General features: G+C 48.0%; 2 protein-coding genes across 5 annotated transcripts; both read right to left on the bottom strand.

The window, feature by feature from the left end:
- Positions 1-1,202: 1,202 nt before the first annotated feature.
- On the bottom strand, positions 1,203-24,065 carry Sema7a (semaphorin 7A (John Milton Hagen blood group)). Of its 2 annotated transcripts, none has more exons than XM_036192966.1 (14): positions 23,810-24,065; positions 10,482-10,624; positions 9,944-9,985; positions 9,524-9,616; positions 9,230-9,317; positions 8,978-9,088; positions 8,284-8,423; positions 7,527-7,711; positions 6,708-6,816; positions 6,418-6,616; positions 3,725-3,852; positions 3,390-3,544; positions 3,173-3,234; positions 1,203-2,851 (listed from the first exon to the last, which is right to left on the bottom strand). In XM_036192966.1, exons 1-14 carry the CDS (start codon positions 23,985-23,987, stop codon positions 2,490-2,492), a joined length of 1,995 nt encoding a protein of 664 aa, XP_036048859.1. In that variant the 5' UTR covers positions 23,988-24,065; the 3' UTR covers positions 1,203-2,489. The 2 variants fall into 2 exon arrangements, with proteins under 2 accessions (XP_036048859.1, XP_036048860.1); XM_036192967.1 differs by lacking the exon at positions 23,810-24,065 and adding an exon at positions 23,670-23,723 and having other exon boundaries at positions 1,821-2,851.
- A 10,741-nt stretch (positions 24,066-34,806) lies between these two features.
- Ubl7 (ubiquitin like 7) lies at positions 34,807-53,046 on the bottom strand. 3 transcript variants are annotated; one of them, XM_036193868.1, is made up of 11 exons: positions 52,969-53,046; positions 50,865-51,077; positions 48,041-48,160; positions 43,735-43,817; positions 42,833-42,917; positions 42,399-42,456; positions 41,359-41,492; positions 41,098-41,147; positions 40,706-40,873; positions 40,041-40,163; positions 34,807-35,054 (listed from the first exon to the last, which is right to left on the bottom strand). In XM_036193868.1, exons 2-11 carry the CDS (start codon positions 51,046-51,048, stop codon positions 34,917-34,919), a joined length of 1,143 nt encoding a protein of 380 aa, XP_036049761.1. In that variant the 5' UTR covers positions 51,049-51,077; positions 52,969-53,046; the 3' UTR covers positions 34,807-34,916. The 3 variants fall into 3 exon arrangements, with proteins under 3 accessions (XP_036049761.1, XP_036049759.1, XP_036049760.1); XM_036193866.1 differs by having other exon boundaries at positions 53,021-53,046; XM_036193867.1 differs by lacking the exon at positions 52,969-53,046 and adding an exon at positions 52,696-52,875.
- Between the last annotated feature and the right edge of the window lie 17,211 nt (positions 53,047-70,257).

Genomic DNA, 70,257 nt, shown 5'->3' with positions numbered 1-70,257 from the left:
TCCTCATTTCTTCCCGATTCTCAACGGCCTCTGTTCCAGTCCTTTCTCTAACAGGATGCTCAAGGTAGAGACAGAATGGCCTGCAGGCCCCTCTTTTCCTAGCAGGCTGGCCAAGAGGAAACAACCATTCTTTGGTCCTATCCTGCACCACCAGCCTCTTTTTCTTCCTTCGTTTCTTCCTTCGTTTCTTCCTTCGTTTCTTCCTTCGTTTCTTCCTTCGTTTCTTCCTTCGTTTCTTCCTTCGTTTCTTCCTTCGTTTCTTCCTTCGTTTCTTCCTTCGTTTCTTCCTTCGTTTCTTCCTTCGTTTCTTCCTTCGTTTCGTTTCTTCCTTCGTTTCTTCCTTCGTTTCTTCCTTCGTTTCTTCCTTCGTTTCTTCCTTCGTTTCTTCCTTCGTTTCTTCCTTCGTTTCTTCCTTCGTTTCTTCCTTCGTTTCTTCCTTCGTTTCTTCCTTCGTTTCTTCCTTCGTTTCTTCCTTCGTTTCTTCCTTCCTTTCTTCCTTCCTTTCTTCCTTTCTTCCTTCCTTTCTTCCTTCCTTTCTTCCTTCCTTTCTTCCTTCCTTTCTTCCTTCCTTTATAATTTCCTGAACTGAGGACTGAACCCAGGGCCTTGTGCTTGCTAGGCAAGCGCTCTACCACTGAGCTAAATCCCCAACCAACCCTCTTTTTTAAAAAAATATATTTTTATTTTATGTGCATTGGTGTTTTGCTTATGGAACTGGAACTGTGAACAGCTGTGAACTGCCATGTGGGTGCTGGGAATTGAACTCAGGTCCTTTGGAATAGCAGTCAGTGCTCTTAACCGCTGAGCCATCTCTCCAGCCCCCACCACCAGCCTCTTGCACACACCCTTCTATCATATCCTAGGAGTCCTCATTGATCAGTTTCATCTCTCAGATGGGCCCTTTGAAGATAGGGAGGTCTAGAGTGATCCTGGCTGGGTTTCCCAGGGGACACAGTGGAAGGAGAGACTCAGAAAGTCAGAGGTTCAAGCTTGGAGAGGGAAGGGCTGCAGGCTCAAGGTTTGCTGAGTGGTTGCAAGTTCACATCCCCCATTTCTGCCCCTTGCTAGCTGAGGTCCTCCGAGTCTGCTGGCCAGCAGACTCACTAGGGAGAGCCAAGACAGTGGTGTTTGCAGACAGGGGGACTACAGGAGTCCCGCCCCATTCAGCATCATTGGCATGGAAGACAGGGAGCAGGCACAGGTAAATAAATAGCTTGTTTATTAGTAATATGTTACATTATTAAAGTGCATTGAGAAGAGATAAGGGACGGAAGCTGGAAGGCCCCCGGCCCCAGGCCCTGCCCCAGACACAGCTGGAGAAGGGTCAGCTCTCTGCTGAAATCCATGGACTGGGGACAGGGAGGCCCACTTGGAGAGCTCGGCCTGGGCCATCTCCACGGGAATTTTCACAGTTTAGCCTAAGTTAGGACATGTCCTGAGCTGAAGGTGGGAGGCTAGGAGCATGGAAGCACAGCCCCTGGGGAAGGGGGCTGAAGGGAAGGGAGGAGTCTCCCCCTGCCCCCCAACCCCCAATGCCAAGGGCAGAGTCCTGGAACCTCCCCCTGTGGACCCGGCTCCTCCTTCAAAATGACCACGGCAAATCTACCTAGGGCTCAGTTTTCTTCTCCGCTCTCCCGTCTCCCTCACCCACCCCTCCCAGAAACACCCCACACTGGAGGCTCATGCCCTCAGACTGGGCTCTCAGGGCAGAGCCAGCTCATGCCAGTCTCTTCAAACCCATGCCTGTCCCTGGACTCCAATCTCATCCCAGGGAGCCCCAGCCTGGGATCAGCCCCCACCCCCCCTTCCCAAGCCCTCCCTCTACCCACCCCCCAGCATGTAGTTTTGGTATTTCATACAGATGCAGTCAGAAGTAGCTATACATGAAATAAGCCTAACATAAAAATAGAGCTTTTTCCGTCCTTCCGTCCGGAAAGCAAACATCCTTCAATAAACATGCAAGGCGCTGTCCGGTGGGACCCAGGCTGTGAGGGAGGTGCAGAGGAGCAGCCTGGGTCTGCAGGAACGCTGGCCACCCAGCAGTGGGTCAGGAAAGGAAGCAGTTGGGCACAGTGGTCCCAAAGGACTCAGGCCTCAGCCCCAAGGTCCAGAGGTGGGGGTCTCAGCTCCCTTCCCAAAGCCCACTGCCAGGCTGCTGGGCTCTCGGGCCAGATGCATCACTGCATGAAGTCAAGTGTGAGGAGATTTCGAAAAATAATCTCAGGAAGATAAAGTCTCGGGTCACTGATGGCCCAGCTTCACAGTCGGTGCCTTCATTTTGCTGTCCCTCGCTGTTCCCACCCCACCTGGGCCTCAGCAGCCGCCTGCGGCTGGACATCTCCAGGCCCTTTGTCCCCCCACTGGATTATTTAGTACCCCTGGAAGAATCCGTGGACAAGGAGCTCCCGGGCCAGCCGGCTGTGAGTGTGATATTTTTCTAGTATTCCCGGGCTATAGAAGTCTGGGATACACCAAGCTCCTAGAAGCCCCTAGTGAACCAGCAGGCCAAGTATGAGTGTGGGCAGGACTCCTAGCCAGAAGGAGGTGGCCAGGGCACGGGCACGGCCCATTAGCTGTTCTGCAAGGTATCTGTCCTCAGGCAACAGCTCCCAGTGCTGAGCCTCACGGAGGTAGGAGCCCTCTTGGGCCTCACAGCGGTAGTGCCCATACTGACGGGCCGTGAGGTTCTCGATGAAAAGGATGCAGCTAGGGCTTTGGTGGCCCGGCTCACAGCTCTGTTCCACATTCTCCTCGTGGCGCCATAAGTAGGTGGCATGGCGGGACTCCATGGGGCAGGTCAGGTAGTATCGCGAGTTTCGGGCCAGGGAAACCTTCTGCAGCGGGGCACCGTCTGTGGAAGTAGGGGAAACAGGCATGAGGAGGGGTCAAGGGCACCTTGGGAGCCTCTGAGTCCTGCAGAGGAGGCTTCTAGAGCAAGGCTTCCAAGGGAACATGGTGGAGAGGGAGTGGATCCTGACTTTTATTTATTTTCCTGCAGTCTCCTATATCCTTTCCTCTCTCATAAGCACCCTATATCATGAGAGTTCCCTCCGCAGGATATGGATCCAGGAGCCTCGGTCAAGGCCATGCCTTCTGCAGACCAAGGTAACTGAGGCATAGCCGTGCTTCCTTCATCAGCCTGGGGCCCAAGGGGTAGGATTCAATGAGATACCTGGTTTAGGGTTGGGACATTCTTTGTGTGGCTCAGCTGGGTTAATAGCCTGCAGCACTGACCTAGAAGTAGGAAGAGCAAACATCAGCAGATGGAAGCTGTAGCCCAGCTCCCCACTTATCCTCATGTGACCCCAGAACGATCCTCCTGCGCCCTTCAATGCCTCCCCGTTCTCAGGTCTGCCTTTTCTTGAAGCAAAGGGATTGGTCCAATGTACCGCTGGGAACTGTAGATAGACGCGCAGTGGTCCTGGTCCCAGCCGCAGTAGGGATCTCGGGACATGAGGCAGCCGTGGCAGCCCCCGCTGTAAACCTCACACATGTCCAGGGGTACTTGGCTCACTTCCCACTGGGAGCTCACATACAGCTTCCGCTGGAAAGAGAGCAAGGCTGGGTCAGGCCAAAACCCTTCACTGAGTTCTCCACCCTTGAAGAAAGGAGGCTGCCACCTTGGAGGTCCTTGAAATGACATGCAAACTGCAAACAGAGTAGCCCTCTCCCCAAGAGCTGTCTGGGTGGTCCCAAGGGTGCAGACGAGGGTGGGATAACTCACCCGGTCGGCATCCAATGATATGGCCTGGATGGCCGCTGCGCGGTGGAATGGCTGGATCTCCATGATATTGAAGACGAAGCTGTGTCCCTGGTCCCCTGATTCCACCACCTTGTGAATGGTGCCCCTGTCTGTGAGCAGAGGAGGGGTCAGCAGACAGAAGTCCGCCTCAGCCAGACAGCCTTCTTTAAGGCTGGGCTGCCAGGAAAATACACTGGTGGGGAGGGTTTGGGAGTCATGGCTCAGGTGAGTGTCACAGGACTGGGGTAGGGTGGGGCGAAGACAGCTGAGTGAGAAGGAACATGGAGCGTAAGGGCAGTCTGGAAGTTTCTAAGGCTGATCCCCAAAGGCCATTCCTTCAGTGAGTGCCCCCAATATGCCAAAGGCTTATTGGAGGCTGCGAAATTAAAAAGCAAGCCAGGACTGTGGCCTCACCTTACCTTGGCTCCCCCTTCCCTCCTCTGCCCATGGAGGGAGGTGTTATCTCCCTTAATTTGCAGATAAGGAAAGGAGGTGCAGAAAAAGCTCTGCGGTTTGCTCAAGGTCACACAGATGGTGAGCAGCAGGGAACAAATTGGAACTCAGATGGGTCAGAACCCCACTTCTGGCTTTAAAAAAAAAAAAAAAACTTGCCTGCCTCTGGGGTACCTAAGGGATATATTGTCTTTAATTGTTTATTTTCGGAGTGATTTTAGATTTTCAGAAAGGTTGCCGTGATAGTAGAGAGTCCTGTGTAGCCTTCCCCCAGTTTCCCCAGCTGAAAACCTTACATAACCAGAGTGAATTTGTCACAACTAAGCAATTGACACCAATGTGTTCCTATTCACTCAACTACAGACTTCATCTGGGTTTATGGGGTTTTTCCACTGATGTCCTTCTTTTGTTCCCGGAGCCAATCCAGGATTCCACGTTGCACTTAGTCTTAAGGGATATTTTAATTTCTGTAAACTCATAGATCTGAAAAGAACCTTGAATTCCATATGAGAGTTCCCAAGGTCACATCATCAGATTGTCTGCTAGACCGGCTCTCTCTCTGTTGGCACCTGTTGGGGACTAACGGGTGTCCTGACCCTGGTCCTCCTAATCCCACCTCACTGGCTGTCCCACTTTCTAGAATAGCTTCCTCCTTTTCTCCTTCCATCCCCATTTCCCAGGGCATTATCTGCCCCCAAAAAAGGCAGTCAGACAATGCCTACCTGAGACAGTCCTCTAGGTTCAATGTTTCAACCAGCAGGCTTTGAGATGTGGCCAAACACTACTTGGACCTGATCAGCCCCCAACACAGCCCCTGCCTCACCCCAGACACACAGACACAGATGCACACAGACATAGACACATACAGATAAGTAGACACACAGTGAGTCCCCATTGTGAGAGTTTCCAGTGTCTGCTGAGGACCTAGAGAATTCTTTATTTTTATCTGGCCCCAATATTTCTAAATGCTGCAGGCTCTAAACTGGTGTCTCTCCCATGGGCCACAGGGAAGATAAGAGATTCCCTCTCTAATCCCTGAGTATGTTTGTAGCCCATGCACATAGGAAGGGAGTAGCAGGGCTCCCTGGGCCCAAGTCCAGCCTTCCCCATCCTGCACTGTGTGACCTCCCTTCCCTTGTCCCCAATGTCCTGTGGGAAATTACTCTCCTTGAGATTTCCAGGAGCCAAACAATGGTCCCAGGACTCCAGCTTCCAACCAGACCAACATGGCCAAGGAAGCCCCAAAGAGAGGCAGCAACAGGAAGCCACTTGGAGGAGTGTGAACAATTGAGGGATGGGGCCTGGGCTCTGACGAACGGTGCCAGATGTGTAGGGTCCTTTCTAGTTTCCAGGAAGGCCTGTGGCCAGGCCCACAATGGCTTCCAAGGCTCTTTCTAGGACACCACCCCTGCTTTGACCAAGACCTGAGATGGGGAGGCAGACACAAAGTAAGCTCAGGGTGTACAAAGGCCTTCTAGAACAAAGGAGCATGTCTAGGGCATTCACCCAGTCCCCCCAGGAAAGGAAGGGGAGACGCTGGTCTCAAGCCTCCATGAGGCTTTGCCATCGGCAACTCCTTCTTGACATGGTATCAAGTTCTTTGTGTCCTACCAACTTCTCAAACACTTCCTCTCACCTGCATAACCCCAAAGTCTAAGAGAGGTCCTGGTCTTTATTCTGCAAGACAGAGGCTCCCAGGAGGCCTTTTGCTCAAACCCCTCCCTCGACTCACCCCCAGCTGTCCATGTCTCTTCCCGTACCTTCTCCATTGAGAGAGATATTGGGGCCAAAGCTGCACCTGGCTCTAGTGCATGCTCTTCTCTCAACTCAGGAGCTTTCCCTTTTCCCTCTGCCTCACCTCCTCCAGGAAGCCCTCCTTCTTTGCCTGAGCATCTACAGCTCGGCACACTAACTCCTCACAGCTCTATCCACTCAATTCTCTGTTTACATCTAAAGGCCCAAGCAAATGTTACCTGCAGGGTTCTGTATTCCTTTCATAACTTTTGTTTTTCTTATTGTTTTGTTTTTTTTTTGAAACCGGGTCTCACTATATAGCCTAGGTTGGTCTGGAACTCAGTATGTAGACAAGTTGGCCTTGAATTCACTGAGATCTGCCTACCTCTGCCTCTTGAGTAGTGAGATTATAGGCATGTACCATAATAAAGAATGGTTCATATCTATTTTCACAAAGTAAATCAGAGAGTTCTGGGATAGCCCATCACCTGTGGTTAGATAAAGGACATGGAAGGTCTCTCCACTGCTGGCTTGCATGCGGTGGACGACCACTTTCTGGTAATGGTACTTAGAGTGAAACAATGGTGTCTTCAGTGGCCCCATGGGCTCCACCCTCTGTGATACTTCTGGGTGACTATCGGCTACCTGGAAGGTTTCTGTTGGTATGGGTTGCTTCTTTGGGAGGCACTGGGAAAGAGAAAAGAAGTAGGTCAGTAGGTGACTGGGAGGTGAGACCAGGAAGGGCTGGGGTCTGGGTCATGGTTGGTCAACAGCTCACCATGCCAGGTCGAGGGTTGGGAAGGCCCATGTGATAGCCCTTGAGTGAAGAGGTACGGAAGACTTGGTCAATGTCACCAAGAGAATACACGCAAACAGCTGAGTAGTTCCTGCAAGGGTATACAAATCACTTTAGTAGGTGGCCGAGGATACACACTTCCACTTACCCTGGTCAGCCCCATGCCAGACAGGGCAAAACCACAGCCCTTGGCCCGCAAGCTCTGTGAGCTAGGGCTAGTCTGAGGCAGAGCTCAGTGCCTAGCATGTCAAACAAGGTTGAAACAGGGGAAGAACTAAAGGAGGGAGGGAGGGAAGCTGGACTAAGTTATCTCCACCACAACCCTGGGTTCTGTTACAGCATCACTGAGTTCAGACCACCTGTTCTGCTCGACCTAAAGAGAGAGGAACCCCATCATGGGCTAAGTCATTCTCGGGGCCCTCCAGTCACAGGCTGCAGGGTGCTACAGCCTCAGGGGCCCAGACCTCCACGTCATGACCAGTATGTGGCTCCACCCCCAACACTTGTCTGCTTTGTTTCCAATCAATGAAAGTGATTACAGAGTGTGAATTAGCAGGCAGTGTTTGAGCAAGTGTGATTACACCCAGCACCCCAGGAGAGGCCTCTCAGCCTTTCCCAGGCCTAGTATCAGCTTTTGGCACACACATGGCAGAAATGTGCACAGGGCTTAGGGCCACACATCATGCGTACAGAGGCAGAAATACAACAGGACATGCATCACATTGCCCCACCACCACACATCTAGTAACAGCTCAAGCCTTACACCCGCAGTCTCTGCTAATGTCATTAACTATTCCTCACCAGGGGTTGGAGAAAACGCCATAGACCCTGGTGTCCCTCCACTGGCCACTGGGGTCAGGCAGCAGGAAGACATCCTGCAGCCGATTGAAGTTCCTGTTGGTGGCTGCATCACTGCATACTAGCATGGCTTTCAGGAAGGTGTTCCACTTGGAGACAGACAATGAACTCTCACCACCCTGGTCTCCCTGGAAGGGCAGAAGGCAGAAGATGCCCTTCAGCACCTGCCTGCGCTGCTTGACACACCAGAGACACCTGCTGCCGGGCATGCCCGCACCAAGGCTACTGAGGAGCAGAGCAAGTTAGCAGGGGCTGATATCTGTGAAGACTCAGGCAAGCTTTCAAGTAGGCTCCAGCCTGGTGTGCCAGGACCCACATTGGGGCCCTGCAGATGAACACTCTCGGTCCCTATAGCAAACATAATCAGACACATCTGCTACTTTCACTTACGTACACTTGTACACAAACATACAACATAGCAAATTCACACAAACACAACACAGGTAAACACACAGGTACTTACGTACTCACATGTTTGCATATGCAATATGCACAGACACTAAACCACATTTATTCACAGGCACATGATAGCCTGTGCACAAAAATTCTCATGGTTTCTCACACACACACACACACACACACACACACACACACACACACACACGCATACACGCATATACACATACACCACAATCACCCCTATTGTAAATACACAGACACATTCGCACTCATACAGCCACCCCTCACATATGTGGCTCACCCTGCACAGCTGGGCCACTCGGGACACATTGAGAGGAGCCTCTGGGTTCTTGTCCGGATTGTCCTCCCGGAAGAAGTAGTAGATCTTGTCATCATAGGCTTGGTCTTGGTGCACAATGGTGGCCTTGATGAACTGTGGGTCTGCCAAGGACAAGGGTGAAAGGGTATGAGGCTAGAAACTTGTGTGGGGTACCCAATTTAACCTTGCACATCTCTCCCAGATATATATGAACTCTGAACTTAAGGCCCCATGAGGCCTTTGACTCTAAAGCAATACCCCACACCTGTTATGTCCTCTTCTACGAAGATGTCATGGGCCCAGGAGCAATGACTTCATGCTTGGGGACTGCAGGAAAGCCCCTGGGGTGCCCATGTCACTTCTGCCTAATCAACAGAGCCTTAATGAGGAAGATGGGCCTCCTGCCCAGCATGGGTTCATGGGAAAGATGAACTTTGGCTCTCTGAGCCTCGTGCTAGGTCTGAGCTTCCCCTGTGTTTGTTCCCAGAGTAATTCCGACTCATCTGGCCTCCACACTCTTTTCTCTGTGATTCCTCCTCACCCACAACTCAAACTCCTCGGTCCTGGCTGTTTGGGTCTGTGTCTTTCAGGGAGTCCTCTTGGTATATATCAGGATATTATCTGCCATCCTGGGCATGCACATGCCTTGGTCCACCCTCAATCCAACCTGACTCACTCTGCATGACAGTATCACTTGTATACAGCTCACTCTCGCCCCGGATGCGGCGGAACCGAGGGATCTTCCCGTTGTATTCTTGCTTCCGGATGGTAGAGTACACTTCATCCCCTGGGATATAGTAGGAGGACAGGTGGGTAAGAGCGACAACTTCTATAAGTCCTTTCCCCAGGCTCGGGCCACTGACCCTCCTACCCCGCACCTGGGGTGGCAGCACCCTCCCGGGGGTCCCCTGTCACAGCTCAGCTCTACCTTCAAACAGAACCAGGGAGTTCTCATCTGGGCTGAAGGGGGCGTAGCCTTTCATCTCACCAAGTGACGTCACCACACTGTCATTCACCTGAAGGAGATCAGAGGTGCAGACAGCAACGTGACCACCAGCCACTGTACCCTACGAGGGCCAGTTTCCCAGCCAGGAGCCTATTCTCCCAGAGATACGGCTCAGGGTAGTTCCAGTTTCAGAATCTCCCATCTCTGTCTGGCCATGAGGGGCTGAAGCCCACCCAGGAAATGAGGGCTGCTCAGGCACATGGGAAGGGTTCTCACCAAGTTCCAGCAGCTGGGTTTCCGGGCATTGGTGCCACAGACCAGCAGCCCATTACCTCGCCTCTCTAGAAGAGTGATATAGTTCTCACAGTCCTGTGTAGGGAAGGAGATTATTAGGTGGGGCAGGGCCCAGCAGACATTAAGACCATCAGTCTTAGGAAAGAAGACATCCAAAATGGCCAATACCAGCCACCCAGGACAGCTGACTCTATGCCCCTTTCAACAAGGCGTGTGTCAGGGGCCCATGTCTCCCCTCTGACTAGGAACCCTAAAACTGGCCCAAACTCTCCCAACCCTGTAAGTCTAGGGAATACAAGGCAAAGCCATGTTCTCTCCCTTCCTCCAACTCTCATGATCTCCTCCTCTTCCCAAGGGGCCTGCTCTTTTCCATGGTCTCCCCCCTCCCCACCACACGCTCACCTGTTTGTCCTGGCAGGACCCCTTTGTGGAGCCAATGTTTACCTGGAGGAGGGGGAGAAGCATTAGTCCCTCTTCGAGGGATGAGATGTCTCTGAAATGCTGTCCATGCAGCCACAGGGCACACCCTGGATGAGACTATTATTCTCATCTTCCATGGAAGTAATTGAGACTTGGAGAGGGTAAGCAGATTTCCCAAGGTCACATAGGCTCTTTGTCTGATACCAGGAGCAGAGCCTAGCAATCGCAAAAGGCAGGCTATGGGTCCTGGAATCCAGCTTCCCAGCCCGCCTTCCCCCATCAGTACTACCAGCCTGGCTATATGTGTGTTAGCCCCCAGTTTTTCTCTCAGAGTCTGACTCTACTCCAATGTAGATTACCTGTAGATGCCTCCCCTAGGAACCATGTGTGAGGTTATGGAAGTAGAAGGACCTGTGCAGAAAGATGTGCCAGCTCCTTCACACTCCCTAAGGGCCCTTACCAGGACCAGAGGTCAGGGATGAGAAAAGGTAAGGGGAGGGCAGAGGAGACCCAAGCTCACCGTGCGCACGGAGGCATTCTTGCCCTCGGGGAAGTTGAAGTGGTAGACCTTGCCACGTCCACCCACCCACACAGAGAAGCTGCCCGGCTCATGGAGAAGCACCGTGTGTGGCTCAGACTGGCCGAAGTCCACATGGTCCTGCCCTGTGCAGCATGAAGAAAAACACCCTAAGGAAGAGGACCCTCGAGCTTCCACAGCCAGACCAGACCCCTGCTGGCTAACTAATGCTCCAAGCTCAGGGCACTGAGGCTCAGAGACAAGGTCTGATTTTGGTGAGCCTGAGAAGTAAAGAATACCCTCGTGGGCTCCAGAAACCACCTTTCCACACACTCAAAGCCATGGTCCCTTCCCCGCAATGTGTATTTTCTCAGAGTAAGAAGCATTTTAGGGATCCCGTGAAGAACAGATCCAATGCCCAAACACATACACAATCCCGAGGGGCTGGACAGGTATGAGGAGACCATCAGCTCTGTAATGTGAGGGGATCTGCAGTCTTGTCCACCTTGCTCAGCCTCTCCAGAAGCAAACAGCAGGGCTTCCAAGCACCCCTCTTAGAGTACAGATCCCCAGGCAACCATTTTATTCACAACTCCAAATCTTCCTTTGAGAAGTTGTCTCCAACTCCTCCTGGATTACCCCAGGCCCTCAGTGGGCACCATTTCAGAGCTGGAACAAATCTTAACGCCTATTCTTTCCCATTACACAGTTGGGGAAACAGGTCAAGAAACACATGAAAGCAAGTGGGTAGCAGGCCCTAAACCAACCCTTCTGTCTCTCAAGCTAATCTCTAGCCTGGTTTCTTCCCCCAGATGCCAGCTCATTCTGGGGCTCAGGATCAGCTCTCTGCCCCAGCAACTCTGGGACAGGGGACCTTCAAAAAGCACAGCCTATGCCTTTCAGCAGAAGGGCTGACCAGGGCAGTTGTGCCCAAAAAAGAAACTGTCTGCAGCCACCACCTCCAGAGAGAAGCTGTCTCATCTCTAGGGACATTGTTGAGGTTGTCCGGGTTGCAGGACTAAATTACAGGGATGGGATGGCCTAAGGCTATGCCCTGGGCACTCAACCATAGCCTCTGTCCCCTCACCTCTCATTAGCCTGGGCCTCACCCCGGAATCTGGTCTCACCACTGTTTTTTCAGCTGTGGCAAACTTTGGGAACAGCCAGTTTGGCAGTAACCCCCAAGCAGGACATGACCCAGCCCAAGCAAAAACAAACCTGCCAGTTCCTCAAGGTCCGCCCTAAATCCTCCTTGCCTCTGCTACTTAAGCCATCCTGCATCTATCAGGAGCAAGGAATGGCAAGAGCGTATAGTGTGGGGCTCGTTCCTTCATTCCCTTTCCTGAACACACACTTCACAGCCAAGCGGTCCCAGTCAGACAGAGGGAGTAACTCAAATTCTGCATTTCTGCTGTGGCCTGGCTCACTGTGTAGAGGAGGAAACCGAGACTGGGGGGGGACGGGGGACGGGGGACGGGATGGGACACAAGCCTGGCCCAAGGTCACATCAGCAAGCAGAACAGATTGGTTCATCCAGACAGTATCAGTTCTCATGAACATTCCTGGAGATGTGAGCCTGGCTGGCTACAGCGTGAGGTGCTGACTCTGCTGCCCTCTGCCTGGCCTGGCTCTCCTGGGGCATGCTGCAAACAGCCTCATCCAGCAATGTGGGTGGAAATGCAGGGGGCGGGGAGGGAGGTCAGACACCCTACCTCTTATACCCTAGACCCCAAAGCTGCTTCTCATTTGCCCCAGATGTGCAGGGGAGGTGCTGAGGGTCCAGCTCTGTGCTGCTGTCCGGATAGAGGTACTTAGTGGTGGCAGATCCTGGGCACTGTCTTCCACTGGCTGGGATGAAACTACAAAGCCGGGGTCAGCGGCTCGCAGACACTTGGTCTCTCTGACTCACGGCTCTCCTTTCACCTATAGCCTGAGCAGCAAGCTGAGCAGCAAGTCCCAGGAAGCACAGCTTCTCTTCTACTTTCTGAACATCCAGGCTGGGAGCCAAGGGAAAGGTCCACATCTGCTCCTGGGGATGCTGGACTCTTGAGACCCACAGCCCCAACGCCAAGGAAAAGAAGCACTCACAGGCTGTGTTGGCCACATGCACCAGTCTCCTTAGCTCCCAAGCATCTGGATCAAGGTCACACCCCCAGGCCTCAGAGAAGAGCCAGGCAAGCCTAAAGTACAAGTCAACTCAAGCGGGAAAAGGCACCAGAGGGGACCATGAGGGAGCCTTTGTCTTGGAAGTGGCAGGGCAATCCTGAAAGAGTCCAGCCTGAGTGTGGGGGCACCAAGGACGAAGTCTGAGGGGGATACTCGGCTCTTCTCAGAAGTGCAGCTATGAGGTACCCATCCTACAGAAAGCTCACTAAGCAGATGGTCCCAGGAGGGAGCTCGGGGCTGCTCCCAAAAGATGCACAGAAGCTATGAAGGGCAGGGGAGAGTGTCAGCAGCCAAGTAGGGGCAGCACTCCGTTGATCTGCAAGCCTGTTCCACTCAAACCCTGGCAAGGTCAATGTGGGGGAAGGCAGGGACTGCTGGCCCCATTTTGCAGAACCAACAGGAGCTCCTAAGCTCTCCCACGACTCCCACCGGCCCTCCCATGACTCTCAGGTTCCTGTCCCTCCCAGATCTGTGCCTGGTGATGTGTTACGAACTAGGGGAGGAAGGGGATGGCACCAGCTCAGCCCCAGGACAAGACCTTGGCCCATTCTCCACCCCGGCCGGCCGGCCCAGGCCCAGGCTCCCGCACTGCCCGAGGCCCTCAAAGGGCCTGATTGTGCCCGGGAAGTGTCAGAGCGGCAGTTCCATGAATACATGAAAGAAAGCTTTGTTCAGGTCAGCAGGAGCGGGGGCTGGGGGCTCTGGGCAGGAGGACTGCCTGGAAGTGAGGGCAGCAGCAGCAGCAAGCCCTCATAGCCAGGATCACCTCAGAGGCAGATTCAAGGCCCTGCCTAGGCAGGGGCTGAGCAAGCCGGAGTCTACCTTTAAAAGGGTTAGGCTCAGTGTTTATATCCCTAAACGCTTCCTTTTTACTGTCTCGTGAATCCAAAGATACGGGGAGGGGGGGGCACGACAGATAAAAGCTAGACTGGCCAGGAATGGGGAAGGATTATGCAAGCAGAGGACAGTGTGACCAAAGACGGGAAGCTGACTGTGTGTGTGTGTGATAGGTACAGAGGGCAGAGGCCACAATTGCCGCCTGACAGAGAACCAATGAAAGAAGAATCCAGAAGCTCAGGCCTTGGTGTTGGGGCAAGGGAGGCACAGCTAGCTCCATCGAACCCAAGGACATACCAACCCACTGCCCATCAGCCTGCTACCAAGGAGCAGGGTCAGGAGTGGAAAGGTCTCCCATCCTCTGGCAGTCCCCCACCTCCCACCTCCTGGCTCTCCCTGCTTCCTTTCCATCCTGTGTGTCTAAAAGGAGCACCGTCTGGCACCGGGTCCCCCCCTCTCTCCCGGCCTGACGCATTAGTGGTTGACTAAGTGATAGCTAAAAGCTCCCAGAATAACCAGGGGTTCAGGCAGGGGAGGGGCTAGGGGCACACCGAGAGCACATGGCCTCGAGGCAGGCTAGGCACGAGAAAGGCCACCCCCAGCCCCATGTGACTCAGAGCCAATCCTGGCTCTCCTGAGCAGAGCAAGAACATCCCCAGGCTGTCCCACACCTAGCTGTTCCCCACCTCCTCGAAGTATAGGGTTCACAAAGCCTAGCCCCAGTTCTAGCCAAGTGTAAGTGTCGGGAAGATGGACCAGGGAAAGTGGTCCCATGCAGACACAGCACCCCTGCCAGGGTGCTCATGAGGCCTTGATGATGTTGGGGGTAAAAGTCAGGTTTGAGTCCTTGAGAGGGCCCCTCTCCCACCGCTGTCCCCACAGCTGACTGACTGGAGGAAGTGGGGATGGTTTCTTTGGGGAAACGGTGGGTTTTTTTCAAAGCAGGCCTGCCTAATGAAGGATCTGTCCTCCTCTCCTTCACTCTGGATGCTGTTGCCATCTGGTCCTGTCAATCCCCAGAGCCAGGATGCTTGGGAAAGAGGGAGGCAGGCTGGGGAGGATGGAATGAAGACTACTGTCCCCCAGAGGAACAACAAGGGCTGGTCCTTGACCCACTGAACCCATCAGCCTTGCATGCTAACCTCCAAAAGCCCTCGGAAAGTGGGCAGAGAATGGCAAGAATGTGGGCATCCCAGTAGGGAATGCCTGAGTCAAGTCGCCAAGGAGCAGGAGCCTGGCCAACCACATATCTGGCAGGGACCTCCTCCCACACTTGTGTCCCATTTTGCACTTACAGGCCCACTCACAACCTCACCTGACCACACATTGGCAGAGAAAAGAAAGAAGCGCCATGTTGTGCTCAGGAGCTAACCTGCAGTCTCTCTACCCTTTGGAATCTCGCACTACACACATGGAGGAGGCATCCAAACAGCCACCACGCTGGGAGACTCAAAGGCCAGAGAGACTGTGCCACTGGCCCAAGGGCTAATACCCAAGGGAGGCTCACAGACGTGGCTACCCATCCTGCCACTGCATCTCTCTAGAACCACACTCAGGACTTCTTTGGGAGACTGATGTGAAAAAAAACAAAAGACAACAAAACTGTCTGCTCACCCTCCCTTTTCTCTGCATCACCCTCTCCCTAGACCCCCACCCCCCCCCCCACCCCATTCACCAGGAGCAGAGTCACTAACTTGAGAAATGAAGGGAATCACCCACTCACCTCCCAGGTAGGGCCCTGATCTCCCGAGGGCCTTCCGTAACCCAAAGGCATGACTAATGGAACTGAGTGCTGAGCAGGGTGGTGAAGAGAAACCTCCCTGTTGGTGGCAGAAACACAGGGACAGATGTTTCATTGGCTCTGCCTCTGATATGGCCAGGAAAGAAAACCATTTCCAGATGGCACCAACCTGGTGCTAAGAGCAGATTATGGCTACTCTCCGGGTCCTGGTAACAACACCTGTGCCCAGCTGGGCTCTGACAGCTGCCAGGCAAGTGCTGTACCAACACAGGTGGCAAAGCCCTAACGTGGTAGTCACCCTCATGGAGGAATGAGACATCCACCCTTATTACCAACAAGCTGTGTGGGCCAAGGTCAGCCATGGCGGGAGGGGAGGCGGTCTCAGGTGTTGATCCAGGCTCTAAGAAAGCTCCCACCCTCTCTGGCATCTAGGCAGCTGTTGTGGTTGTGAGCTGGGGCAGGGCCTTCCTGAGTTCAGTGTCACCTGCTGCGGCTGGTGGGGATGGGGGTTACTGGTTTGTTACGGCCTGGGTTTTATGACCCATCATAATTCCAGGAACAAACACCAAACAGTTAAGATTAAGATCATGGGTCGTTTGGGGAAAATATGAGTCTGTGGGTGCCGAAGGAGTCAGGTGCAGCTTTCTGAAAGCAGAGAGACAGTAAAAGCAACATCCTCATCTGCCTCCACTGGTTAGCCCAACAAATCCCCCACCACCCTGCAAAGAAGGCAGGACAAAGGTCTGCATCCCCTAAGGCCCTTCCCAAACTACCAAGAGCTGGGACCACTTGCATACATTACGGTGACCAGGGAATCAGAGGGCTTGGCTGCTGGACCAAGTTCTGATGAGAAGTCCATTTTGGGGGAGCTGAACTAAGCAGGAGTCAAGGACTCAGGTGGAGATGGAAGGTGGTCACAGAGCCCAGCTGGAGTGGAGAGGGGCACTGAGCTCGATCCCAGGAAAAGCAGGAAGCCCAGAGCCAATGCCACAACCTATCTAACTCCCATCCCTTCTTGGCCCAGCAGGTTCCCAAAGCCCTAAAGGTCAGCTAGTGGCTTCTTCAAAGCAGAGAGTGGGCAGAAGTACAGAGTCTGCTCTTGGGCCCAGAGGCGGGGCTGGGGTGGCAAGAGGGCAGAGGATGGCTACCTCAGGGCAGCAGAGAGGGAGACAGGTGGAAGACTGTGGTGAGACAGAAGGTTCCCGGCCTCAGCTTTGGCCCGGACCAGCAGGGGACACAGTGTGAGGGCAGCCAGCCAGCACAGCCCGTTAAGGAGACCTGGCAGGGTCTGGGGTGCCAGAAATGCATTCCAGGAGAAACCAGAGATGCTGCAGGAGGAGGAGGAGGATGGAGAGAGGAAAAGGGATAGCGATGGTGTGTGGGGCTAGCCCTAAGCCTGGCATCTCAGAAACACTGTCTATCTGCCAGGGACTACTCTACGTGACTTTTTGATCTATTAACTCAGCCAGTCAGTAAGCTCATGTGATGCCTGGTCTCTTATTAGTTCTATTTCACAGATAAGGGGTATGAGGCCAAGAGAAGCTAAGCAACTTACCCAGAATCACACAGCTGGGGATACAGTAGGGCAGACTAACTCTGGTACCTGGGCATATCCAGCTGTACTCCAAGCATGGGCTCTCAGGGACTTCCAGAGCAGTCCCTTCTATACAGCCGAGGAGACCAAAGCTGAGGGGGGCTAGAGCTCAGGAAAAAGCTACTTGCCATCCAATGTCTGACCTCTCTACTTGTGACACCTTGACAAGTGTGGATGAGTAAGCATGAGTGTGCAGGTGCAGGAGGAGCAGGAATATAGGGTGCAGCGTGTCACCTTCACCCTAAATGCTAGCCAGTATGATTAATTGGGAAGACAAATCTCCCAGGATCTCTGTCTCTACTAGGCAACTTCGGGACTGGGTATGCACACCAGTCCTTTTCTACTATAAACCCACCCAGGTTCCCAGCCAGTCAGCACTCACTGAAGCGTACACTCATCTTCTCTGCCAGGCTCAAAGCTCAGCAACTCACCACAGCTCCCAACTGCCCATCCCAGCAGGGCCTAATTCCCCAAAGCAGGGCAGTCAAGACTCACCTATCTGTGAGCAACTCCACTACGGCTAACTCCCATCTCCACACAACCCGTGCTCACCGCCCTTGTCCTTTCTCTGCTGCATGTGGCTCTCTCACCTGTCCTTGAACGTCTAGCCCAAATCCCCTGGCTCCAGGAAGTGTTCCAGACTGCTCCAGCCCTCACTACTCTGCCCTGTACTCCCTGACTGTGCTCCTTCCACCATCTGGCACACACCCTTCTCTGAGGTCACACTGTGTCCGGTGGGATTTCACCTGAGATGTGGGGTACTGTGAAGAAGGACCCCACCATCCATTGCCTGGGCTGGACAGGACAGGGTGGTTCAGACAGTAGGAAGGGGCAGCCTCCTGCTACTCTTGAGAGGAGCAGACATCTTAGAAGAGGTTCCTGGGCCATCTATGGGGTGCAGGGCTTACCATGGTGACCTTACTTGATGGGCTGAGCCAGAGCAGCAGCTATACCTCACCCTGTGTCCCCACCCCTAGCTTAGCTTGCCTCTTTCCTTCTCCTCTCCCTGATCCCCCTGATCGTATTACCCACACCAGCCTTCCTTCGCAGTCTTGGCTGTACACTCCTGACTTCCCAGGGGCCCCTTTTTCATCACAGACAGGAGCCCTACATCTTAGTCACTAACGGCTCCCTGGGGGCCAGCGCAGGGCTTCTTCTGCTTTCCCTGTCCCAGGAGCTGAATCAGGTGCAGGCAAGGGTCAAGGGCTGGCTGCCCTCTACAGTGAGGGTCCCCAGGATGCTGGCCCAAAGCCCAGGGTCTTGATTAGAAGCAGGGTACAGGAGGCCCTGGCAGGATCAGCCTAATCCCCAGGCTGCTGTGGCAGTTAAATCCAGATTAGCCTGAGCCATGACACAGAGCAACCTGAGACCTAAGCTCTACTCAGCAAAGGCCAGACATGAGGTACACAGAGCAGGGTCCAAATCTGAGAGTCTAAAGGGAATATGGTCTTGGTGGATGTGGACAGAAAGTCTCTGGGCTCAGTTAAACTGGCCAAGGAGGTAACAGGCTTACGAAGTCCTCCACCCAGAAAAGCATGAAAGTAGATAGGACACTGGGAAGGGGCAGGGAGCTGGGCCGCCAGTAAGCTCGGGGCAGAAAACACAGCCTCGACTCTAGCTCTGCCTATTTTGCCAATGACCTTAAGCCAATTCTGCCATCTCTGGGCCTTAGTTTCCCCATCTGGGGCTGATGTGGTTGGCCCAGCTTCTCTCTGACATTTCTTTTCTCACACTCTGAGCTCTGCGCTGTCAGGCTGGGTAAGCTGAGGACATCTCAGGAGGTTTCTCAATGAAACTGAGAAAGAAATGACAGGAAGGAGAGGGGAGACTGAGGAGGTGGATAGGTATGGTGCAGAGAAGATGGCCTGTGGCAGCAGTGGGTGCTGGGAAGGAAAGAGAAGGACCACAGGGTAACTAATCATCAGGCTCTGAGGAAGCATCAACTCTGTGGCTGTGTGTTCTGGGTAGAACACTCAGTAGAGTGTTGGAATAGAGGGACCTTGAAGAGGGCAGAGTACCATCTACACATGGGACAGCGGGGCCAGGGTGAAGGCCTGCAGGAGGAAAGGGCTTGGAGAACCTTCCCTTGTGGGAGGGCAGCAACTTGGGGCCTGGGCTGACTAGGGAAGGAGAAGCCGCCGCCGGTCTCTTTGGAGCCTGGATTGTGGCCCTTTACTTTCTCCTTTCTCCCTGTCCGCCTGGTTCACCGAGGGTCAAATGCTCATATACCTGGCAGCCAGTCCTTCTTGCAAGGCCAGGGCAGAGCAAGAGCCTATCTCTCCTATGCCAAAAGAGGAGACAGGCCTCTGGGATAACCAAAAAAGGAAACCAAGAAAAGCAGAAGGCTTTTGGAGCTGCTAGCAAGAGGTAGGGAAGTGTGGTCAGTCTCTTATGACACAACCACCCTGAATGAGGTACAATGACGGGCGTAGAGTGATGGTGGAGGCCAGAACGTCAGCTGAGACTCTAACAAGCAACTCTAGGGTCATCCATTCTCATGGCTGCCCCCTGTGTAGCTTACTCTGTTTCTCCCAAGTGTAGAGAACCTCATCTGCAACCCAGAAAATTATCTGCTCTCAAAAGGAACCGAGGTCCCTGGAAAGGGAAGCTGATCAGAGGAATTGTGCCTGCCCTGTCCGCAACACAGGGCCTGGACACAAGGGGGTTTCTTCTGCCTTGGAGAGAATGCAGAGAAAGGACATGGCGGGCCTCCAGCTGAAGACCCCTCCTCATGGTCAGGAGGGAATGGGGGCAGTCCTAGTGTCCCTGGACCCCACCAAAACTTCCCTCAGGGACCTGGGACAGGCTTGCCTGCCGCTGTCTTTCTCCAGAAGGCTGTCCACGCTGTGACAAGCTCAGCTATCATCATCTCCTTCAAGAAAGCTTGCTGACGCCAGTATAGCAATGCGCACGCCTTTAGTGCCAGCACTAGGGAGGCAGGTAGGTGGATCTCTGGGAGTTCAAGGCCATGGCAAGTTTCAGGCCAGCCAGGGCTACACTGTGAGAGCCCATTGAGAGAGAGAGAGAGAGAGAGAGAGAGAGAGAGAGAGAGAGCCAGCCTTGCTGAACCCCTGGCCAAAGCTGACTCAACTCTGTCAGACAGGTGCTGCCGATCCTGCCCCTTCCTCATCCAGCCAACTCCTGTGTCTGCCATCTCAGCTTTACCACTTCATCCAGAAAGCCCGCGGCCTAGCAGACTTCCTCAGCCCTCCCTTGTAGGTCCGGTCCCAGCCCTTTAGTGTATGTACTGGTTCATCTGCCCCGTCTCCCTACCTACAAGGACACCAACTCGTTTCATTTCCCTGCTGGACCCCCAAGCCCAATCCTAGAACTGGCACAAAGCTGAACTCACAAAGAACCTGTTGAATGTGTGTCCACCCTTGAGGCCATAAGCCCACAGGCCATTTCCTGCCACTGATCCTTGACTTTCAGCCCATGATAGGAAAGAGAAGAAGGACACAACACTCAAGGATTTCCCCTGACTGCCCAGGTTTTAGTTACTTAACACCAAGATCTGAATGGGCCACTCAGTCTCTGCTCCGCCCTCCTGTCCCAAAGAAAAAGGAATCTGGAGGTGTTATGGACCAGCAGTGAATGAGACACTACCTCTGACTTTTGCGGACATCCGAGGAAACAGAGATCCAGAAAAAAAGGCAAGGGCTCACCCAAAGTCACACAGCAAATGAAGCCAGGACAATTAGGCCAGAGCCAGGCTCCTGACTTCCCACCTATTTCTTCCTACCCAAGGTGCCAGAGTCAACTTGGATCTGTACCACCATTTATCTGCAGCCCTGCCCCCAACACCTGCTCTCAGAATCTTCAATGTTCAGTCCAGATCCATGACAGAACTTGGCAGGGAGCTTCTGGGGACATCACCAAGCATCTCTTCCAGCTTAGGAAACCCCCTTTCCTCTTGGGGATTGCCCCCCCTTCTGCAGGAGGGAGGGTGGTTTACCTTGAAGGTGATGAATTCATCTTAGTCCCCAAGGGGGCAGGGATTTCCACTGGAAATGCTGATGCTTGGGGAGCCCCAGCTGTGACCTCATCCCCTGAAGGAGGTGATAACAACCCCCCTACCCTGGGGAGTGGCCCCTTAATGGCTACCCAACAGCTCCCAAGTCAACAATAACATCCTGTTGTTTAATTGGGCCAGAGGGGGAAGAACCAGCTGGGCAGGTAGAGACCGGGAGACCAGACTGTTTGCCTTCCGTGGACAGGCTAGCTCACTCTGACGTGGGGGTCAGGACCTCCATGGGCTTCTCTTTCTCCTCCAAATATTGGTGGAGCAGGGGAGGAGTGCATAGTATTTACACAAGCATGCAAACCTCCTGCCTCACCACACCCTCACTCACCTGCCACCCACTCCTCTCCTGTGCCCTGCTTGAAGGAAGATCAGAGTCACACATTTACATTGTTAACTGACTCATGTGGGAGTGATGCCCTGTGAGGACAACCTTGAGCTCTTCCTGCTCTGGCAACCTCTGAGGGTCAAAGACAGGTGCAAAGGCTCAAGGATACACAGCAGTCTGTGCTGGAACACCCTTCCCCTGGTCCAAGCTGTTTTGCACCAGGCCTTCTTCTGGTTGCAAAGGCAGCAACTTGCTTTAACACGTGCAGCCTGGGGGACCCTTTCAGAGTCCCCTGCTTTAATCATTCATTATTCATTCCCTAAGGCTTGGGGTGAGGGTGTGGGCCCAAGCAAAGAAAATAAAGACATTTCTAGACCTATCCCAGTCCCTATTCTGTCTTGACTCAAAACTAAACTCTAAATCTACGTCTTGTAGAGAAATGGCTATAGGACTACCACCATCCTTCGCCTAGGCATCCCTGAAGGTTCCTGTCCTGGTAGACAGGGCCCTAAGCTTATTGTAGAGCCTTGGCCAGGCGGGGGGTGGGGTGGGGGGTCTGCCTCTCACTCTATGCCTGGGTTTGCCCTATCCAAACTCCCTACTAGCCGAATGCCATGTGTTACCCCATAGGAGGCAGGAGGCAGCTGTCAGCTGGGCACACTATCACCAGCTGGTGACCCTAGGGGGTGGGGGGCAGGTGAATGGCAGGGCCTGTCTGGTCAGTGGGGCACCTGGCACTTGTGAAGGAGATTGCAGACTGTCCTTGGACAAGATTGTTGAGTGTCTGGTGGATCCCAGCCAGAGGGGGTCAATAGTGCATTACCAGTGTGGTCACAGCCGTGAAGTGCAAGCAGGGGAAGCTGGGCACAGAGATGGGCTGGGAGCTTGAAAAGTGGGTAAGAGGGCTGAAAGCAGCTTTAAATAGCCTCAGGGTAAGTAAGGACTAAGTGCCAGGGACAGAAAGGTATGCATTAAGTGCTAACAAGTGGGTGTGCATTAAGTGTGCGGTGGGGAGGTCAAGGAAGGATTTGGGGGTGGGGGGGACAAGCGGGATCAGATGAGTATAGAGGGAGATTCCAGAACACTCAGACGTATAACCATTTGTCTCCTCTGGAGAACTCATGTACTGTGCTGTGCAAGACACAAGGGGACAGAGGCAAGGTAAAATGCTGGCAGGACAGAGGAAAAGAGGCTGAGTCGTGCAAATGCGTGGTGTGCAGTTGTCCGCCATGAGTGAGAGGTCCAGAGCGCCAGCTAAGCTGTCCCTCTCCCACCGAGTGCACCTCTGGCTGGATGGCGAACTGGAGACCAGAGTACCTCATTTCTGGTTGGAAAACCACCTAAATCCTTCTCCTCTCTATAACCCTGGGCCAGGACAGGGTCAGGGTCAGGTCAGAGCCCCTACTTGCATAGTGAGGGCCCATACTGCCCAGTGACCTTGGGCAAGTCACATTCTCTCAGCTGCTGCGGCAGTTCGGGCCACTCATTTTATGTGGGTTCCCCCCCTCCCCTGCTAAGAATACCTGCCCCAGATAATGCTCAGACTTCCGCAATCCCTGCAAACTGCCGAGGCATCAAAGGGTTCCCAGTAGGGACAGACAGGACCAGTACCCCCAGCCCCGGTATGAGTCTCCCATCACTACTAGAGGAGGGGCTGCAGAGATGCCAAATTTGGGTACAGAGCTGAGTTTGCCTGGGGGCGGGGAGGCATTTGTGTGCAATGCAGGGGAGGGGAGCTCCGTCCCTAGCGGTAGAAAGCCTCCAACCCCAACCTAGCCAGCTCTCTGTCCCACTGTACAGGGGTCTAAACTGAGATACCCCAGGGGAAGACTCCTGTCCCTCAGGTTCTCATATTCATCACAGCCCTAAGGCTGCACACCCCTCCCCAGATACGCGGCTTGGGGGTCCCAATGGCCTCGCCCCACCCAATGGGCACTATCCCCCTCCTCGTGCTAGCGCCAATTTTTGGTGACAACTGCCACGTGCGGGCAAGGGGGGAGCGGCTGGTCCCAGCATTAGGGAGACAGCGCCCAGGTGCCCCGAGCCCCGGCACTGCACCTTGTCCCGGATCGCCGCAAGGTGCCCACCCCCTTGCCTGGCCCGCGCTCCGGGCCGGGGCGGGGGCGGGGGCAGGCGGCGGGGTCTTTGTTCCCGCAGCCCGAGCGCAGCGGCGGCGGCAATGGGTCCGCGCCCCCTTCACCAGCCCATCCTGAGCTCCGCGTTCCAGCAGAGCCCGCAGCTCGCAAGGAAAGGGTCAGGGTGAGGAAGCTGGCCGGGGGAAGGAAGGGTCCTGCATAGTAGACCCCGCGGCGCAGAGCCAAAGAGAGCCTCGGCGAGGCAAGGGCCCGCAACCTCCCCCCGCGCTCAGGCGCTGCGGCTCGGGCTCGGAGCTGCTGTTGGACTTGGAGCGCCACTTAGCCGGGCCCGGGCCCCAGCCGCTCGCTCACACGCTGCAGCGCTCAGCCCGCTCCGGCGTGACAGTACACACACTGACATACACTCACCCGGACCCACACGCTCCCTTCGGGGCCAGCCCGAGACCTGCAGAGCTGCGCACACGCACTCTCTCTAGGTGCCGCACACTCCGCACCCTCCCCGCACAGCGTCCGATCCCGCGCCCCGCCGGCCGCGCGGCGCCGCCTACCTTTCCAGACGGCGGAGATGCGGGGTCCGCTCCTCGAGTGGCCTTGGGCGGAGGCGGCGGCCACCCAGGACAGCAGCAGCAGTCGCAGCCGCAGCGGGAGCCCGAACCGAGCCGGCGGGCTGAGGACGCGGGCGCGCGGTGCGCTGGGGGCGGCACGTCCGGGAGGAGGAGGCGTCATCCCGCAGCCCCGGAGCGACAGCGGCAAGCAGCCGAGACTGAGCCAGCGCCCGGCCGCAGGCAGAACCTAGCGCCAGGAGGCGGAGTCAAGCGCCTGACCCCACCCCACCCCCCCCCCCCGCCCCTCGCAGCCTTTTCTAGCTTTGCCGGTGGCCCCCCTAGCTTGTGCGGTGCCCGGTGCCCGCTGCTAGGAGAACCTTCGCCACCCGCTCTCAGGCAACTCCACCGGGGGAACCCAGCTACGAAGAAGACAGACTTGTGATCTGTCATGAGGAGCAGGCCCCATCCCTCCTCTGGGCTTCAGTTCCACTTCCCTCACCCCAGTGGAAGGAAAGGCCTAGGAAATCTGGAAGGACCACTCAGCGCGAGGATGAGTCTAACACCGGACAACCCGGTTGCAGCCAGCTAAGTGGTTTGTAGTTATCGAGAGCCATTCTCAGAGAATGGGCTTGCTGGAGTGGGACCCAGCTCTCTGCTGATCCTATCGGCCCGGAGCAAGATGCTTTCCTCTGTGGAGGAGACAGAGGAGGTCGATGATGTGTGGGGTGCCCACAACGCCCCACTATTGCTCTGCCTGAAAGAACACTGGGAATTTTTCATCTTGGCCTGGCTCCCTCCTCTCCCTCTCCTTTCTCCTCCCTTCCCCAACCAGCAGCCTTCTGGGCTGCCTCCCCCCAGCCAGCTGGTGTATGCTCAGAAAATCCAAACTCATTTCCATGTGAGCTGAGGGGGATATAATTAGGAAGGCCCCTTCCCCAAGAAGAATGTGAGGGGCACATCCTGCACGCCCACAGTCAGGGAGGCAAGGTCAGACCAGTTGAAGGGATCTCTTTCTCTGCCTAAGGCTCGGCTACCTACCAAGGGCGACCTGATGACTCAGTGGTGGCTCCCTCGGAAGGTCCAGGCCCCAGCCCCTCTGCAGTCACTTGAACAGCCCGGGGAACTCTGTCACTAGCTTATGAACTTGGAGCCACTTTGCTCTTTGTAAAAGGGTCTCCTGTCTTCCTTGGGTCAGAGATGGTTCACACTCCCCACCTCTGCTTGTACCCCAGGGAGCTATGACTGAAATCCATGAAATCCGGGCAGCTCAGCAGCTCTTTATCTAGAGTTTACTGAATATATGTATAATCTAAGGTGTACTACACTGAAAAGAGACAGAGTGAGGAAGAGGGAACAGAGGTAAACAAAGGCTTGACCCTCAGAACCCACAGACCTAGACATACTGAGCATGCTGCAGGCAAAGACACTGGGCAGGATGCCCTGACCTCAGAGCCAGCCCTCTTCACTGCTCCATGGCCAGGAAGGTTTTCATAGCATGAATCTTAGCCCTGCTTCTAGCTTTTCTCTCCATTCCTAAAAGCCCCAAAGTACCTGAGCCAATAAGGTGGATTCCTCCAGCTCTCCAGCTCTGGTAGATGTGGAGGGGTCAGAGATACTGAAGGGTTAGGCTCCTTATACTACATGGAACCACTAGCTTCATGATGCCCAGAATCACACACCCAGATAGGAGACAGCTGAAGACAGCCTAAGAACTCCTTCCCAGGCCTGCACTGGATCTTGTGGCCCTAAAGCTGGGAACCTGACCAGCCCAAAGGAGCATCTAAGAATGACACTTGCTTTCTAGCTCAAGGACTCATTTGCTGGACAAGTATGGCCTCCAGTATCGTCATTTCTGTAAACGATTGAGGCAAGAAGAAATAACCTATCTCTGCCTTTAAGAACCAAAGATTCGAGTGCATTTGAAATGAAAACATTACCCATGTGCACAGTAACTCATAAGATGCAGCCACTTCCACCTACATCATTCCTGTCAGACCTACATTTTTTTCCCTCTGAGTAAGAAAGCATAACTACATCCTAGGAAAGAAACTGAGGCATACAGGACAACAGGGATCTGTCTGAGGTCAATTGGAAATGAGTAAGACAGGAAGCCAAGTTTTCTGATTCTAGTAACAATTGCTAATAGTGTGGTTACTATTACATGCATGCAGATTTCACTGCCGCATTTTAACTCGGTCTTCATGATCCTAGGAGCTAGATGCTATTATTCCTCCCTCTCTCTCTCTCTCTCTCTGAGCTGAGGACTTTCTCTTTATAAGCAAGAAAATTAAGGCATTGCTCAGGTGGACAGAGACAGAGCTGTGACTTTAACTCAAGTGGTCTCCATAGGGCCAACACCTTAGTTTCCATCAGTATAATGTACTCTTGCACTACACCTCTGGCACATGGCTGCAGTCTGGGTCCAAACAATCCTCAGAAGGACCCAGACAGGGCTAGGTTACCACATGCTGTACAGAAGGGCAGGCCAGGGGCCAGACTCAGCCTCCTAAGCAATAGGGAACAGATGGAAAGTAGGGGTAGAAGCCAAAGAATTTTTTTTTCCAGGCTGCTAGTGAGAAGTAGTGGTACTAAAGGCCATCTTCTCTCCAAGACAGGCCCTGGGGAGAAAGGGCCAGGCCAGATGGCAGCCCACTCCTGGGTCCATGATTTGAAACAACAGTTTTATGGAGGGAAACGAAACTGGGGGGAACAGGCACCAGCAATAGCTTTGGGGCCCCTTACTCAAGTAAAACATTGAGAAGTCAAATCAAAATAGTTTAGGTAGTGATGGCCCTGCCTTATCTGAGTCCAAAGCTGACTCTTGAGCCCAAACCAAGGCATAACCCCTACTCATGACCAGTGATGGGAAATGGTCCAGAAGAAGAAGCAACAGATGCAGATGATGACAAGTCCAATAGAAGAAATGAGGCAGGGCTGCACCCTGTGGGCAGAGAAGGTGCAGCCAAATCCAAGAAGTACCTTTGGGGAAACAAAGGATCCAGACACATGCAGATTGGAGCTTCAGGACACAGAAACAGCAGAGGTCCTGGGAGTCCATCCCAATATTCCAACAGAGCCTCTTATTACCCTTTGGGGCTAAACTCAGTCTGCTTCTCCATTCCCAAGCTTTCATCAGCTCTGATTCAATGCCTAGACAAAGTCTTACAGGAATAACCTACCCAACAAGAAGCTTATGGGAAGTGTACAATATGCACTCATGTTGGCCATCATAAACTGCTCATTTTCATGGATACAGTAATCTAAGAATCTAAACTCCTGGGATTATTAGTAACCAGGGTCCTTTGAGTAGCCTCCTCATACAGGACCCCATCCCCTGCTGTTAGGCCTCCACCCAAGCCTACTACTAACAACAGGAACTATTTACTCAACTTCATGACCCCTTATTGTCAGAGGTAAGCAGACAGGCAGGTCGCTCATGAACTGAGTGGGCTGGGCCTGTGGAATGATGTTTACAGGGCAGCTGCTACTCAGTTGCAGACCAAGGGGGCCACAGGAAAGTCAACAGATAGGTGGTGGTGGTCTGGTTTTTCACGTGGAGTTGAAACTTAAGTCTTTGCTCAAACTCTCTGGTTTAAAGGAATCATCAAATCAAAATATCACCAAATAATTCAAAAAAGTTAACAAGGGTGCATAAGCCAAATAAAAACAGGTTTTAGGAGTTAAAGAGATGGCTCAATGGTTAAGAGCACTGGCTGCCCTGCCAGAGGACCCACATTGTATTCCCAGTATCCACAGGGTGGCTCACAACTGGCTGTAACTCCGGTTCCCAGAGACCTGATGGCACTGCATGTATATGGTGCACAGACATGTAAACAGGCAAAACATTCATATGCACAGAATAATAAATAAATAAATAAAATTTAAAGTTTGGAGGGAAAAAAAACAGGTTTAGGCTACATCTGGACCTTCAGCACACCCTGTCTGTCTGTCTCACAAGCATGGCACACAGATTAAGTTACCATTGCCCATGGCCACGGGCCTAGAAGACTGAGAGCCTAAGTGTGCCTGGAAAGGAGTGCAGAGGAACCCTGTTTAGGTTCTACAGATCCCAGGACCATATCTCACTCCCCCCACCTCCAAACCCCCACCAGGCTGCTCTGGGGCTTCTGATTCCTCTACCTAAGCCAGGTCAGACATCTGACAACTGTGAATGAAAGACTTCAAAATCTCTCTCTCTCTCTCTCTCTCTCTCTCTCTCTCTCTCTCTCTCTCACACACACACACACACACACACACACACTACTTAGCCCCTGTGGGCTACACTGCCCAATGCCACCCTCTACTGTCTACACTATCTGTCTTCCTAGGTGGATTTTTATTTGACCCTACCCTAAACTGCTAAAACCCAAGTCTGTCAAGCCACATTAAATGAGATGATAATGTAAAAATCCACAGAGAAATGGTTAGTGAGGACAGGGAACTGGCAGAGAAGAGCTAGACTCATTCACCTTCCCTTAAGGCAGTCAGTCAGCTCACCTCAAGTATGACTGGGTCAGACAGCTCAGCAGCCTTAGATGGCACTGGACTTGTGGTGGGAGCGCCACCTGGTGTCTACTCTAGAACAGACAAGTCTTAGGGACTGAGGGCAGAAACTCCCTAACCTTCCAAGAGCAAAGCTCCTCCCTCCAGCCCATTCCTATGCCACAAACCCATCTCTGAGCCTCCATTCTTGGTCTCCAGGGCCTGGAGCCAAGACAATCACATGAAGTCACATGGAACCCGTAGAATCTAACATCTCCTGACTAGATGGGGCTGGAAGGTCCCTGTCTCAGCCTGGCTGCTACGTTATTAGGCAATGCCCTGTCCCAGACCAACCCTCCTATCCTCCTCTTCCTCCTCCTTCTCCTCTTTCTTCTTCTCCTCCTTTTCCTCCTCTTCTTCTTCTACTTCTTCTTCCTCCTCCTCCCTTCCTCCTCTTCTTCCTTCTCCTTTCTCTTCTTTTTCTTCTTTGCAGGGTCTTATGCTCTTGCAGTCCAGGCTGGCCTCAAATTTACAGCAATCCTCCTGCCCAGCCTCTTAAGTACTGGGATCCCAGGTGCGAGCCACCGTTTTATTTACAAAGTGAAAAAAGAACCCAAGCAGGTGCTTTCCTGACCTTGCTCCTCTCTGGATAGGGACAAAGCATTCTCGTCCCTGCTTTTCCTTCTTGCTTGGACATTGGATTACATGTACTTACTACACTTTCCATAGGAGAGGGTCCCAGGACCCTCTCAGCTCTGATATGATCCTCAAGCTAGCTAAAGCCCTATCAGTGAGACCACATGTAGACCTGTGCTCCCCAAAAGCATTCACCTTCTCTCATGAATGCAAGAACCCATGAATCACAGGCCAAAAGCAGTACTCAAAAGACATTCATGCAGTCTAACTTGGAAGCCCCTTACCACAGCCCTCATGGCCTCACAGTCTCTAAGTGCATGTTTCTGGGGATAGTGCTCTCTACCATGGAGCAACCCTGCCTGTTTTCTTGAGCTCTGCACAAAGGCTCCTTCCTACGTGGAATACCAAACAGTGGTCTGAAATTTACCCTCTAAAATCATACAGAGTGTGTCTGTTCACTCTTTCTAGAATACAACTCTTCACAAATTTAGGTCACATCCTTTGAAGTATTTTTTAAAGATGTGTGTGTGTGTGTGTGTGTGTGTGTGTGTGTGTGCACACGCATGTGTGTTTGTACAGGCGCCCTCAGAGGCCAGAGGTGTTGGATCCCCTGGAGTTAGTTAGAAATAGCTGTGAACTGAATACTTAATATATAACTGCTAGACTTCAACCCCAAATTTGCTTTTTTTTTTTTTTCAATCAAGATAAATAATTCCAATCCCCAAAGGCCTTTCATGGGGCTTCCCTTGGAGTCATGGTCAGTCAGTTATTTAACAAACTTCTCCTAGCCCCCAAGCAGTCTAGTTTATGTCCACCTCTTTTAAAGGTCATGCGTAGACCAGAACACAGCAGCTGTAGTAGAGGCTGGGTCATAAAGACCGGCTTCCTTGCTTCCATCACCAGAGGTAGAGTCTTCTAAGGATGAAACAGGTATCTGAGTCCTATCAGTTTTACTCAGAGGTCATCATGGCCCAATTTCTAACCATTAACAGAGTTTCTCTAGAATTAAGGGCTCAGTTTGAATTGGGGCCCAAGAGGAGACAAAATGAGAACACATCTTAGACAAACAAAATTTGCTTTCTTTCTATAAGACTTATTTTTCTATATGTATGAGCATTTTGCTGGATTGTATGTAAGTGCACTGTGTGCGCGCACGTGCACGGTACCTGCAGAGGCTAGAATAAGGCATCAGATCCTCTGGAACTGGAGTTTTGGGCAGTTATAAGCTGGGAACCAAACCCAGGTCCTCTGCAAGAGCAGCCAGTGTTCTTAACCACCCAGCCACCTCTCCAGACTTTAGACTTTCCCTGTGCTGTCTTACCAGGTAGGATTCTGACTCCTTGAATATTCCCCAACCCAGCTCTGGAGTGCCTGGTATCTACATACACACACTGTTAATGTCTGTAGACGGAGTATATTGTCAAACAAGACGCAACTGAGGCTCCCACAATACAGCTCGTCTGGGAAGAGTGGGTCTGACTTAGAAACCTGTTCCCCTCCCACACCTAAGCTGCCACTTTCAGGATGAGTGTTTAATAAACTCTTAGGCCCAGGTAGCTTCCAGACTGTAGGATGAGGACAAGACCCGGTGAGTGCAATGATGGGATTATGTTGGATACACTTCACCCACACCCTGTAAAGGCTGATTTCACATCACCAAGTCATATCTACTAAATGGCAGCACTCATGGGCACAGGGCAATAAAAACCTGCTTTTCAAGGTTATTGGGAGAATGCACAGTGAGACCCCCAACTCAATCCCCGAACAGAAAAACGCCTGATAAATGAGCGCCATTGCAGTGCACTGCAGGCCCCTAGCTTTGCCAGGGCAGAGGCGGCCAGTGCCTAGGTCATCATGAAAGGCTGAATTCTGTAACCAGCAACTGCAGAGTCTGTGGGACCAAGACAGGGCTAAGCCCAGTGGAACCAAGAGTGCAGCTAAGCTGACGTTATGTTCACCCAGAGCCAGAGAAGGCTCAAACTGTGGGAGTCAGGAGAGGCAAACAGAGAGGCATGTGAATAAACTCCCTAACATCTTCATTAAACAGTCACTGCCAAGGCCTGTGGCAGAGGAAACAAGAAGCCACCTCGGGGTAAGGATCTGAGCTTGGTCTGGGGCCCAGGCCAGATGGGGCTGAGTCGAGGAGCAGAACCCGGGCCCATGTGCCCAGAAAGCTGTGCCAGCCCAGTCCATGTCAGCCCAGCCAAATTTGAGTTATATCAGGAGAAAGGATCTGTTCAGAAAGCTCACCCATCTCTGCATATTTGCATATTCTATTTTAGGGTCTCTCTTCCTTTTTTTCCCCTTAGCTTCCTAGAAAAGTTCTCGTCATCAATTCCAACTTCACCTCTGTTGAACTGCAAATGCTCACTCAATCATCCCATCTCCTCTCCAATTATTCATTCACCTCTCCCTCACTAGCAAGGCTGCCCAGAGACCCCTGACCTCTTTGCCTCCAATGCCCACTACTTACTCGGGGCCAGTTCTTGCAACTCAGCTCTAGCTCCATTGTAACATCTCCCTAAGGTCACCAAAGCACAAGTCCCTAGGTCCAAGGTGTGCCCTTCTGAGACTAGGTTTGCCTGGCATCTGACACCACTGACCATGCCCTCTGTCCACTTCCTTCTGCCCCACTTTGGTGACCCCTGTTAGCCCCTTCCCAGAAGCAGATCTCCTTCTGACATCTCCCAGTTACCGTTTCCCATACAGCATTTTGGATGTCTATTTTCTTCCACATTTTCCTGGAGAGATGATTTACCTCCTCTACGATGCCAACACAATCTTGAACTTTAAATTTCCTGAAGACTATCTCAGCCCAAGGACCACTGCCTGGCTGTCTCAGAGTACCTCAAGCTCACCATGTCCAAACTGGTCTTGCATTCCACATTGTAACCCATTCCTTATTCTTGGCAGCATCAACATCTACCTACTCACATCCTGCCTCTTCCCTTTTCCCTACCCCCAGATCTGGGCTGTCCTTCACACCTCACATCCCTCCCTCCACAGCTCCTCTGCTGAAGCTTTGGTTGCAGGCCCTACAATGTCCCATCTGGAGATAACGAACCTTCTCAGTGGTTGCCTATCCGCAGTCTCACTTCCCACAAATCCAGCCTCCACACAGCTGTCAGATTATCTCACATACAAATCTGGTCCCCCACCCCCCACCCCACTGTCCTGCATAAAGACACTCCACAAGGCAGGACTCCAGGCACATCACTGAGGCACAAAAGGCCTGGCACCCAGGAGCCTGGAGAGTTCTGAGGCTGTCAATGCAAACACCTCTCAACATCAGCCCCAGGACCATGAAGGAAATGGGGAAACTTCAAAAATTTTGCAGAGTAGGTTAAGAACAATGGGCTGCTGAGGGCCTCTCTTGAATACTGCGTTCTGAGCACCTCCCCTTACTCTGCCCTGAGGAGAGAACCAGAGCTCTTCAGCCTGTTCCAGCTCTCACCACCTGCTCTTCCCCATCTCAGAGGCCACAGCTGAAGAAAGAACACAGCTCTGAAGTGAGTTTCTAGTTGTCCACTTCCTAACCATGGCATTGTTGACAGGATTTCCCCTCAGAACCTTGTTGTCATTCAACAGGATGCTAACAGTACACTCTCCTAAAGACTGGAGTCAATTTTAGTCATGCCAACTACCCCTCAGCCTCTTTCCTTTACTGCCAGGCCAGACCTGTCAATCAAAGAGGCTCACTGCCTCAACCTTTTTACCCAGCCCCCTCTCCCAAACTTGTCCATCTCCAATCTAGTCACTAACCAGAAGCCAGAATGACCTTTCTGAAGTGCAAATCTGCTTCCCCAGTTACAATTCTGGTTTCCTATGGTCCCCAACTTGCTCTCCACACTAACAGGCCCACCTGGTGACATCCCCTCTTCACTCCCAGCCATTCAGCCTATCAGTTTCCTTGCCTGCCCATTCTTCCTTACCCTTCCAATCTAGTTCCAACACTGCCTTCTCCAGGCAGCTTCTCTTCACACACATACTCCTGATCTAAGTGAGCTCCCTTCCCATGAGTTGTCCACCGCAACCTTGGACTTGCCGGTCCAGCTTTCATCCGGGTTTAGTGAGCAGCAAGGCCTGCCTGCCTGTCTCAGCAATAGCAGTTCTTCATGAGCAAGAAAACCTCCATGCTTACACAACTCAGAGGCTCACTGTTTGTTGAAAGAGTGAAAAGCACAATGGCAAGGAAGGCATTCTCAGGCATGGAAAGCCCCAGACTCAGAGGGAGCACTTATCAGGCCCAACATGTACTGGTAAATATGACCACAGGAAGCAAAGCCAATGTGCCAAGCCCATGAAGGAAAGACCTGATAAACAGGGGAAACTGTTCAGTTCAATTCTGGGAAGCTGGGTAACAGGTACCAGGAGTTGTTCCAGAGAGAGCAGGGACATCCCAATGTTCTATAGCAGAATGGGGTGAGTGAGCGCAGAAGCCTGGCAGAGTAGGTTGCCACAGAGCAGAGCGGCTCTAGGCAAGCTTTAGCACGTGGACCGGAGGGGCGGTGTCAACCCCATTAGACCACCACTGGACCTTAGCCTTTGTTTCTACCAGAGTGAGAGATACTGGGCTCAAATAGAGCTTGCAGGTCTTCACTGCCAACCACAAAGCAGAGCTCCAGGCACATCACTGAGGCGCAAAAGGATTGGCATCCAGGAGCCTGGAGAGTTCTGAGTCTTTTCTCCCAATGCAAATACCTCTCAACATCAACCCCAGGACCATGAAGGAAATGTGGAAACTTCAAAAATTTTGCAGAGTAGATAAAGAACAATGGGCTGCTGAGGGCATCTCTTGAATACTGTGTTCTTCTGAGCACCTCCCCTTATGACTATCACTAACATAAGGTTATACAGAGTAGGATGTGCTGGGGACCAAAATCAGGACAGTAGTTCAAAGGGACAAATGGAATTAGCAAATAACTAAAACTGTACTGGTGAAGAAAATGGCACAGAACAGTTCCATATGGCTCCTTGTGGTAAAAAAGAGTATAGATACATTCATGAAAAACTTTCTTTCCCAAGAGGAGACAAGCAGGAGCCAAATGGCCAGGACTGGAGATGGCGTGCCAAGACCAAGGCAGGGACAGCCCTCTGACCTCCTGCCCACCCACAACACTTGTTTCCAATGAGTCCAAGCACCACTGACAGTAAAGACATTCTCCTAAACAGATGAGAAGCACATGAAGCCCGCTTGGCCAACTGGGACATGTCTACAATGCTGCAGGAAATGCCCCAGGAACACTGTCAAGGGGAACGAGAGCACAGATGAGCAGCAGCTGTCTTCAATAATATACATTATAATAGCTTCAGTATTAAAGCTCAGCTCTGTCTGTACTGGTCTCATTAGCATTGTTTTTAACTGCTCTTGTCTTTATGCCTTTAGGACACAGGAAAGGGACACACTTCCTGAAACAATTTGAGTCCTGGATTACAGAATATACATCAAAGGATGTTTGTAAAGACACAGCCAGTATAGGGACATGGAATCATTTGACAAACATTCTCTCCTGCCACACCCAGAATCCACCTGGTCACTCCCTAGACTTTCATCACAAGTGGTAGTTTCTTCTGGCCTTAACTCTAACTCAGCAGCTACTATGAAGACTGGGTTGTAGCCTGGCTCCAGCTTCGGGTTCTAAAGCACCAAAACACATGGGTGCTACTGCTAGGGACTTGTCTCTAAGGTGAATGTGAGTATTACACAGTACCCCCATGACACTGGTCCAAAACCTCCTACCCAGGGCCCAAACCAAGGGGGGAGGGGTGTCAACCTGTCAACCTGACCCCTGATGCCACAGCACCAAAACCATACATCTTGTTTGCCCAGCTGTTCCCACCAGTTGAGATCAAAAGGAAGGCCAAGCATTGGACACAGCAGGTGAGTAGACCATCAGATATATTGGGAGGGTGGGGAGCTGGAGGCAACTTCACAAGTGCCTCCCTCTAGGAATTGCCTCTGCAACTTGCTAGGCACTTCGGTACTAGAAGTTCATGGGGCTCCTCCAGCAAAGATCAGCTCCAGGGCTGCTTGGATATCCCCTCCAGTGGCCTGAAGGGCACGGAGGCTCAGTTCGTCATCCTGGATGCCCATGTCACGCAACTGCTGCAGCTGAGGCTGCCACTGGCTCTGTGGGAAGATAGGGCAGGCAAAGGTGTTAGCTGGGCTCCATGGAACAGTCAGCCTTAGGGTTGTTTTCAGGATAGACAGGAAGAGAGGAGACCCACAGCAAAACCATACCACAGGCGCTTCAGGAAGACTGAAGATACACTTAAAGGTGCAGAGAACAAATGAAGTTTTACAGTAAAGAAAACGCACAGATTACTCCATGTCTAAGTTCCAAAACCTGTTATCTACACACGCACACACATATACATACACACATGCACGCACACATACACACACACACACACACACACACACACACACACACACACGGAATAAATATTAAAATTAGCTTTAAGTCAGGGGTGAAGTCAAGGCAGGGCATCCCTAATTCAAGTTTGGTGAGCCTTAAAAACAAAAGAGTAATTGTAGACATCATGAAACTATAGAGGGCCACTGGAGGAGGCTGCCTTAGGAGAGAGGAGGAAAGCAGAATGTAGGATGTAGGTGCTATGAAAGCAGAGATGGGGCACTGGGATGGGAAGGTTTAAACAAGGAAGAGGTGTTGAGACAGAAGAGGCGGCTGGTTAACAAAAAACAAAGGGGGTACAAAAAGTCACATGGAAATCTATTAAGATGCCTTTCATGGCTGGAAAAAGCTGCTCCTAGAAGCTCTGGGTTATTAAACAAAACACCAGTGCCGAGGGTGGGATACCAATTAGGGAGTTATTGATCAGGGAGGCACCAGAGCTCCCCCAAACAACACAGGTTCTTGCCATCCCTCTTGGTTGACCACCAGAACTAGACAATCAGACCCTATCACTGAAGACACCACACACTTCTGCAGCAGGATACAGAGAAATAAATAACAGTGGCACTGAGCTGGAAGCTTCCTCCCTCCTGGATAGCTTTCAAAGTCCCAAAGGTACTAGGCAGGCTGCTGAAGGAGAAAAGGCATCAATGGTCTTATCCGTCTGTGAACCCTATAAACTATGAGACCACTTGCCAGGTAAGATGTACCCCTCTCGAACAACAGTCACATTGCTGTTATAGGGGTAAACAACCACTCTTTAGGAGGGAATCTGTCTGGTATGGTAAATCTGACCAAACCCCCATGCTTGGAAGATCATAAGCCCTAAGGGAAAAGGGCTGAATGCTGTTATCTAGATAAACTGACGCGGTACTAAACTGCCCTTCTCAATATTTATGCTTACACACACACGTTCAGTCAGGGAGGCCTCTCTTTCCAGTGAATAGTGGTGAATAAAGAGATTCATGGCTGTACAAGGTGCTTTAGTGCTCATCCCTAAAACTAGACACTTATCCCATTCCCTCTAAGGCTCAGAAGACACTTCAGAGGAGGGGTGGAAAGAAAAGACAGCACTGGAAGAAGGGCTACAAAATGTCCTCCTCTAGGCAAGACACAACCATTACAATAATGAATTCACGGCAGCCGTGGATGCCCGCACTGACTGAGCCTGCAAAAAGGCCCGGGAAGACCGGTAAGATGGCTCATGGGTAAAAGTGCTTACTTTGTGAACCAGATGATCTGAGTTCAATCCCTGGAACCCACACAATGCTGCAAGACACACACACACACACACACACACACACACACACACACACACACACAATAATAAGTTAAATAATGTGAAAATCAAAGCAGAACAATGGGCTGATCAACATTCAGGGATGGGGGGCATCCCTCACAAGGCTGAACTACTGGTAAGAGTCAAGGAGGGGGGCGGGGTCATTGTCTTCAGTTGTGTGCCCACTGGTGACCCCACCAGGCTCCATTGGATAGTCCCAATGCAGTGCTTATACAGAAGGCCTGGTCACTAATGGGACACAAAACCAAACCCAACCAAAGTCATGAATCTTGGAAAGAGACTAGTAGTGGTGTTAGGAAGATTTGATAGGGATGAGAGGGAGATATAAGAGGGTGCAAGAGAGTAATCAGAATAAATTATATGCAATATGTGTATGAACTTGTCAAAGAACAAAATCAACAAAAATAAGTATGTTGAGTTGTTTCTTAAAGTTTTTCTTTTCTTTTGGATATTTGATAAAGGATCTCCTGTAGCCCAGGCTGGCCTCGAACTGACTACACAGTCGAGGATGCCCTTGAACTCTCAATCTCCCAGCTTCCACCTTCTTTCTGTGCTGGTACACTGTATTAGTCAGAGTTTCTGCCATTGTGATAAAAGTAACTGGGGAGAAAAGGGTTTATTTCACCTTACAGCTTTTAAATCCACCACTGAGGAAAGCTAGAGTAGGTACCCCAACAGGGCAGGAACCTGGAGGCAGGAGCTGATGCAGAGGCCACAGAGGGGTGCTACTTACTGGCTTGCTCCTCATGGCTTGCTCAGCCTGCTTTCTTATAGAATCCAGGACCATCAGCCCAAGGATGGAACCATCCACAGTGGGCTGAGCCCTTCTCCCATCAATCACTAAATAAGAAAATGCTCCCCAGGCTTGTGTATAGTTGGATCTTATGGAAGAATTTCTCAATTGAGGTCTCCTCCTTTCCGATGACGCCAGACTGTGTCAAGTTGACATAAAAACTAGCCAGCACATACACAAAAAAATTTTGTTTTGTTTTTTTGTTGTTGTTTTTTAAATTAAAAAAAAATTTTTAAAGATTTATTTATTTATTATGTATACGGAAGAGGGTGCCAGATCTCATCGAAGATGAGCCACCAAATGGGTGCTGGGAATTGAACTCAGGACCTCTGGAAGATCAGTCAGTGCTCTTAACCTCTGAGCCAACTCTCTAGCCCCTTTGTTTTGTTTTTTTTAAGAGTTTTCCTAGGTTGGGGATTTAGCTCAGTGGTAGAGCACTCGCCTAGCAAGCACAAGGCCCTGGGTTCGATCCTCAGCTCAAAAAAAAAAAAAAAAAAGTTTTCCTATTATATATATAATAGGCTAGTCACCAACTCATAATATTCCTAACTCAACTTTTTAAGTGTTGAGATCACAGTGTGCCACCATGCCTTAATACAAAAACTTATTTAGTAAGCACATAATAATAGTCCAGCTCCCAGTTGGCTGCAATTTTCTGCCATTACAAACAATGCAGTGTTATGAAACAATCATTTTCTATATACACAAACAGCTCCAGGACAGTTTCTGAGAAATGGGACTGCTAGGAACTCTGTGTGCATACAGCCATACTTCCTTTTTAGTAAATAGTCTATTCATACCCTTTTCCACTTTTCCAGGAAGTGGTGGGTCTGAAGCTGCTCTATTTCAGGAGCATGTGACACTTGTCTGACAGGGCTACAACTTGTCAGCCTTAAGACTTTGCTTAGGTTTTGCTGTTGAATTTGTTGTTGTTGTTGCTTTGTTTATTTTTCAAGACAGAGTTTCTCTGTGTAGTTTTGGTGTCCTAGATCTCGCTCTGTAGACCAGGCTGGCCTCAAGCTCACAGAGATCTGCCTGGCTCTGCCTCCCTAGTGCTGGGATTAAAGGCGTGCACCACCACCCAGCTTGCTGTTGATTTTTTTTTTTTTTGGGCTTTGGTTTTCCAGGAATCAATTTTCACCTTGACAATTCAAAATTTAGAATGACTGCAGGTAATGGCTCCTATACTCTGAATTTCAGCCATGAGCAGCTTTCCCTGTTCTAAGGACTGAAAGAGATTTGCCCACATATTTTTTCCTAGCACTTCATAGTTGCATTCCTGCCTACCTCGTCACAGGAAGGAAATGTGTAACTTACGGAGAACTTCACGCGTGAGAAGGCAGTGGGGAGAAATGCAGAGGTAAACAGGGGTAAGGCTACGGAAGGTAGAAAAATGCACACGTGTCATCTTGGCTTCACTTTACACCAGGCAGAGCCAGTGAGAGCCTAGAGCTTTGGAGCCCCGTGAACAGGCATCTGTTTGGAGATGAAATCAGCAAACACAGGCCGTCCGATCACTTGCACTGCCCATGAGTACCACATGCAATCATGAAAACCACACAGGCTTGTGTCCTGGTTTTACGACTTCATAGCTGTGGGACCCAAAGAAATTTCAGAATTATGCTTCCCCCACAGACTATGAAGCAGGCATAAAGCAAACAGCTCATACTTGAAGGTGTAAGATACAATGCTAACACTTTGATGCTCCACTTAGCTGCTAGGGTGACCTTTTCTCTTTAAAGCTTCTAAGGACTCCTAATAACTACCAGATCAAATCTAACCTCCTTGGACCAGCATTCAAGGCCCCTTACACCTAGGCTTCTACTCTCTTTCTCTGATCCCATCTCAGGATGTTCTATGCCAACACTGATTTCTAACTATATATCACATACATCTATAAACGTCTGTTCCATCAGGCAGTTGCCTCTGTCTGGAAATTATCCCCTCCCCATCACAAACAACCCATCCCTACCTAGCTTACCAAACTTAGCTCTATCAATCAGCTTAAGTCTCTCTTAGTTCTGCTGGACTCAGGCCCTTACCCCAAACAGCTGAGCTTCTCACCAAGATGTTTCCCAAATGTGTGCCTGCATGGTGCACTTCCACAGCAGGAACATGAAACAGGCTCGATTTGAACTCCAGCAGCTCAACCTAGCCCCATAATATGTGTGCTCACTGTCCAGTCAATGCTCACTAAATGAATGATAACTAAAACTTCCTTGCCAAGCAGTGGTGTCATACATCTTTAATCCCAGCACTTGGGAGGCAGGCAGACCTCTATGAGTTCGAAGCCAGCCTGGTCTACAGAGTTCCAGGACAGGCTCCAAAGCTACGCAGAGAAACCCTATCTCAGAAAAACAAAAACAAAAACAAAACAAAACAACAACAACAACAAACCACACAAAACTTCCTCATGATCACAGGAGTCAGGCCACAGTCACTCAGGCAAGAATGAGAAGTCACAAGAATAACTGCCTTTCTGGGAAGGCTCACCTGTCATGCTGCCATTCATTTGCCCCTGGTGTTCCTAGAGGGAAGGCCCTCCAGGGTGCAGAAAAAGGCTCAGTATGCCAAACTAGGGGACTACATGAACATGTGGAGACTCACCTGAAGGCTGGGCTGCCCAGAGGCCTGCAGGGCATGCTGGAGGGCTTGGCTAAAAAGATCGTTGGTGATGGGCGTTCCTGACTGGACACCAGAGGACATTGGCGAGGTGCCTGAAGAATGGCCCTAGATTCAAATAAACAGTCAGCATTGCTCCACAGCCATCTCAGTTTCACAGCAGACAGTCGGTGTTGCCACATGACTGCACATTACTCCTGGGGTACCTAACTCCTGCCTACCAACAGGGGTCTATTATGAGACAACCACACTATATTATGGGCTACCTTAAAGAATCTATGTGGACATAAAAGGTCCCATGCTCTTTTACTCCAGGGAAAAGAACTCTGAGACCTCAGGCCCAATCTAGAACCCCAGTATTGAGAGAGGTAGCTTTGGAGACAGAACAAATCATCAGCAAGAACCTTACTCCAGTGATATCTAGTCCCTACTGGGGATAAGGAAGAGGGAACAACCAGGCTTGTGCTAAAACTGGACTTTTGAGTCCTAAAGGCAAGTAAGTGAAAAAGGGAGTCACCTGAACCACAGTTGAGAAATCCCCACCAGGCTCCAGGATTTAGTGCAAAAAGATCTAGCACCAGGGGTCTTACCTACTGCAGGGAGTTTTGCTTTTGGCAGCCTGTACTTAAGGTTTCCAACTCTCTCCATACCTGGGTGCCAGGAGTCGGTGTGTGAGAGCTGCTCTCTGGAGTACTGGCCAGGGCCAGGGCAGTGGCCAGCTCACTCTGGGTGATGGGGCGGGGCCCAGCAGCTCCACTGTACCCCAGGGAGGCCGGGCGGGAGCTGGGTGTACTGCTAGAGGGCGTAGACCGGGTGCTCTGGAAAAAGAAGTATCCAGAATTAGGATAAAAGGACCATACCCATGGTCCCACAGTTCCCAGGAAGACTTCCTAAGGTCCCTCCTTTCAAAAGGAGTAAGAAGACATGGCCTTGGCCCCAAAGGTCCCTGTGGCCACTTCCCAGCCTTGGAAATAGCAGGTCCTAAGGAGAAGCTGGTTCCCAGGACCATCTCCCGCAAGGGGCAGGCTGCCATGCCACTCACTGGGTGAAAGTCGTCCTCATCATCCGAGAGCCCGTCAAACAGGAAGCCACCTGCAGGAGAGTGAACAGATTCCAGGAGGAAGAACAGAAAGGCGCAGCTCCAGATCTCAGCTCAAGTTACGCTCCAAATTCATATTTCATCTCTCCCCTTGGAAAATTACAGGACAGATGCACTTCCTGACTCACGCCCTATGCCAACACTATACATAGCTGCTGAGTAAAGCAAATCCCTGGGCCACTACCAGCTCCTGAGGGGCCTCACCTGGCATATCTCGGTACGAGCTGGAGGGCATGCTTCGGGAAGAGGAGTCAGCTCCTGGCATTGGGGTGCTGCCTGCGACCGAGTGCAGAACCAGGATGATGGCATTGACCAGGGCTGGGTGAGCAGGCACCAATCTAGAAGAGGGATTAAAAAAAAAATGACTAAGGAAAGAGCACCTTTTCCCATGACAGTATGAGTGGCCCTTAAAACAGAGCTACCCAGGCCTGCCCTTAATCCCTTAGTCTTCAGCATGATTTTGTTTTGTTTTAGTTTGGGTTTGGGCTTTGAGATAGGGCCTCACTCTATAGCTCTGGCTGGCTTAGAACTTGCTCTCTAGGCCAAGATGGCCTCAAATTTACTGTGATTAGCTCTGCCTCCAGAGTTCTGGGATTATAAGTAAGTGTCCCACATTTAGCCCATTCTTCAGCATCTTTTGCCAGGAAGTTTGGTCATCCTGCTGATCTGTCCTTAGCAGTATTAGAAAGGCTCCACTTTTGAAATCCACTGAAAATCCATCACACAAACAAAAAAGCAAAACTACAGGCAAGGCACCATGGGAAATGGAAATGTACAGCTTGGTAGGCTCAGGCTTAAGAACTGGATCCAGATACAATGTCCTATACAATGGACAGCTTCTGATAACTCCTTTCTCTTCCTAGATCAGGGTTAATTCCTTCACTTGCAAAATAAGGGGACACAGCCACTACCGTCCTCCCAGCTCTAACATTTTATGGTCCTGTGTACCTATGTCTTCTTTCCCTAGCTTACAATCCTGACATTTACTACAGGAAATCCACCTGGCTCACTAAGCACACGCTCTCTCTCCTTCCCTCCCTCCCTCCCCACACTGCCTCATGGTGACATGCTTCATGTGCCCCTGCCTTGGGCTTTCCTATTCCTTAAGCAGCCCCTGCTGTTCCTTACATCTTGACACATTTTGAAAGCAGACCTGGTGACAGACTGAACTGACTTCCAAGAAGAGATCCCAGGCAATGACCAGGTTTCTAGCCTGACCATGTGAGGAATGGTACTTTACTTACGTATCCAGCATGTTGGGATCAGCAAAGACAGAAAAGAGGTCCTTGTCCTGGAGAACCCCTAGAAGAGACCAAGATTTCTCTTAGGCAGTTGAAATCTGGCCAGATCCAGAAGGAAACAGCAGCATTAAGTCTCAAAGCAAGCAACTCAACAGGACCCCAAACCAGCCCTCCTGAGAAAGGCGGAAATGAAGTCAAGGGTATCTTGTTCCAGTGGGAATGCTCCCTGTTCCCCATTCTCCTGCACTTAGGCCACACAGTTGCCACACTGGAGGACTTAGAGCCCTCAGGGGCTAAGTTTGTGGAATGAACCTTGATTATGTTCCCTCATCCCACAAGAGCAGTGCTGCTTCCCAAGATGGTCAGAGTCCTCTTTTGCTCCTAGTTTTCTCCTCTTCCAAAACCTCACATTTCTTCAAATCTTTTCTTGTACTTACCTAGAGCAATGGGATCACTGCTGAGGCCTGGAGTGGCCACAATGATCTGATCCAGAGACTCTTTATTGCTGAGCATCTTAAAGACCTGCAGGAGAAACAGGGATGGCTTAGCATTCTAACTAGTGCCATACAGTCATCAAGTGCCCACACTCTTCCTGACTTCCTCCTTCTGAATGCTTGTATACACACCACTACAATGGCACACAGTCTCTGTGGTTCCTCACCACCATCCCTATACTTCTAATACTTCTAAAACAAATGCTCTCCTCACAAGCCCAATAACAATTTCTCCAGGCCTGCAAAGCCCCTTCCAATCTCCATACAATGACTACTTTACACTGGTATACATAAGAAAGGAAGTTCACAGCTGTATTAATTCTGCCTGTCAACAGCTCATTTCTCCATTGGAGAAATCCATGCTTAAGAGGTAATAGGCAGTTCATTAACATCAAAGATCAAGTCTCATCAGAAAAGGTATATGGATTCTGGAGCAGTAACCATATTCAGTCCATAAGGCCAGCCTGAGAGGTTGTGTAATTATCATCATAGGGAATCAACAGCCAATGCCTTACTGAGACAGGCTCTTTGAGGAAAGACAGGATTCTACTCAGGCCCACAGACATGGCAAAAACTCCCAGAGGAAGCCAGGTAGTCATGGCACACACCTTTAATCCCAGCACTCAGGAGGCAGAGCCAGGCGGATCTCTGAGAGTTCCAGGCCAGCCTGGTCTACGGAGTGAGTACCAGGACAGGCACCAAAACTACACAGAGAAACCCTGTCTAGAAGAAACAAAAACAAAAACAAAACCTCCCAGAGGAACTCTTGGTTACCGTGGCAATGTGTTGTCAGCTCCCAAGCTAAACAATGACCAGTGTTTACACCATCTCCTCCTGGAACTCACCGCCTCTCTGTAGGAGGAGCTGCTGTGCAGGGCACTGTGCAGCACCCGGAACTCCCTCAGGGCAGCCACTTTGTCCACAGGTTCTAGAGGACAAAACACTTAGTTATCCCACAGCCCAGGCTCTGCCATTATCATTTCAGCCACATCATTTCAGCATCTGTCTGGGTGCAACTTGGTCTACGAGTCCCTTCCTCCTCACACTCCACCTCAGAGAAACCCATCTGTATCACAAATATGAAATTTGCACACTCAATAAATTATCTTCAGTACATAAAACAAACGAAGTTCCAGCAGAGGGGGATCTTGCCACATGAAAAAGGCTTTTCTGATCAACAAGGCATTGCAAGAATTCTAGATTTCTTACATTTGAAAAGGAAGAATGTATAATTGACTCAGTGGACTCTTACGTAGGGACTTAAAATAAGTTCACTCCAAGGCATCTTAACGATATAGCACTACGCTGACACAATATGTTAAGAGAAAGAAATAGAACACAAAGTTGGATGTGCACTCTCTGGTAACACTATGCAAAATATGTCAGTTTGCATATGGTCTAAGGCTGGAAGGAGCAAGATAAAGAGTAACATTTTCTAGGAGGGGCAGGCTCATGAGTAATTCTTCTTTATTATTTTCTTTTAGATTTCTCTAATTTTTTTTTAGGTTTCTTTGTTCTTTTTTTTAATTTACTTATCTTTTAATTATTATGTGTATGAGTGTTTTGCCTACATGTATGTCATGTACCAAGAGAGTGCCCGGCCACCAGATCCCTGGAACTGGAGTTACATTTAGTTGCGAACCACATGTAGGTGCTGGAAATTGAAGCAGGGTCCTCTGGAAGAGCAGAAAGAACTAATTGGTTTTTTGAGACAGGATTTCTCTGTGTAGTTTTGGTGCCTGTCTTGGATCTCACTCTGTAGACCAGGCTGGCCTCAAACTCAGAGATCCGCCTAGCTCTGTCTCCTGAGTGCTGGGATTAAAAGTGTGCACCACCACCGCTCGGCCTCAGAAAGTACTATTAACCTCTGAGCCATCTCTCCAGCCCCTGTAATATTATTTTGATTCATAAAAAGATAGAGAAATCAGGCTAGGTAAAGCATGTGCCTGACAACCTGTGCTAAGGCCTGTGTTTGATCCTAAGCACCACAAATAGAGAAATAAATAAAAAACAAGCCACAATGAAAAGAATCCCAGTAAAGACTAAGGAAGCACAAGGCACTCGGAAGCTCTGATGAACAAACTTTTATCCTGTGCCAAACAACAACTTCTTTTTTGATTTCTGGACACTGTGATCTACATATCCAGCAAAGTCTAGCAGTAGTCAGGCTGCATTTGGTCACCTAACTATCATAACTCATTTCACAGTGGAGGAATCTGAGGGATAAGAACAGGTAGGAAGTTCATTCTGGGTCACACTGTAGTGTGGTATCCTTAGGTAATCTAGGCTACATAATCAGACTGTACAGACTTTACTCTCAAAGCAAAGTGAACTGCATGCCTGGAGTTCAGCACAGCAATCACATCATGACCATGAGGGCTATCTCCTTTGGAAAATAGATGCCACAATAAATTACCTAACTTATTCATTCAACAAACTGAACAAATCAAGCATTTATCTTGTTTCTAGCTTTGGACAAGTCACAGAAGGTGAAAAATAAGAGTCCCTCCCATTAGAAATTCTTGGATAGTAGGAGAAATGAAACTAAATCTAACGTATAAACATATATTTATAAAATGACATAATGGGCAGAGACACAGATTGCCAGTAAGGTGCTAGTCATCACTACAAGTGAGGATAGGGCCCAAGTTACCTCCTGGGAGACCATCCAAGAGGGGAACTTAAGGCAGAGTACATGTTTACTGGAAGGAGGGCTTCGATGTCTAAGTGAAAATACATGGGAAGGCATGGGATAATAAGAAGGGGTACTTGATCTCCAGCACGGCCAAGAAATAAAAAATAAATAATTTAAGCTAAGTATGGTGGCCTATTCTTCTAATCCCAGTCCTTTGGAAGCAGAAGAAAGATTACAAGTTCTAGGTGATAAAATCAAAGCCCTGGCTCAACCCTCAACACACACACACACACACACACACACACACACACACATAAAATAAAGTGAGAGCCTTAGGAAACAGCAGCCTGCAATGGAGACTCCCAAAGTGATCAGGCAGAAAAAGACTGCCTGCCAGTTCTCCTTGTTACAGTGCCAACTCTGGGGTGGGGTGCTGCTGTTTATTCCATTCCTACTATTTGGGACAGGGTCTTACTATTTAGACCAGGCTGGCCTTCAGGCAGCAAGCCTCCTCCCTCGGCCTCTGTTATGCTGTGACCACACAAGTATAGCATCAAATGGACCTCCTTTTAGAAGAATGCTGCAGGAGAAAATATCTAAAGTACTGTCATTTAAAAAAAACTTCTTTTCAGAACTAAATTTAAATTCACCTCCCAATAAAAATTCCATTTGTTTCAAAAATAAACTTGCAGATAACATGAGGAGGAAAAGGCTCTGGATATCCTAAGGCACAATCTGCTAAGAGTACTGAGTATCTCTGTAATATAATACCCTTTGGGAAAGAGGCAGCCAGGCCAGAAGAAAACACAAAGACTTCTAAACCAGAATAATCTAGATTTATATCCCAGCTCTAACTCATTTTAATTAGGTGACCCTGAATAAGTATCCTTCCAATCTTTTTTCTCCATCTATAAGATACTAGAATATGATAAGATGCTGAAGGAAAAAAAAAAACTAGCATGCAGAAACCATCACCATTCATTTTTTCAGTCAATGCCCTCCAGCTGAAGAGCGGAGCGACAGACCTATCCTATATCTGAACAAGCTGCGTCCAATGCTCAGTACATAGAGGGGAATGTACACCCCAAGAACTGTGAGGTATTTCAATCAGAGGATATTAGGAAAGCCAGAGGATTTGGGCTTTGATGGATGATTCTGGGGAAAACACAGTTTTGCTCCGGGGTCAATCTTATGATTAGGCTCTTAATAGCTTTATTCAAGAAGAAAGGCAAACTACAGCGAGGTGAAAACTGAAATTGGCAGAGGAAGAAGTCACTCTCATCAGCCAGGGCGAAGGGATGTGTTATTTCTCGTATGTTTGTCTCTGTTTAGAAATGGTAAGGATCTTACTTTTCACTTGATCCACGACGGTCTCAGAATGTCCTTGTCTGATGATGGTGAACCTGTAACAGTGAGACTCCAAAGCCTGACTTTGAGTGTCAGACTAATCCTCGGATGTCCCACTTCCCATATGGATACAAAACATGTTTTTGTCCTTAACATTTAAAAGTGAAAAGGTAACTTTCAAACTGGTAACTACTCGTAGCAGACATAAACAAGATAAAAATAAGTCAAACTGCTAGTTTAACAAAGCTAATCTCTTTAACATAGCTTGACTTTATACGTGGAGAAGTTTTTAAAACACAAACACGTCCCTTTTTCTGCTCTCTTCCCTCTGCGCGGTCTCTCTCTCTCTGTTTCTCCCTTTCTCTTCCTTTCTCTCTCTCCCCCTTTTTCTCCCAATAAAGCTCTAAAAGGTAAACACACACACACACACACACACACACACACACACACACACACACACACAAAATCTACATTGTAAATTCCAACCAGCACTTTCTATTAATAAACTAGAAAGGCTTTAAGTTTTGTATAGTTTCTTCCAAGAGCTTCTTGAATGCTACTGGCATATTTTCTGGAAATAAATTACCAGTTCAACAGTAGTTAGCTTACTGAACAAAGCGACAACTGAGGGAGTTTGTGGGAAGATGTGCTCACACAGGAACCAACTGCAGCGTTACAAAAATAGGGTAAGTTTCTGGCTTTGTCTAATGAGCACAGCAACAATAAGAGGATATAAAGTTAACTGAATCCGCTGTTAATCTAAAGAGTTTAAATAAACCCATACTCCCTACATGGTTAGAAAACAATGGATAAAGCCGGCGGTGGCGGCGCACGCCTTTAATCCCAGCACTAGGGAGGCAGAGGCAGGCGGATCTCTGTGAGTTTGAGGCCAGCCTGGGCTACAGAGCAAGGTCCAGGACAGGCACCAAAACTACACAGAGAAACCCTGTCTTGGGGAAAAAAAATAAAAAACAAAAAAACAATGGTGTTGGCAGTAACAATGTCACAACTTAACTCTATCAGTGGGCTTAATCCAGTAAGGATAAAGATTGTTCCTATCATCATCTCAGTAAATATTTGTTGCATCCAGCCTCAAGAATACACAGGCTCTTCCCTTGGCAATATCACAAAGCTCTGCCCATGATAACTAAGGTCAAACCCTCACTTACCAGGTTTCTGATCAGGCTCGGGCCAAGATTTTCGGAGAACATGGACTGTGGACCCAGGCTGAATACCATAGAAGTCAAGGGTCTGGTCATCTTTTAGCTTCCGACCGCAGTAGATCAGATCTAAAAAAAACAAAAAACAAAAAATAAAAAAAAAAAAAAACCCTGCCCATTTACATTTTGTTTCTCAAAGCAATTTGGTTTCTGTCTCCTGAGAATCTAATTTTAATTGGACAGCTCTAAGGGCCTAGGGAAACAGCTCAGTGGGTAAGAGCACTTGCTCTGCAAGCATGAGGACCTCAGTTCAAATCCCCAGCACCCACACAAAAAGCCACGCACAGCTGCATGTCCCTGTAACCCCAGTACTGATGGCAGAGGCAAGCTGACACCAAGAACTTGCTGGCCATCCAGCCTAACCCAAACTGTAAGCCTCAGGTTCAGTTCGAGATCTTGTCTCAAGGCAATAAAGAGGAGTAGGAAAAGAGAACACCTGATGTCCTGCTCTGGTCTCTTCAGGTACACGCATAAGTGCATTTGCCTGCACAAACATTGGGAGCTGTGCAAGCCTAGTCTCCAATCAGCATATGACTACCTGTCTAACGGGTTTCCACAGGGCAAGGCACCAGTGGAAACGGATGGACTCTCACTTGGCAAGGACCAGTAGTCCACAGGACAGCACAGGAATTTGCAAAATTCGTGTGGTTTGCAGGCTCTTTTCTCTCTCATTATATTGGTGATTCTTTGGGGTGGTTTTTAGTTTTACTTTGTCAGTTACACATGCAATAGCTATAATTTCCCCTGGAAATTCTGCTCTTTCTCAAATATTTTCCCCTAAGTTTCAACAGGTGGTTAATGCTTCTTAAATATCTTACCTACTAACTACAATTCCCAATCCTGGGAACTTTTTTGACTCAATGGAGATAGTTAGGTACATATGAGAAAACAAGACCTGGAACATTAACCATGTCTCACAGTTCTGGAAAGGAGAGCAGGGCAGACTAGGGAGAAAGCCTCAGGAATACACATAGTGCCAACTGTTGAGAGTAAGTTCCCTGGACACCAAGCATAGAATCACTGGTAGGATCTGGCATGCTCCAAGAGGAAAAAATGCAATGCAAAATTTGGGATGGATAGATCCAAATCTTTACCATACACAGGAGCTTATATTCGTGGAAGAAGTATGGTAGAGTGAGATGGGAAAAGAGTGCTTTATCAACATCTGCCTTTTACAGAGAGACTGAGACATGGGACCCTCTTGTAGAAAAGGACACTGTATAAAAGCATATCTTACAGACATGAAAGAACTGTCTGGGTTTGAATGTTGTCCTTAAAGCATTGTGCCCACGTCTACTACTTTTTACTTTTGTAACCTCAGTAGCTGCCTGCTCATGTAAGTGCTGCAGAGCAGGATGTGTCTGTCTCGATATTTAGTTAAGCCTGCAAAAATGCTGAACTCTGTGTCTAGAATAAGGCTATGTAGAGAGTGGGAAGGTGTATTTGGGGAAGCACAAGGGGAACAATGGGGGCTTTCATATTGATCATGATGTATTACTTAAATTATGATGTATTTCTTAAAGTCAAAAATAGGAGCCAATAATAAAGCTGTTCATGTAACCCTGGTAAGAAAAAATAAACAAACAAACAAAAAACCCCTCTGTTTAAGTATAAAGGCAGCCTGAGCTATTCGGGGCCACTTGAGTACAATCCACTTGGTGGTCAGACATTTTCCTTGTGCCAACACCCCTTCCCCGCCTCAGGACCTGAACTCAAGCTGAGGCTGGACCCTGCACATACATGTATGCACCACTTACATACAAAAGAAGATACTCTCTCAGGTGCAGTGACATGCATCTGTAATCCCAGATTTGAGGCCAGCCTGGGCAATTTAGCAAGATCCTACTTTTACATTTAAAAAAAAAAAAAAAATTCATATAAACAGGCTTTGGGTACAGCTCAGTAGCAGACTGCTTTCCTAGCATGTACAAGGCCCTGGATGCAACAGTTAGCACCTGTGTGTGTTGTGGGGCTATCAAGAAATACAGTTTTGGCCAGGTGTGGTGTTGGACTCTTTTATCCCAGCAGAGGAAGCTGAGGCAAGCAGTGAGTTCGGGCCAGCCTGGTCTATAAAGTGATTTCCAGGCCAGTCCTGGCTACAAAGTGAGACCCTATCTCAAAAACAAATAAACAAATAAAATCCAACATTTTAAACAACTGTTATCAAGCACAAATGCTTATTTAAGAAATACATCCACAGAAGAGTCTAAAACTCAATACTGTAGAGAGTACTTAATCTCAATAAATGGAAAAAAATGTAGCAACCAAAAAGGGTGAATCTAATCCACCTGTGATAGGAAACATGTTTTTTTTCACCAGCTGGAACCCTTGACTAGCTTAAATTACATTTATAATCTAATTTGACTGAACTGACTTAAACCACTCCTTCCTCCACTGGAAATGCCTTGCCAACCTCATTCCTGTTTGGCTGCCTCCCCTTCAATCAGCCATTAAGGCAAATAAAAATCCTTCTAAGTGATAGATTGAGGAGTCTTGTCTCATCAGCAACTCTTTGCTCAACTTACCCCTAATTTTGCTCTCTCAAGAGAAGGACCTCAACGATGTCATAGTTGAGCATCATAACGAAGTAGTTCAATGTAACACATGACTAAAGTGGCAAACCATAGTTTTGTCATATGTTTTGCGTTTCTACGCATGTAAAATTTACTCTGGAGTGTTAACATTATGAAGCAACTAATCACAAGCCCTTAATTTACTCTTTTAATCCGTCTCCCAGAGGAGGCCAGAGCAGCAACCCAGCTCCAGGACTCACCAATCAGCTCCGGGTCTGGAACAGATTCCTGGAGCTTGCCAGCAATAAGCTGCTTTAGAAATGAAATGCTATAGCCCCCGAGCGAATATTCTCCTAGTTCTGTCTCTGGCAATTGAAGAATTGATTTGGGGGCGAGTGGCTGGTCAGCCAGCTTCACTGCCAGATGCCAGTCTGAGAGAGACATACTCTCTCTTTCGCGCTCTCTCTTTCTCCCTGTAAAAGAATAAGGCATTAATGGTTAAAGGACAAATCCTACTCATCCCCTTCCTGCAACCAGGCTAAATGAAAGATAAGTTCAGGGCAATACTGCTACAAAAGCACAAGGTGTAACATTAAGAAGCTAGGACTAGAACCTAGTGTCCTCCCTTTATTCCTCTTGCAGTGGACAGCAAAGGATTTCTCTATGCCTCAGTTTCTTCACCTTTAAAGTGGGCATAAAAGACCATTCTGATAGGAATGTTGTGAGGTTCGAGCAAGATCATCCAACACTCCTTTTACACACTGATTTCTGGTTTCCACCTTCAATTTTTATTTATTTACTTATTCATTTATTTATTATTTGTTTGTTTGGTTGGTTGTAGTGGATAGCCATCCCAGCATTGGCCAGGAAGTTCTAACCCCCATTGAGGCTTCAGTAATGATCACGCCCACAAGGCAGGGCGGAGAAGAAAACGGAAGACAGAGGATCGAGAGGAGGTCTCTCTCTTGGTTCCGGGACCCTGGATGCTGGAGGTAGACCGAGCAGAGTTCTCCAGAGAACACCGCCAGACTGCGCTATACCTTTTCCAGACCCTGCAACCTATCCCTTCATTTGTAAGTTACCCCACAAAATAAACCTCCCTTTTAACTACGTGGAGTGGCCTTAATAATTTCACCAATAGTTGGTTGGTTGGTTTTCTAGACAGGGTTTCTCTGTAGCTTCGGAGGCTGTCCTGGAACTCGCTCTGTAGACCAGGCTGGCTTGGAACCACAGAGATCTGCCTGCCTCTGCCTCCCGAGTGCTGGGATTACAGACGTGGGCCACCACCGCCCAGCGTTTCCACTATTACAACAGTTTTAACAAGTCCTTGCCTTTCTTGCCTCCCCATATCAAAGATCCACGGCACCACCCAATGTTTTATTGTTTAAAACACAGATCTGACAAATGACTTCACTGCTTTGAATGCCTTCATTGACCCCCAAGTACCTCTGTGTACAGGTGTAAACTCCACAGCCTGGATTAAAGACCCATTCATTCTGACTCCCACTAGCCCTGCCCCACTTATAACAACAGGGTAAGTCTACTTCATAACAAAACTGTCCCTATATACCTCTGCTCACCTCCTGTCTCTGCATGTAAATTCACTTCCCTTTTTAGTCTCTTAGCAAACTCCTACTAAGACCACACAAACCCATCGTTTCCATGCCCTCTTTTTCTTCTCTTGGTCACACATTCCCTGTTCCCTCAAGGCAAAAGAGCAACACAAATCAATAGATTTGAGGACAAGTGGCTAGTCAGCCAGCTTCATTACCTGATGCCAACCTGAAAAAGATATTTTCTCTTTGCTGCTTTTTCCTTGTAAGACTTATTTCTCAATTTCTCACCTCTCCCCTATTATCTGTGCCCCTCCCCCGCATTATTGACAGCCTTGGAAGCCAAGACTAAAGCTTTTCTAATTCACCGTCCCCCAGCCTGGCATATATCAATGCCCACAAAATAAATCGAAAAACTCAAAGGGTGCAAGAGCTTTGCAACGCATGACAAGTCCTTGTTATTGCCAAGGCTTCCTCCGAAGAGGCCCCTTGCGGTATAGCCAAGGATAAGAAAAAGCTATGACTCTACCCAGCAGACCTCAAGATACTGTCCACCTTCGGTTTAAAGCGAGGAAGGAGTTGGGTTTTTCGTATAGCGATCTCGGTCCTCACAGCTGTCCCCTGGGGCAGGCATGGCCATCCATATTTTTCAGATCAGTAATCAAGATTCAGCTCAAGTCACTTGGCCCAAGGTCACAGATACCTAATCGTGAGTAGGGACACTGTTGGCAACCCCACCTCTCCTGTGGAACCAGTTAGCTACTCCAGACCCACGAGAGCCCCGCGCGCCCAGGGGGCCCTGCGCCCTCACCCGTCCCGCGGAAGGAACCCGGCCGCAGAGAGCCGCCGGTGTAAACACTCACTCTGGCCCTCTTGCCGGAAACCGGAAGCTCCGCGCTGCATTCTGGGGGTTATAGTTTTCGCTGAGGCCCCGCCCCTTATAAGTGGCCGTCCGGTAGCTAGCGGAGGCTTCTGGTTCCTAGGAGGCGTGACTTCGAGCAGTTTGAAAGTCTAGGCGTGCACAGGTTCTAGTTTTCTGTCAGACAAAATCCTACTAGCTGAGGTAGGGAAACTCGGTGTGGGGTTTTCGAAAGCAGTCAACAGCCCGGTGATTCTCGCACTCTCCTGGGATATATATAAAGTCGGTTGATTATTCGGGCTTGGATGGGCCCTAGATGCTATGACAAACCTCCACCCGGAAGGGGACCCGTTCCTACGTGAACAGGCTCTCCACGGCTCTTCCGATGAAGACACTGCCCTCCCGCGTAGTCAGCCTCCAGTGCTTTTTGTTCCTTTCTCCCAGAGAACATACCTGTGGCGGCGCACCAGGACTACAAAAGTTGAGTCCTTAAGAGGAGTGATTGAGTAGGGTTTCTGGCACACCGTGAACATGCAACAATGGGGTTTATATCACAGTCATTCATAGAATCAGTTTGGAGAGGGGAATTTCCACTAAACTTTCATAGAGAAACTGTTTTAGATGACTGAGAAACTTCTGCTCCATCAAACGGAATTGTGTTTGCACAGACGTTAGAATTAGCTAAAATCAGAGAGTACTAGTTGGACTAAGGAAATTAGTTCCAAAACTAAGGCAAACAATAACCTCCCAAAAACAACTACTATGAAACTATGAAGTTGAGGGACCAGTGAGATGGCCCAGCAGGTAAAGGCACTCGCCTCCAAACCCCAGGACCTCTGACTTCAGTATGATAATCCACCCCCACCCCCACCCCTGCCCCTGCCCCAACCACAGGATGGAGGGACAGAACTGACTCCTCAAGACTGCTCTCTGACCACACATTCACACTGGCATATATGCACGCACACACAAATAATAAATGAATGAATGAATGAATGAATGAACGAATGAGTGAATATATGTGATTTTTGTAACTTAAGTTGCTCATAATAGCTGAACACTGACTTTGTGTATGCAAGTGTGAAAGCTGTGTTCTTGTTCAGTCCACTATAGGACAGAAAGAACTAGGGCAGTAACTGAGTAGGACAGCTTGACAGAGAGCATCAAACTACACGTAATTGCCCCCTCCTGTTCGTATAAAATATGTGTGCTGGGGAAGGTTTCACAGTTCCCAGTCTCTCTTCCTATCATATCCATTTTTAGATGCAGCCCCTCTTTCAGGAATTTTTTTTTTTCTTGAGACAAGGTTTCTCTGTGTAGCCGTGGCTGTCCTGGAACTCGAACTGTAGACCAGATTGGCCTTGAACTTACAGAGATCCGCCTGCCTTTGCCTCCTGAAAGCTGGGATTTCACCACCCACTGCCCAGCTCTTTCAGGAATTCTTAATTGACCAGCCTTTTAGGCAATTTCTTGTCTACTAAGGTACTGACACTTAAACTTCATTCTTTATTTCACTAACTTTTTTGCCAGAGATGTCAGGAAACATCTCCTTTTGTGTTCTCAAAACGGAGCTGAATGCTCATGAAATTCTTTTGTTTGATGTCATCATAATCTTCATGAAAAAATGGACCCTGTCTTGTTTATTTTGTCTTCCATAGCTGACCAGGACCTGAAACATAGTAGGTTAGCAATAAATATGTGTTAAATGAATGATCCGGGCCGAAACTGTTTATCAGACATGATGCCTTATTGTGTGTAGCCTTTTGTTCCCAAGAAAGAAGATCTCAACTGCAACATGATGATGCAAACTAATGAAGGGATAAGCTAGGATCATCAAAACAGGTTCTGTGGAGACCCAGTTATTAAGTAAATACTGTGCTGCAAAGCAAAGGTAAAAAAGAAAAAAAAAAAAAAAAGAAACCTAGGCAAAAGACAAAGATAGATATTTGGCAAGAAGGAAAAAGTCCAAGACCAGGTTCTTCAGTCAGTTCATATTTGGAAACACTGATACCCTTGTCAGCTCTAAGAAAATGCTGGATAATCATTCATTAAACATTCAAGAGATTATTGGGCCTAACCAGTAATTCTATTGAAAAACAAATTATAAGGATGGATTTAAATTTTTATTAGTATTATTTTGGGGGGAGTGTATGCATGTTCATGGGTGTAGTAGATGTAGGTGGGGTATGCCATGACAAATATGAGGTCAGGTGACAATCCAGGTGATGGTCCTCACCTTTCCATCCTGTTTGAAACAGTCTCTTCGATGCTACATAAACCGGGCTAGCTGGCCCAGAGGCTGCTGAGAGTCTCCTGTTTCAGCCTCCTGTCTCCCAGTAGGGGTGTTCTGGGATTACAAATGCCTACACTACTGCCTCCAGCTTTTCTGTGGGTTCTGGAGATCCAAATTCAGATAGTCAAGCTCTTGTGGGAAGCAAGTACTTTTGCCCACTAAACTATCTCCCCATCTCAACAGGGTTTTTTGTTTGTTTGGTGGGTTTTAGGTTTTTTGTTGTTTTGGTTTTGGTTTTGGTTTGGTTTGGTTTGGGTTTTTCAAGACAGGGTTTCTCTGTGTAGCTTTGTGCCTTTCCTGGAACTCGCTTTGGAGACCAGGCTGACCTCAAACTCATAGAGATCCGCCTGCCTCTGCCTCCCGAGTGCTGGGATTAAAGTCGTGCACTGCCACCACCCGGCAAAATAATTTTTAATAAGTTTATAAAAATATGAGGATTTCTGAGTCGCATTGAAAGTCATTGAAATTCATCTATAACAGTTTCTGCTACAAGTACAAATGTTGGAGCTGGGGAAATGAGTCAGTGGTTAAGAGCAATGGCTTATGTATTATTTTTAAAACCTTGATGTCTTTTTCAGTATCTTTGGACATTTGTTTTCATTCAGATTGACATCCTATTTGGCATTTTTTAATGTTGACTATTGTTTTCCTGCTGACTTTTTTTTTTTTTTTGAGAGGATGCATTTTTCTGCTCTTTTCTTTACATTCTATTATTTCTATGAATATTTTTGCGTGTGACACTTCTTTGGATATATGGCTGTTGCTAATGCTATGCCAGTGGATTAACACTTGGTTTGTCAAGATCCATGGGACGAACTATGGATATCCCTGGATGGTCTTAGATAGTTTGACCTCAATCTTATGCAAAGCGAAAGCTTGAGGTTTCACATGCTAAGGAAATAACTCTTCTTACACAGGGGCCTGTTCCAGATCCTATCTTTAAAGCCAAGCAGAGAGAATTTCCCTTGTCTTCTTATAGTGCCTAATTATTTTTGTAGCAATCTGACCTTCCACTTAGCAAATATTTTAAGAGTTTCCACTTCATACTGAGTTGATCAGTTTCAACCCCTGAGAGGCCCCAGGCCCCCAAACCAAAAACTCCCAAGCCAAATGTCTAGAACCACAGATCCTTATGGGGAGATACTCATCAACTCTCAACTCCACTGATATTTTCAGTTCCTCTTTTATCTTTGGCATCTGAGGATTTCTTGATTCTCCTGTAATTACAGCTATGTGACTTTTAATAAATGTATTTTATATAACATTTGTGGATTTAAAAAATAATGTTATGTGTATTGGCATTTTGTCTGCCTGGTGCCCTTGGAGGGCAGAAGAGGATGTCAGATCTCTCCGGTTGGAGTTACATAGGTTGTAAGCTACCATATGGGTGCTGGGAATTAAACCTGGGTCTACTGGAAGACCAGCCAGTGCTTTTAACTGCTGAGCCATCTCTCCAGCCTGAATTTCTGTACCTTTTTTTTTTTTATTTTATCTGTATGGACTTATGCATGTATATCTGTATGACATGTGTGTGTAGTACTGGAAGAGACCAGAAGAGAGCACTGATCCTCTGGAACTTGAGTTAGAGATGATTGTTAGCTGCTATGTGGGTGCTGGGAGTTGAACCTGAGGCCCAGGAAGAGTCAGTGCTCTTAACCGCTGAGCCATCTCTCCAGTTCCCAATCCCTGTGCCTTTAAAGTAGGTCTTGATATCTGGTAACACAAATTCTTCAACTTTCTTTTGTTCTAAATTGGGCATGGCTATTTCTTACCAACAGATGACAATTGTTACTTTTTTTATGCTCCTAAAATATCTATGAACTATATTTTTGAACTAACTGTGCATGAGCAATATATCCAACTAAATATATGCAGTCAACAAAATTTATACTGCACATTTGTTTAGTAATCTACATATTTCACTTAACTTGAATATTTTCACACATGCTGAAATTGTCTTTTGAAAAAGTAATGTTTTTACTATTTCCAAGTTATTTCAAGTTGATAGTAAAGTTGCAAAAATTATACAAAATGGGGGCTTCAGAGGTGGCTCAGTGGTTAAGAGCACTTGCTGTTCTTGCCGAGGACTAGAGTTCAGTTCCTAGCACCCATATGGTGGCTTATAACCCTCCAAACTCAGTTCTAAAGGATCTGACTCTTCTGACCTCTGCAGGTACAAGTCCCATATGGTATACATTCATGTAAGCAAACACTCATACACATAAAAATAAAGTATTTCAAAAATTATACAAAATTACTCATTCCTGCCCTTTACCTAAAGTCCTAATTGTTAACATTTTACGTTTACCTTATCTTTTTTTATGTATGTTAGGCAAGTGCTCCACCACTAAACCACATCCCTGACCTCTCCTCTGTGTGTGTGTGTGTGTGTGTGTGTGTGTGTGTGTGTGTGTGGAATTTAAATGGTCAGTTTATGTTATGCATATTTTACCATGTTTTTAAAGGATATAAAGAAACGCTTGAAAGTTTGAATGATGCCACTTATCAGTCATTGGGCTAAAACTCCACTGATTCTTCTTTTGTTTGGGGTCTAACCTAAAATTAAACAATGAGATTTCAGAAATTTTTATAAAATGCCAAAGATATGTCTTGCTGTGTATGTGGGTCTCTTTCTTCTGGAGCTGGAAATAAAATGGGCAAAGATGTAATGACTGCCTTTTGCCTGGAATTTTATTGCCAAAAAAGTTCAGGTGCCTGTCTGTTCTATGCAAAGGCTTTGTTTGGGGAACGGAAAAAAAAAAAAAGAATGGAAGAAAGGGGGAAAGGAGAAATGTAGAAACTAAGTATATACTAGAAGTTCCATGGCCCTGGAAAGGACATATCCACACATAAGCTTATGAATGAATAATTTTAATATGAGAAAAAAATTGATTCTATCCCCAGAACTACAAAATATGGAACATACCCTATTTTATGGCTCTCAAGTGCTCTCTGCTAATTATTAGGTAATTTTATTGTATTGTCTTAAAATTCCCTTTTCCTCTGCATTGTGGTGGATTGTGTTGATGGGCAAATTATTACCCTCCTTATATTCATTCCATTTACCATATGACGTAGCATGACCCTCCCACCATGAGTAAAGCATTCTGCCCCACACCTTAATCCCTGCTTCTATCATGTGACTTGCTTTGGCCAATGCTTTATTGGCAGATATGACAGAAGCAAAGTTTTAAAATGGACTTGCACATTGGGAGGTGCCCATTTGCATTTCAGCTATCACCATGAGAATACAATAGATACATGTTGCACACCTAAGTCTCCTGATTTGCCCCAGCTAAGGGACAGCTGAAATTAGGGGCTTCCATACTTCATATAGCTGTATGAGGAGGTCCAGCCGAGAAAAGTGCACAATTATAATTATATAATTTTAGTAGTTCTCACAAAGTGAGCACATTCATATAATCACTGCTCAGATAAAGCCAGATGAGAACCTTAATACCTGAGAAGCTCTTCCCATGCTGCCCCGTCATTATTCACTCCTCCACCAAAGGCAAATATTAGCCATGACGTTTAACACAGTAATTTATTTTGTTCATTGTATTTATTTGTTTGTTTGTTTGTTTGTTTTTGTTTTTTGAGACCGGGTTTCTTGGTGAAACAGTCCTGGCTATCCTGGAACTCACTCTGTAGACCAGGCAGAACTCACAGAGATCCACCTGCCTCTGCCTCCCGAGTGCTGGGATTAAAGATGTGTGTCACCACCACCCAGCAGGGTACCAGATCTCATTACAGATGGTTGAGAGCCACCATGTGGTTGCTGGGAATTGAACTCAGGACATCTGGAAGAGCAGCTAGTGCTCTTAACCTCTGAGACATCTCTCCAGCCCCTGTTCATTCTTAAATGTGTTCTAAGTGAAATAATACTGTATACACAGACTTTTATGTCTGGCTTTCATTCAACATTTTTCTTAACGTGTGGTACTAGAGATCAAATGTAGGGTCTTACACTTGCTAGCAAGCATTCTGCCACACTGACCTCATTCAGCACAACCTCAATGAGATGCTTCCAGGTTGTTGTGAATGATAACACCTTCTTCATTTTCATGCTTTATAGTATACAGTTTAGTATATGTTTGTGTGTGAGTATTCTCATGTTGGTACACATTTGGATTATTTCCCACTTAAAGCTACCCTGCATAGTGAAAACTCTCATTTGTGTGTGTTGGTGGGCATATTTATGCATTACTGCCATACACTGTAGAACGATGCTGTTTTGTTTTCTTTTCTTTTGTCAAACTGACACAGGCTAGAGTCATCTGGGAAGAGGAGCCTCAGTTGAGGAACTGCCCCAACCAGACTGGTCTGCAGGCAAGTCTCCGGGGCATTGTCTTGATTTAATGTTTAACATGAGAGGGCCCAGTCCACTGCTGCCAGTTCCACCACTGGGCAGGTGGTCCTGGTTTGTGTAAGAAAGGTAGCTGAGCAAGCCTTGGGGAGCAAGCATGTAAGTAGACTAAGCCTCTGTTTCAGTTCTGCCTTGACTGCCCTGACTTCCATTCATGATGGACTGTGAAAGGACAGGCAAATAAAAATTCCTTCCCAGGTTGCTTTTGGCCATGGTCTTTATCACAACAGCAGAAACCAGACTAAGACAAATACTTTGGAAATTAATTGTTGGGCTATTGAATAAAGGCATTGGCCAACCTTAATACATACTGCCAAACAGACTTTCCATGTTATTATGCCAATTTGCACTCCCACCAGAATTGCATGAGGCTCCTATTTTCTCTAGAGCTCACCAACACTTGGTATCATTAAACTTTTTTTGTTTGGTTTGGCTTTTTAACAGGGTGTTGCTATGTATCCCAAAGCTGGTCTGAAACTCACCATGGACCCCCAGCTGGCATCAAAGTAGCAATTCTGGCTCAGCTTCCTAAAATGCTGTGATTACAGACATGTGCCACCATGCCCAGCTGACTTCTAAATTTTAGAGATTCCAAAAGGTATGAAATAGTATCTTGTTTTGGTAGATGAAACATCTGTTCTTGTAAGGTTTAAGTCTGTTCACCTTAGATCAGAAGGGCAGCCAGGCAGATCATGAGGCTGACAGCAAGAGATGCTGAATCTAAAAGAGACTGTTGTGTCAGCTCAGACCCAGCCTAATCAATATCAGGAACCAATGCAGCAGCTTGTAGTCCTATTCCAGTATATGATACTGAGGCCTCAAACTGATACCCAAGGACTGGGTGATGGGTGGTATACACGGCAATGTGTTTGCTTACAGATTCACAGGCTATTGGGCACCATGAAAACACCAGGACTTCTGCACCCTTCAGACACACAAGCTCAGAAAAGAGCTTCTGCAGATGCCACGAGTCAGAAATTCATGTAAACGAAGGAATGCTGGTGGATTAATTTTCACCATAAACCAGATCTGCTAAGCATTCCAGTTTCTGATTAAAACACTCCTACCTACAAGGAAAACAGCTTAGGAAAGCAATATACTCAGTGGGTTTCAGAGAACTAGATTCAGAGCGCCAGCACAGAAGAGACCGGAATAGGAGCATGCTTCTACCTAACAATACAGATGGATCAATCACAGGATGCGAACAGGATATGACCCTGGACCAGGGCTTTCTCTGTCTCAGCAGAGCTCAGATGACCATTGACAATGTCACCTCACAGGCAGTTCTATTTGCAGTGTTTCCAGCCCTGAATGTAAGCGGTGCTATCCGTAGGCCAAGGGGTGCGGCTAATGGCCAAGAAAGGGGAAATGGAGAAAGCCGAGAGCACTGGCATTCCCGCTCTCTCTGATTGGCATTTTGGGCACCCTGGAAACATTTGTTGGTTATCTTTTCTCATCCTGCTCCCTATCTCACTACAGAGGCCCCTGGTCTCTTTTCAACAAACTGTGCTTTCTCTGAGGGCATCAAAGTGACTCCTGGGATGGTTTGTATGTGGAACTCACCACACAGGTGAAGCCTGGACCACATGAGACCCTATCTTAAAAACAACAAAAAGAATAATATAATCCGTATATGATGAGGTGAAGCGATATGAATAATGTGAGCATTGTGATGTAGCATTGAGCTACTACTATACAAGGGCTAGCTGAACACAAGCATTGAGGTAACGGGATAGTTTATCTAATAATTCAGATGGCCACTAAATGACTGATGGGTTAGTAACATGTACAGCATGGATGTTCTGGTTAAAAGATGACCCACACCCAGGACAAGACAGAGCAGGACAGTGTCAGATCTCTTCTTTCTACTCAGAATAGTGTGGCATTTAGAACTTATGAACTGCTTATTGCTGAAATTTTCCACATAATGGTTGTGAGCAAAGGCAAGTGTGGGAAGCTGAAACTGTGGGAAACAGCACACGGTGAAGGCTACTGTGTTTCCCCTGGTGGTTTCTTTAAAATGCTCATAGTTTTGGTCTTTCTGCTGGCGACTGAAACCTGAGCCATGCTCGTAGCAAGTGTGTTCTAACACTGACCCACGCGACTTAAAATAATGAGGGGGGTTTTCTTTACTCTCAGGAACATTTTAAGAAATATTGAAGGTTTAATAGATTTTCTTGTGAATCTGTGCATGCTTGGGACTTTTTGAGAGATAGTTATTTTAGCCTTCTAGGTTTACTGTGGTCAATGTTGGCAAATAGTGATTTCCTAGGAAATTATTTACTGTTTTCTGATATGCTTCTCCATACTTAAGAAAAGTAGTATACTAATTTTTATTTACTTCTACAATTTCATACATATATAATTTATTTGCTCATTTTACCTTCATTATCGTCTATCACCCTCTTCATTAAACCATTCTTTTTCCCAAGTCTCCTTCCTACTTCTGTGTGCATGTGTGCATGCGTGCGTGCGTGCGTGCGTGCGTGCGTGCGTGTGTGTGTGTGTGTGTGTGTGGTGTGTGTGTGTGTGTGTGTGTGTGTGTGTGTGTGGTGTGTGTATGTCTCTCTGTGTGTATGTCTGTGATGTGTATGTGGTGTGTGTATGTCTGAGTGTGTGTCTGTGTCTGTGTGTGTTACTAGGCATAGAAACTGGATCTTGACCATGCTAGGTAAGTGTCTACTCTTGAGCTACACACCAAAACCTGCCATAGCCACTTTCGTCTGCACGTCTGGTGGGGTCTAAGGCAGTGGGTGCTGGGACAGAGCAGGGACACTTTCTTTCCTAGACCATACAACTTGACACTTGACACTTGCTTACTTGATCTTGATTTAATTTGGTAAGTTGTATATATCAATAAATTTATCCATTTCTTTCAGGTTGTCCAGTTTGGTGGAGTTCAGAGGTTTAAAGTATGTCCTTTCAATTCTCTGAATTTCCTTAGTGTCTTCCTCATTCCCTTTTCATTCCTCATTTATTAATCTGGATCACCTCTCTACATCTTTTAGTTAATTTGGCTAAGGTTTTTCGGTCTTGTTGATTTTCCCGAAGAACTAACTCTTCGTTTCATTAATTCTTTGTGTTGTTTTATTGTTGTTTGTCTCTAGTTGATTGATTTCAGCCCTGAGTTTGATTATTTCTTTCCACCTACTCTTTTTGGGTATTATTTCTTCTTCTTGTTCTAGAGCTTTCAGGTGTATCCCTAAGTTACTAATATGAGATCTATCCAATTTTTGTTTGTTTGTTTTGTTGAGACGGGGTTTCTCTGTTTTGCTTTGGAGTCTGTCCTGGAACTCGCTCTGTAGACAGGCTGGCCTCGAACTTGCAGAGATCCTGCTATTCTGTTTTTTTAGTGCTGTGTGTGCCTCCTATAACTGCTTTCATTGTACCCATACATTTGGGTATGTTGTATTTGCATTTTCACTCAGTTCTGTTTTATTTTTCCCCTGAGACAGGGTTTCTCTGTGTACCCTTGGCCATCCTGGAACTCTCTTTGTAGACCAGGCTGGCCTTTAACTCAGAGATCCGCCTGCCTCTGCCTCCTGAGCGCTGGGACTAAAGGTGTGCACTATCACCATCCAGCTTCATTACATTCTTAAAGGTTTTTAATTTCCTTCTTGATTTCTGATTTTGACCCCACTTTTCATTCAGTAGTGAGTTGTTCACTTTTAATGAGTTTGTGTACGTTCTATTGTTGATGATGATATCCAACTTTTAATCCTTGGTAATCAGATGAGAGGCAGGGTGTTAATTTCAATTTTCATATATATATATATTTCTTTTAGGTTTTGGTTTCTCAAAGCAGAGTTTCTCTGTGTAACCCTGGCTGTTATGGAACTCACTCTAGACCAGGCTGGCCTCGAATCCACAGAGATCCCATCTGCCTCCTGAGTGCTGAGATCAAAGGCGTGCACCACCACCACCTGGTCAGTCTTCTTATACTTGTTGAGATTTGCTTTGTGTCCAAGTATGTGATCAGCTTTGGAGAAAGTTGAGGTGCTGATAAGAAAAGACATTCTTTTGTGTTTAGATAGACTTTGATTTATAATGTTGTTTAATTCTAGCATTTCTGTTTCGTTTTGTCTGTATTACCTGGATATTGGTGAAAGTTGGGCATTGGAATCGCCCACTCTCAATGGGTGAGGGTCAATATGTGAATCTAGCTGTAGTAGTATTTCTTTTATAAACTTGGGTGCCCTTATGTTTGGTGCATGAATTTTTAGAATTACACTGCTCTCTTGGTGATTTTTCCTTTAATGAGTGTGCAGTGTCCTTCCCTATCTCTTCTTATTAGTTTTGGTTTGAAGTCTATTTTGCCAGATATTAAAATGAATATACCGTTTTGCTTCTTGGGTCCATCTTCTTGGAATACCTTTTTCAGTCCTTTTACCCTGAGGTGATGTGTATCCTTGATGGTGAGGTCTCTTTCTTGGGTGCAGCAGAAAGGTGGATCCTATTTTCTAATTCAGTATATTCGTCTGTCTTTTTATTGAGGAACTGAGACCATTGATATTGAGCTGTCAGTGGACAGCGTTTATTCATTCCTGTTATTTTGTTGTTATGTTGTGAGTCCTCCACCCCACCCCCTTTTGATTTACTGTTCTAGAACTATTTATTCCTTGTGTCTTCTTGGGTGTGGTTAACCTCATCAGATTGAAGTTTTCCTTCTAGTGCCTTCTGTAGAGCTGGATTAGTAGACAGAATTTGCTTAAATTTGGTTTTATTGTGGATTTTTTTTTCTCCATCTATTGTGATTGATGGTTTTTGTTAGGTATAGTGGTCTAGGCTGGTATCTGTGGTCTCTCGGAGTTTGGAAAACACCATCCCAGCCCTTCTGGCTTTCAGAATCTCCATTGAGGAGTCAGGTGTTAGTCTAATGCGCCCGCCTTTATATGCTACTTGGTCTTTTTCTCTTGTAACTTTTAATATACTTTTTTCTGAACATTTAGTGTTTTGATTATTATGTGTCATGGAGAATTTCTTTTTTAGTTCTATCTATTTGGTGTTCTATATATTTCATGCACCTTGACAGACATCTCTTTCTTTAGATTGGGGAAATTTTCTTCTATGAATTTGTTAAAAATATTTTTTGCAGTGGAGTCACATTGGGTAAATCAACTACTCCCAGGCAGGCCTCAAATTTAGGAATAGTTGACCAACATATAATGGACTCCACCAGTTTTTTTGTGCACTTTTATGTGACTACAGTTTGGTGATGGTGGCAGGGGGGGCGGTGTTCTTTTTTCTTTCTTTCTTTCTTTTTTTTTTTTTTTTCAAGACAAGGTTTCTCTGTGTAGCTTTGCGCCTTTCCAGGAACTTGCTCTGTAGCCCAGGCTGGCCTCGAACTCACAGAGATCCGCCTGCCTCTGCCTCCCAAGTGCTGGGATTAAAGCTGTGTGCCACCACCACCCGGCTCTGTTTGTTTTTTCTTTTAGGGTATTGTTTTATTATGTTTCTTGGTTTGGGGGGTTTTAATTGCTATATTGGGCTTTTGTTTTATTTGTTTGTTTGCTTGTTTTAAGAAAAAACAACTTAAATTTGGGTGAATAGAGAGGAGAAGATCTCAAAGAACTTTGGGCGAGAGGAAGAATGTGCTAAAAATATATTTAAATTTAAAATTTTCATTATTTCATTCAACTATGTTTTCACAGACTTTAAGAGATTTACTTATATCCTGTTTAAGATACTTGAACATATTTATAATTGCTCTTTTGAGGTCCTTGTCTTGTGCTTCAGCTATATTACATTTCTTGGGGCCCACTACAACAGGTTACAAGCTTCTGGAAGAGGCATATATTGTCTTGGCTGTTCATGTTTATGGGGTTTTTTTTTAAAGATTTATTTATTTATTATGTATACAGTGAGTGTTCAGCTTGCAGGCCAGAAGAGGGCACCAGATCTCTTATTGTAGATGGTTGTGAGCTACTATGTGGTTGCTGGGAATTGAACTCAGGACCTCTGGAAGAACAACCAGTGCTCTTAACCTCTGAGCCATCTCTCCAGCCCCATGTTTATGTTTTTGCAGTGGGATCTGGGTATTGGAATTATGTTTGAGGTGCTTCTTGGTGTTGATATATCTGGGCTTGTCTTTGTTGGGTGGGGTTTTCGTTCTTTGGTTGCTGTTGCCCTCTCAGGATCCTTGGCCATTGTGATGGCTGTGGGGCCCTGATACAGAGGCTCCTGCAGGTCCTTGGGTAACAGAAAGGAATGGAGATGAGCTAGAAGGAAAGGCTGAGAGGAGCCCCTGGAAAGAGCTAGGGGTGAAAGGATCTATAACAAAAGTCCCCAGAAAGTGGAGGTAGGGTGGGAGGAGGGCTCCTACTACAGGACTAAGGGTAAGTCTGGACTGATAACAGTGGGGTGCAGGAGGGAAAATGAAAACTGCCTACCTGAGTCCCAGCCCAGTGTGGTCACTGCGGGTCCTGGTAGAAAGTATTTCTGGGGAACAGTAGGACAAAGGAATGGAGAATGGCCAGAAGAGAAGGATGAGAGGGTCATGGAGAAGAGCAGGACTTCTGCAGCTGATTCTCCAGCCTTATATTTCTTTTGACAACTGCTTCTACAGAAGCTCATGGATGCCAATAAGCTATGTTTTCATTATTTCTGTTTCATGAGGTTCTGCAATTTTGGTTTTTATTACTTCTGAATCAAGAATTGTTTGACAAAGTTTCTGAAATTTCTAGGTAGAAGGGTCTTTTTGCTGTTAATTGTATTATAATTCATACTTCTATTAAACTGTCTTCACAGAGTGTTTACACTGGTAGCTATTTTTAAGGTGGTTGAAGTCCTAATATGTCATAAATGTTCACAGATGCTCCCCTCTGTCACCCAGCAGACAGGGCTGTGCATCAACAGGTCTCGGTCTTCACCATTTCCCCTCCCGGGCTGGCACCCACTCCTTACGGGACCGTGGGGCCTTATGGGACGGCAGGGCGGAGGCTCTCCCATCTGATCCAGTCTAGCCCCAGCTGCTCTCTGCACTCTCACAGGTCTGGTTTCACTGGGCTGTAGCTTTAGAGCTAGCTCTTCAGGGTTCAGAACTTTATCTCCCATTTACATGTAAATTGAAGTTTGAGGTTTTCTCTGTCTCTTGAATAATGTTGTAGGTGAAGGCCGGGGTTATTTCATTGATTCCATTGCTGGTCTGTGTAGTTTTTGAGGACTGTGGAGGGATTTAGAAAGCTGCTATTATTCTACAGGAATCAGGAAGCTGTGTATTTTCTTTTTATCATATCTTTGTGTTGTTATTTTTTTCTCATCTTCTGCTCTTTGCTGGTTCACTTGTGTTCTCTTTTGGGCCTGTACTTTTCTATGGACGTTGGAGTCATAGTCTATCTCTGTCCTCTTAGTAGTAACCCTTAGAAAGTACAGTGTGCATGTGTGCTAATCTGTGCCACAGCCTTCCTCCCAAACAATATAAAGGCCTTGGGATGTGTAGGTGCCAATCATTTCCAGCCATAGGACTATTCTTTCAAGAAGCACCACATGCCAGGTTAATAGCAGAGTGAACAAAGAGAAGAGGAATGGGGAACCCCTCTTCTTATGCTCTGTGCATTAGTGGGATGGATTACAAGATACAAATTTCAAACGTGATAAATTGCTTAGTATAAAGTATTAAGGAACAAAAGCAAAGAATGGTGAGTGCTATCAGTTCTTTCTCCGTTGCTGTGACCAAATACCTGACAGAAAACAAGTTAAGGAAGGAAAGGCTTACTTTATAGTTTGTTTGGAGACAAGGTCTTACTATGTAGCCCTAGCCAGCCTGGGACTCACTGTATACACAAGGCAGGCCTCAAGGTCACAAAGATGCACCTGCCTCTGCCTCCCTAGTGCTGAGATCAAAGATGTGCTCCAACCATGCCCAGCTTCGAAAGCTTTCTTTCTGCTCCCAGTTGCAAAAAGTTGCTGTCTGTCTTAACAGGGAAGGCTGAGGTGAGACAAGTGTGTGGCCAAAGGCAGACTGGGAAGCAGAAGAAGCTAGTCTGGAACCCGCCTGGGTATGGTATACTTTTAAAGGCCCACTGCTTAGGATCTACGCTCACTATTCTCACTCTGCCTCCTAAGGGCTCAGCAGCTTCAAAAATAAACAGCACCACAGACAGAGACCAAGAGTTCGAAACACAAGTCTGTGTATGACATTTCACATTCCACCCATGTATTTGTCAGGGTTTTCCAGGGGAATAGAATTTACAGCATGAATATATGAACACACACACACACACACACACACACACACACACACACACACACACACACGGGATTTATTAGAATGTTTTGCAGACTGTGGTCCAGCTAGACCAACAATGGCTGACTACCAATGGAAGGACACGCATCCAATAGTTGTTCAGTTCACAAGGCCCGATGACTCCGCTGGTCTTTGGCATATGCCGGAATTCCAAAGAAGTGGGCTCTAATGCCAGTGAGGGGATGGACTTGCCAGTGAGAGCAAGAACAGTAGATGAAGAGCAAAGCCCTTCTTCTGTGTCCGTTAATGTAGGCTGCCAGCAGGTGTGGCCCAGGTTAAAGGTGGATCGTCCCACCTCAAAATATCTGGATTAAAACTGGGTCTTTCTACTTTAAATGATTTAATTAAGAAAAAAATCCCTCACAGATATACCCAGCCACTTGGTTTTTAGTTATTTCCAGATGTAGTCACTTGACAACCAAGAATAGCCATCACAAACCATACAAGTAGGAGAATGAAATGTGTAGTGTGTTAGCTGGGTGTACTGGTGCACACCTTTAATCCCAGCACTTGGCAGCCAGAGGTAGATGGGTCTCTGTGAGTTCAAAGCCAGCTTGGTCTACACTGAGAGTTTCTGAACAGCCAAAGCTACATAGAGAAACCCTGTCTCAAGAAAGGAAGGAAGGAAGGAAGGAAGGAAGGAAGGAAGGAAGGAAGGAAGGAAGGAAGGGAGGAGGGAGGGAAGGAAGGGAGGAAGGAAGGAAGGAAGGAAGGAGGTGTGGGAGACATGAAAGGCCACACTAGTAAGATGAATTTGAAGCAGGAAGTGCTGGTGCATGCTTTTTTTTTTTTTTGAGCTGAGGATCGAACCCAGGGCCTTGCGCTTGCTAGGCAAATGCTCTACCACTGAGCTAATTCCCCAACCCAGTTTTTTGTTTGTTTGTTTGTTTTTTGTTTTTTGAAGATTGATTTATTTATTTATTCATTTATTTATTTATTATGTATACAGCATGTATGACCAGAAGAGGGAACCAGATCTCATTACAGATGGGACCTCTGGAAGAGCAGTCAGTGCTCTTAACCTCTGAGCCATCTCTCCAGCCCCCTGGTGCATGCTTTTAATCTCAGCACTTAGTAGGTGGAAGCGGAAAAGCAGGAGTTCAAGGCCAGCCTGGAATATTAAGAAAGTTTGAAAACAACCCCTAGCTCTACAGTGAGTTTGAGACCAGGTTTGGCTATATGAGGCCCTGTCTCAAAAGCAAAACAGAAGGAAAGGAAGGAAGAACAAAAAAAAGAAAAGATTTAGAATTAAGGCCTAAAGGCAGTAAAAGCTTTAGTTAAGCTGCTATCTTGAGGAAGAGCATTCTAAGCAAAGAGCTTTGCAGTGTGTTTAACAACCTGGGACCCTGCCTGTGGGCTGCCATGAAAGGATGAGAACAGTGTGTCAAATATAAAGTCATTGAGCTAACTGGGAAACCACACAGAGCCTTGTTTTCCATAGTCAATGTTGGGCTTTTCTGATCTTGTTTCTGTACTCAGTGCTACACATGGAACCATGGTAAGAGCCCAGGGCTGGACAAGTTGCATCCTGTTCCTAAGAATTTGGCTTATAGCCAGGCGGTGGTGGCACACACCTTTATTTTAATCCCAGCACTCGAGGCAGAGGCAGGCGGATCTTTGTGAGTTCGAGGCCAGCCTGGTCTACAGAGCGAGATCCAGGACAGGTACCAAAGCTACACAGAGAAACCCTGTCTCAAAAAACCAAAAAAGAAGAAGAAGAAGGAGGAGGAGGAGGAGGAGGAGGAGGAGGAGGAGGAGGAGGAGGAGAAGAAGAAGAAGAAGAAGAAGAAGAAGAAGAAGAAGAAGAAGAATTTGACTTGTTCATTCTTTCCCTTTTTCCTTTGTTGTTGTTGTCCAGCTGTGTGATTGGTTTTGGAGATTAAAGTCTCAGTACATAGCTCTGGCAAGCCTGGAATTCAAAGTGGTCACCAGGCTGGCCTCAAACTCACAGAAATCCACCTGCCTCTGCCTCCCAAGTGCTGGGATTAAAGTAAAGGTGTGTGCCACCATGCAAGCACATGTGTTATTTTAAATTTAGTTATATTCCTGGCTCACATTATTGTTTTATTGAAGTGCTGCTGTAAACTGTTTTGAACAAATTTAATTTTTCCCCTTTCAGCACTGTGAGTTGAAAAGTCAGCATTCCTGTAGGAAATAATGGCAGGTGGGGGTCCCTGTCGAGCTCCAGAAACCTGCTTTCTCAGACTGCAGAAGTCCACCACAGCTGGCGCATCTGAGCCTGTAGAAGAGAAGATTGGTGGAAAGACAGGGAGGTCTCCACATCAAAGGAAGGTGATGCCACTGGATGATGACTGATTGACTCTTCGAGGCTGGCAC

Source organism: Onychomys torridus, chromosome 7 (genome assembly GCF_903995425.1).
Source record: "Onychomys torridus chromosome 7, mOncTor1.1, whole genome shotgun sequence".
NCBI classification, from domain to species: domain Eukaryota; kingdom Metazoa; phylum Chordata; class Mammalia; order Rodentia; family Cricetidae; genus Onychomys; species Onychomys torridus.
This window is presented reverse-complemented; position numbering and strand designations above follow the sequence as displayed.

Excerpts from the sequence above, each read along its gene's own strand:
- Sema7a (XM_036192966.1), bottom strand. The coding sequence starts at position 23,987 with ATGACGCCTCCTCCTCCCGGACGTGCCGCCCCCAGCGCACCGCGCGCC. Across the intron at positions 6,817-7,526 it reads GGCGTTTTCTCCAACCCCTG|GAACTACTCAGCTGTTTGCG; the intron begins GTGAGGAATAGT and ends ATACCCTTGCAG. Across the intron at positions 3,545-3,724 it reads TATCATTGGATGCCGACCGG|CGGAAGCTGTATGTGAGCTC; the intron begins GTGAGTTATCCC and ends CTCTCTTTCCAG.
- Ubl7 (XM_036193868.1), bottom strand. The coding sequence starts at position 51,048 with ATGTCTCTCTCAGACTGGCATCTGGCAGTGAAGCTGGCTGACCAGCCA. Across the intron at positions 43,818-48,040 it reads CGAGCCTGATCAGAAACCTG|AACCTGTGGACAAAGTGGCT; the intron begins GTAAGTGAGGGT and ends TTTGTCCTCTAG. Across the intron at positions 35,055-40,040 it reads CTGGGCAGCCCAGCCTTCAG|AGCCAGTGGCAGCCTCAGCT; the intron begins GTGAGTCTCCAC and ends ATCTTCCCACAG.